The 70,690-nt window shown below is 49.7% G+C and overlaps 3 protein-coding genes and 1 non-coding gene across 4 annotated transcripts in view; 2 read left to right on the top strand and 2 right to left on the bottom strand.

The window, feature by feature from the left end:
• LOC115394435 (palmdelphin-like) overlaps positions 1-2,189 on the bottom strand; it is a 25,174-nt gene extending 22,985 nt beyond the window's left edge. Inside the window, 1 exon segment of the mRNA XM_030099746.1 lies at positions 2,164-2,189. The gene's annotated coding sequence lies outside the window, so the exon portion shown is untranslated.
• A 36,833-nt stretch (positions 2,190-39,022) lies between these two features.
• Positions 39,023-39,094, top strand: trnag-ucc (transfer RNA glycine (anticodon UCC)). The gene has a single exon. It is a non-coding gene; the product is annotated as a tRNA-Gly (tRNA).
• A 2,569-nt stretch (positions 39,095-41,663) lies between these two features.
• map3k8 (mitogen-activated protein kinase kinase kinase 8) lies at positions 41,664-47,170 on the bottom strand. The gene is made up of 8 exons (XM_030099965.1): positions 47,019-47,170; positions 46,239-46,613; positions 45,976-46,146; positions 44,998-45,259; positions 44,371-44,477; positions 43,608-43,760; positions 42,687-42,933; positions 41,664-42,586 (listed from the first exon to the last, which is right to left on the bottom strand). The coding sequence occupies exons 2-8, from the start codon at positions 46,584-46,586 to the stop codon at positions 42,462-42,464; spliced, it is 1,413 nt and encodes a 470-aa protein (XP_029955825.1). The 5' UTR covers positions 46,587-46,613; positions 47,019-47,170; the 3' UTR covers positions 41,664-42,461.
• A 240-nt stretch (positions 47,171-47,410) lies between these two features.
• On the top strand, positions 47,411-66,184 carry mtpap (mitochondrial poly(A) polymerase). Its single transcript, XM_030100006.1, has 9 exons — positions 47,411-47,828; positions 48,517-48,677; positions 48,755-48,985; positions 49,483-49,707; positions 57,456-57,667; positions 57,820-58,046; positions 60,663-60,755; positions 60,840-60,913; positions 65,309-66,184. The coding sequence occupies exons 1-9, from the start codon at positions 47,678-47,680 to the stop codon at positions 65,636-65,638; spliced, it is 1,704 nt and encodes a 567-aa protein (XP_029955866.1). The 5' UTR covers positions 47,411-47,677; the 3' UTR covers positions 65,639-66,184.
• The last annotated feature ends 4,506 nt before the right edge of the window (positions 66,185-70,690 follow it).

Below are 70,690 nucleotides of genomic sequence, written 5' to 3'. Positions count from 1 at the left end.
AGCCGGCGTTGTCTTATTTGTACAGTAGAGAGTATCACATGAAGGAAGTGTGTTGTGGACGGGGACGGACAGCAGAGACGAGGACTGGAGCCCTGAAGGTCGTGCTGCTGGCGAGCATTTCCACCTGTTGGCACCATGGCGCTCTGATCCCACGCTGCTGAAAATAGAGACGGAGCGACGGCACACCGCGGTGACGGAGGGCTCCTGAGCAACAACCCCCAATCAGCCGGCCGTGGACGGTCACATGGTGCGGATGGGGGACGTCTTGATGTGACTTGGCTGCTGCAATGGGCTAAAAGTAGTTTATGTGCTGCCAGGAGAACCTGCAAAGCTCCGCATGGACGGACGAAGCAGTGGGGACGGAGACTGGATGATAAATAACAGTCATAAATAGACGTGTGGTCCACAGCTCGTCCCAGAGGACAGTCAGTCTTCAGCCCGTTGTCTGGGTCCTCTTGTTGGCCTCCGAGGTTCCTTTACAGCCAGCTCACTGCACTGCAGCCCTGACAGCGACAGTACAGCTGCATGTGACTGGGACAACAGACACTCCTCTGACCGGTCCAACATGTCTCTGACCGGTCCAGCATGTCTCTGTCTGACCGGTCCAACATGTCTCTGACCGGTCCATCATGTCTCTGTCTGACCGGTCCAGCATGTCTCTGACCGGTCCATCATGTCTCTGTCTGACCGGTCCAACATGTCTCTGACCGGTCCATCATGTCTCTGTCTGACCGGTCCAACATGTCTCTGACCGGTCCCATGTCTCTGTCTGACCGGTCCAACATGTCTCTGTCTGATCGGTCCATCATGTCTCTGTCTGACTGGTCCAACATGTCTCTGTCTGACCGGTCCAACATGTCTCTGTCTGACCGGTCCATCATGTTTCTGTCTGATCGGTCCATCATGTCTCTGTCTGACCGGTCCATCATGTCTCTGATCCGGAGTGACCAGTGGGGACGGAGCGTCCTGGAGGACAGAGCAGGAAACTGTCTCCTCCTTTCACAGAGGATGCAGTATGTCCGTCAGATGAGGCTGGTGACCTTCTGACCTTCCAGGGTCAGGGCTCCGTTAAGGATCCACCGGGTCCCACTGACATGACCCCAATACCCCGTCCGCCTGTCTGCCACTCAGCCAGGCTTTCTGACTTCTAATCCCGCTCCTTCTCTTAATCTGTGGGATTACCGGTACGGCGGGCCGCCGGGGCAGAGCAGGTCCAGGTCCAGGTCCAGGTCCAGGTCCAGGTCCTCTGACCCTGGCCTCTGCCTCACCCGGAGGTGTGGTTCCAGTCTTCAGTCCATCATGGACAGCTTTAAGGGGATGTGAGGACAGCTTCCTGTTTCCTCCTGATGAGCTCAGGTCCCTCCGTCACCACCGGAGACCCCACGCTGCTCTGACAGGCCTCTGAAACACCCGCAGACTGTCCCCGTCCCGTCCCCGTCCCCGTCCCGTCCCGTCCCGTCCCGTCCCGTCCCGTCCGTCCCCATCCCGTCCTGTCCCCCCGCTGCTCCGTGCAGGCTGGGTCTGGGCCGGGTTCTCCATGGAGCAGAACCCGACCGAGAGCTGCTCCATGGCGGTTCCACACAGCCCTCAACAGCAGTGTTCTGGTACAGTGCGTGGGTGAGTGTGTGTTCTCAGTGTGTACATTAGTCAGACACACACACACACCACACACACACACACACACACACACACAGATCTCAAATCGCTGCCACTTGCTCTCAAAGACTGAAGGCATCATGAGAGACGTCTTCAGAGGTGAAGTGACTCCTGCTCGTGTGTGTGTGTGTGTGTGTGGTGTGTGTGTGTGTGTGTGTGTGTGTGTGTGAAAGTAGTTGTTAGTTAAAGCCAGACCCCTGCTGAGGAGCCACAAACAGCAAACAGCTTAAAGGAATTAAGAGCTTAGAGAATCCAGACCCCGGCGTCTGGATTAGCCGCTGATGAAGACGCTGTCTGTGGATAAACTGCTCAGAACCCAGAACCACAACCCACAACCAGAACCACAACCAGAACCAGAACCCAGAACCCGACAACAGCAGAACCGGCCCGCAGACCGCTACAACCGGACCTGTGTGAACACAGCCTGAAATAGAAGTGAAGACGTTAAAGTGGAGGACAGGTAGAGTCTACTCACCGGGTGTGTGTGTGTGTGTGTGTGCGCCGGAGCTGCAGGCTGGAGCAGGGAGCTCGCTCTCACAGCGTATCCAACATCACTGAGCCGAGCTGGTGAAGAGAGGCTCCCTCGCTCCTCCCTCCCTCCCTCCACCCTCCTCTCTCTGAGTCTGCCACACAGCCATGTGAGAGAAATACCACACACACACACACACACACACACACACACACACCACACACACACACACACACACACACACACACACACACCCACACACAAAGAGAAGTAAAGGTTAGAGACATTACAGTCCACAGAGGAAATGCTCACTGTGATGCATTGTGGTGGTTTTGTCACTAAATGCAACAAGTTTCATGTTTTCTGAAAAGATCAGCTGTTCGTCTCCGCATGTGTGTGTTGATAAGCTCCGCCCCCGCTCATGTGTTGACAGCGGAGGGCGGAACGTCATCCGGCTCCTGCCGGCGAGGAGCAGCGTGAAGCTGAGGACGGCGGACGGCCACGGACGTCCCTGCAGCGTGGTCTGGACGGATCCCTGCCCCGCACGGTGAAGACCCGACTCCACCACAAAGTCTGAAAGAGAAGCCATCCGTCGATCAGCGCAAACACGAAACAGATACAGTACAACTCATCTATTTACTGTCAAATGAGGGAAGGACATGCTGGACAGAGTGAAACCCACCAGCTGTTTGGGACTGGACAGGAGGTCAAAGGTCACCAGCTGGTGGTTATTTATGACCAGTAGTCTGACGGGAGTGAAGTCACTCTGAACACACCCCATCCTGCTGGGACAGAACCACTCTGTGTGTGTGTGTGTGTGTGTGTGGTGTGTGTGTGTGTGTGTGTGTGTGTGTGTGTGTGTGTGTGTGTGGGGTGTGGTGTGTGTGTGTGGGTGTGTGTGTGTGTGTGTGTGGTGTGTTGTGTGTGTGTGTGTGTGTGTGTGTGTCCAGGCACATGCAGCTCTCATATTATCAGCCCATCTTCAGCGTTAGAGGAAATGTTCTACCTAAGAGCTTCATTTGAGAGGCTGCTGTTGCCATAGCAACATCACCCATTTCCAGATCCGTCCTCGGCAGGGAAACAGACCGGCGGGAAGAGAGACGTCCAGAGCTGCAGGACCAGCGTGTGCTGCCAGGCGGTCCTGTCAGGGACTCTCAGGACTGTCCAGGAACGCTGCAGCACACGGCAGGACGGTCGCCATGGCAACAACACACAGGAAGCCACCTGGCCGCTTCCTGCACCGCGTCATCTTCTGAAAACACACTTATCCATCTCATCCGAATGTCACAAATCATACAGGCTCATTCATTCATTCATTTATTCATCCTTCTGTTTCGAGAACTCTTCATTTACACACCATCATGACAAAGATGTCCGTTTCCATGGAAACAGCCTCTGGTGGGAGCTGTTGTCAGTGCTCTGAGTGCTGTTGTCATGTAAACACACTACAAGAGTTTTGCTGGAAGTTCCTGGACCGGATCCAGGACCGGATCCAGGACCGGATCCTGGACCCGGACCTGCTGGGACAGTGGCTGAGCAGGATCTGATTCCTCAGACTGTCTGTGTGATGGTGAAGCTGGGTTGTTCGGTCCCTTCCTGCTCACTGGCTCAGAGATCAGTCTTGCTGTTCTCCGTCCTCACGTCAGAAGAACGCCTCATGTAGGTGAGGAGATGGAGAACACAGCTCCTCTGCTGAGGGACCAGCCCTCGCTCCGTGTTGAACAACTTGGCTGTTTGGGCCGTCCAACTGTTGTTTTTATAAGGACTCTATCTTTAGACGGAGCGCTTCACTTCAGCTGTTGCCATGGGAACCAGATTAGTGGCTGAACGGAGCTTCGAAGGAATGATGAGAATGACTCTGCTGCTGAATGAGAGGTGCAGTGCTAATCAGGCTGCCTCGCTTCCTACACACACACACACACACACACACACACACACACACACACACACACACACACACACTGTTATCTCATCTTAATGTAATCTGATCCTGAAGGCTCACCTGCAAATGGACAAATGAAGGAAAAGAAAAAGAACTAAAACTTGTGAAGTCATCCCAGCAGATTTCATGGAGACTTCAGGCAGACCTCTCACATCTCAGCGTTTCAGGCAGGTTTTCTGCAGGTTCCAGGCATGTTGGACGAGGTGAATCAGGGACAAAACCACTGAAAACCCATCGATATGATGTGATGTAGTGAATGAGGAGAGCCGAGCGCCTCATGCCACATGGCCTCGCCACATTCTGCGCCGCCGCTCTAATGAGCGGCAGAGCGGCGCTGACGTCAGGGAGGCCGATGGAGGCCGCCTGCCTCCGAGAGGCCCTCATCACACCGCCTCCCACTCACAGGCTGTGCTGGAGAACAGGGAAGACAACACAAGGCTTCCTCACATGATGGGGAGCTCTTCTCCGCAAAACAACGGCTCCTGGAGCTGAGGCAGCCCTCACCAATCCAGATTCTCCCAGGTTACATAAACCATGCAGAGATCTTTCCTGCACCTCGCTGCATTGTTTTCATGATACTGAGGTCTCGTTTACCTGAACATCACCTGAAAATTCACCACGTCAGGCCTCCTTCCTGCCGGTTGAATGTGTCTTTTCCTGTTTGTGGGCTTTGTTTTGACATTGTCTGGTCCCTGTCTCCTCTCGCCAGAGACCACCCAGCAGATGTTGAAGCTGGATCATATTGTTTTCACCAGAAGGAGCTGCTCAGCAGCAGGTGTGCCTTTACTACCCAAACTACCAACAGCACCAGCTGGTGGCCTGGCATGCTCACTGCAGCCTGGTCAGTATTCCAGCTGCTGCTGTGGAAAGGCACAATGTCTTCAAATGTTTTCATATGAAAGTAAACTTTTCTGTTTAAAAATGGTGCGTTTTCACTTATTGTGGAGACAGGAAGTCAGACTCACATGTGAAACAGGAAGGTAACTGAAGCAGAGGCCGCAGTGGAAGTGTGCTGTATGCAACGTGATCTCATGATGAAGGTGTGACCTCCACCAGAGCAGCAGGTGTGTTCTCAGATCACAAAGTGTGAGACTGCAGCTATTTCTGTCAGCTGACAGTTAAACCGCTGCAGATTGTTGCACGAGGCTGTGAAAGCAGAAGCCATAAATGACAAGAAGCTGAGAAATGCTGAAGCCAATGAGTGCCGGGGACCTGACAGCAATGGTCCATCCATCAGAGAACGGTCCACACAGGACTGAGACGCTGTGAATCCGTCAGGTGCAGTGATGGATGGTGGCCGGAGTGTGAGCAGCTCTTTAGCCTCCACGTGGCCTCAGCTGCTACTGCTTGAGGACCTCATACAGACACCACACATAAAAATACACTCGAGCCAAACCAAATTACAGAGTGTCCAATTATCAGACGAAAAAATTCAGAAACAAACCACAAAACAAAATGTGCACTGATCCGACCATTAACATCAGACACATGAGATGCAGTGACAGCTTTTATTTATGTAATTTATATCTATCAATTCAAAAACCTGAAGCTCTACAGCTCCTCAACATGGCTCTACAGCTCCTCTATAGTGGCTCTACAGCTGCTCTATAGTGACTCTACAGCTCCTCTATAGTGGCTCTACAGCTCCTCTATAGTGGCTCTACAGCTGCTCCATAGTGACTCTACAGCTCCTCTATAGTGACTCTACAGCTCCTCTATAGTGACTCTACAGCTCCTCTATAGTGACTCTACAGCTGCTCTATAGTGACTCTACAGCTGCTCTATAGTGACTCTACAGCTCCTCTATAGTGACTCTACAGCTCCTCTATAGTGACTCTACAGCTCCTCTATAGTGACTCTACAGCTCCTCTATAGTGACTCTACAGCTCCTCTATAGTGACTCTACAGCTCCTCTATAGTGACTCTACAGCTGCTCTATAGTGACTCTACAGCTCCTCTATAGTGACTCTACAGCTCCTCTATAGCGGCTCTACAGCTCTCTATAGTGACTCTACAGCTGCCTATAGTGACTCTACAGCTGCTCGATAGTGACTCTACAGCTGCTCTATAGCGGCTCTACAGCTGCTCTATAGTGACTCTACAGCTCCTCTATAGCGGCTCTACAGCTCCTCTATAGTGACTCTACAGCTGCTCCATAGTGACTCTACAGCTGCTCCATAGTGACTCTACAGCTGCTCTATAGTGACTCTCCAGCTGCTCCATAGTGACTCTACAGCTGCTCGATAGTGACTCTACAGCTCTATAGTGACTCTACAGCTCCTCTATAGTGGCTCTACAGCTCCTCTATAGTGACTCTACAGCTCCTCTATAGTGGCTCTACAGCTGCTCTATAGTGACTCTACAGCTCCTCTATAGTGACTCTACAGCTCCTCTATAGTGGCTCTACAGCTCCTCTATAGCGCTCTACAGCTCCTCTATAGTGACTCTACAGCTCCTCTATAGCGGCTCTACAGCTGCTCTATAGTGGCTCTACAGCTCCTCTATAGCGCTCTACAGCTGCTCTATAGTGGCTCTACACTGCTCTATAGTGACTCTACAGCTCCTCTATAGTGACTCTACAGCTGCTCTATAGTGACTCTACAGCTCCTCTATAGTGACTCTACAGCTCCTCTATAGCGGCTCTACAGCTCCTCTATAGTGACTCTACAGCTGCTCTATAGTGACTCTACAGCTCCTCTATAGTGACTCTACAGCTCCTCTATAGTGACTCTACAGCTCCTCTATAGTGACTCTACAGCTCCTCTATAGTGGCTCTACAGCTCCTCTATAGTGACTCTACAGCTCCTCTATAGCGGCTCTACAGCTCCTCTATAGTGACTCTACAGCTCCTCTATAGTGGCCTACAGCTGCTCTATAGTGACTCTACAGCTGCTCTATAGTGACTCTACAGCTCCTCTATAGTGACTCTACAGCTGCTCTATAGTGACTCTACAGCTCCTCTATAGTGACTCTACAGCTCCTCTATAGTGACTCTACAGCTGCTCTATAGTGACTCTACAGCTCCTCTATAGTGACTCTACAGCTCCTCTATAGCGGCTCTACAGCTCCTCTATAGCGACTCTACAGCTGCTCTATAGTGACTCTACAGCTCCTCTATAGTGACTCTACAGCTGCTCTATAGTGACTCTACAGCTCCTCTATAGTGACTCTACAGCTGCTCTATAGTGACTCTACAGCTCCTCTATAGCGGCTCTACAGCTCCTCTATAGTGACTCTACAGCTCCTCTATAGTGACTCTACAGCTCCTCTATAGCGGCTCTACAGCTCCTCTATAGTGACTCTACAGCTGCTCTATAGTGACTCTACAGCTCTGTATAGTGACTCTACAGCTGCTCTATAGTGGCTCTACAGCTCCTCTATAGTGACTCTACAGCTCCTCTATAGTGACTCTACAGCTCCTCTATAGTGACTCTACAGCTGCTCTATAGTGACTCTACAGCTTCTATAGTGACTCTACAGCTCCTCTATAGCGGCTCTACAGCTCCTCTATAGTGACTCTACAGCTCCTCTATAGTGACTCTACAGCTGCTCTATAGTGACTCTACAGCTCTCATAGTGACTCTACAGCTCCTCTATAGCGGCTCTACAGCTCCTCTATAGTGACTCTACAGCTCCTCTATAGTGACTCTACAGCTGCTCTATAGTGACTCTACAGCTCCTCTATAGCGCTCTACAGCTCCTCTATAGTGACTCTACAGCTCCTCTATAGTGACTCTACAGCTCCTCTATAGTGACTCTACAGCTCCTCTATAGTGACTCTACGCTGCTCTATAGTGACTCTACAGCTCCTCTATAGCGCTCTACAGCTCCTCTATAGTGACTCTACAGCTCCTCTATAGTGACTCTACAGCTGCTCTATAGTGACTCTACAGCTCCTCTATAGCGGCTCTACAGCTCCTCTATAGTGACTCTACAGCTCCTCTATAGCGGCTCTACAGCTCTCTATAGTGACTCTACAGCTCCTCTATAGTGACTCTACAGCTGCTCTATATGACCTACAGCTTCTCTATAGTGACTCTACAGCTGCTCTATAGTGCTCTACAGCTCCTCTATAGTGACTCTACAGCTCCTCTATAGTGCTCTACAGCTCCTCTATAGTGACTCTACAGCTGCTCTATAGTGACTCTACAGCTTCTCTATAGTGACTCTACGCTCCTCTATAGCGCTCTACAGCTGCTCTATAGTGACTCTACAGCTCCTCTATAGTGACTCTACAGCTGCTCTATAGTGACTCTACAGCTCCTCTATAGTGACTCTACAGCTCCTCTATAGTGACTCTACAGCTCCTCTATAGCGGCTCTACAGCTCCTCTATAGTGACTCTACAGCTCCTCTATAGTGACTCTACAGCTGCTCTATAGTGACTCTACAGCTGCTCTATATGACTCTACAGCTCCTCTATAGTGACTCTACAGCTCCTCTATAGTGACTCTACAGCTCCTCTATAGTGACTCTACAGCTGCTCTATAGTGACTCTACAGCTCCTCTATAGCGGCTCTACAGCTCCTCTATGTGACTCTACAGCTGCTCTATAGTGACTCTACAGCTTCTGTATAGTGACTCTACAGCTGCTCTATAGTGGCTCTACAGCTCTCTATAGTGCTCTACAGCTCCTCTATAGTGACTCTACAGCTCCTCTTAGTGACTCTACAGCTGCTCTATAGTGACTCTACAGCTTCTCTATAGTGACTCTACAGCTCCTCTATAGCGGCTCTACAGCTCCTCTATAGTGACTCTACAGCTCCTCTATAGTGACTCTACAGCTGCTCTATAGTGACTCTACAGCTCCTCTATAGTGACTCTACAGCTCCTCTATAGCGGCTCTACAGCTCCTCTATAGTGACTCTACAGCTCCTCTATAGTGACTCTCAGCTGCTCTATAGTGACTCTACAGCTGCTCTATAGCGGCTCTACAGCTCCTCTATAGTGACTCTACAGCTCCTCTATAGTGACTTACAGCTCCTCTATAGTGACTCTACAGCTCCTCTATAGTGACTCTACAGCTCCTCTATAGTGACTCTACAGCTCCTCTATAGCGGCTCTACAGCTCCTCTATAGTGACTCTACAGCTGCTCTATAGTGGCTCTATAGCTCCTCTATAGCGGCTCTACAGCTCCTCTATAGTGACTCTACAGCTCCTCTATAGTGACTCTACAGCTCCTCTATAGTGACTCTACAGCTCCTCTATAGTGACTCTACAGCTGCTCTATAGTGACTCTACAGCTCCTCTATAGCGCTCTACAGCTCCTCTATAGTGACTCTACAGCTCCTCTATAGTGACTCTCAGCTGCTCTATAGTGACCTACAGCTCCTCTATTGACTCTACAGCTCCTCTATAGTGACTCTACAGCTGCTCTATAGTGGCTCTACAGCTCCTCTATAGCGGCTCTACAGCTCCTCTATAGTGACTCTACAGCTCCTCATAGTGACTCTACAGCTGCTCTATAGTGACTCTACAGCTCCTCTATAGTGACTCTACAGCTCCTCTATAGTGGCTCTACAGCTGCTATAGTGACTCTACAGCTCTCTATAGTGACTCTACAGCTCCTCTATAGTGGCTCTACAGCTCCTCTATAGTGGCTCGCTTGAGGTGAAGCCAGAACCTGATTGGAGGCGAATCAGAGTCAGAGCAGTTTATTCAGCCAGTCCAGTCAAACCAGAGAATCAGATGAATTGTGAAGACACCGAAGGAGGTAAATCTCCAACACAGACCTGAATAGCAAAACATTAAACTGATCGGACAACTGGATACAGACCGAGAGCAGAGACAGGATGAAGGACATTCAGAAGGGAAAGAACTGGAAGGGCATTGGTTGATAGGATCATTGGAAAGTGAGCTGAGAGCAGGGTCCAGCAGGCCATCAGGAGGTTTGGGAGGTGGCCTGGCAAACACTAAGTTACAGATACAAACATCAGGCTTGTAGCGACGCCACACTGATGTTTCCTGTGGTGACGACGCTGTGACTGCCAAAGCTAGAAATATTCATTCAATCAGTTGCCGGATGCAGATACTTTTTCATTGTGCCCTTCAGCCAGCAAGAGTAATATGGCTATTCACAACGCTTTGTCAGGTCGATCAATCACAACGTACCTTCACAATGACCTTTTGGTCATAGCCCGAGGTTCTTAACCAATCAGAACAGGGTAGCCTACACTGTTTCTGGAGAGCCTCTATCCAGCATGTTCCAGCTCTCTCAGGGTTGGAGACACTGACTGAGAACGTTGGTTTTATATGTGCACCAGAGTCCTTACTGATGCTAATTTAGCATGATGGTTTTTAACTAGTGTCTGCCCCAACTAAGCTGGCTGCAGTTCATGATATGAGTCACAAACGGTAAATGTAGATGCAGATAAAAGAAGAGGCAAAATTGACCCAAGGATTCCAGTAAGTCAATAAAAAAAGTTGCCATTCAAGAATCTGCTTACTATGATTCACAAAATTAATTCCATTTCATTTTATCCAGTGATACCTGACCTTGGGTGTGTGGAATTTTGTGCCTGCTGGCCCTGACTGAAACACCACCGCACGCTGCTGGATAAAGACCATTGGAAAGTGTGGTCTCAGCGACAGGGGCACTGATTTGAGGCAGCATGTACTTGAAAATATGCTCTTGACCATGGAGACCTCTTGGAAATGATCCTGCTGTAAGCAAATTTGATGTTTCCCCTTAAGAACATGTTAGTGAATGTATGAGGAAATGCAGGAGCCTCAAGGAAAGTGGGACTGAAGGAAGAGGACCTTTATTGCACTTTTCTCTCACACATCTGCATACTTCACATCATTAGCCACTCATCAAGAAAACATTTAAGGGGGGTAAGAGAGGCAGGGAGTTTTTTTCAGACTGAAATCACACAGGATTTATTACCTCCAAAGACCAGAGTGTGTTGTCCTCAGGCTGGGACTGACACAGTCCAGGAGACGCTCAGCCATATCAGTTCATGCCAGCCATCAACAGGAGAGTATTTGTTCAGTTACTCAAGGAAAATCTGGCAAAGACTGATATTAACATCTGGAACTATGTTGTAACTCGACAGATAGAGCTGGCAGGCCAGTGTAAGGGGTTTCTCTACGCTACTGTCATCAGAGAACCAAGTGCACATCTGGTGCTATGCACATGTGCTTCATCTAGTTCTGGGAGACACCACGGGTGTTGTGATGGAACGTGCTCTCTTTTCTCCACTGTGAATGACGCTGCTGTCTTTACCAAGGACTCATACAAGCACATGAGTACGAGGGAGAAAGGGATGAGGGCAGATGTCAGAGACGGTGGTCCTCCATTGGTGAGGACGAGGTGGTGGGCCGAGGACCAAGCCTGAGTAAGATATGGACGTTTAGGTAACTGAGATACGGCTTTGTTTGTTGATTTGATCAGAGTATTGGAAAGGAGTGGAAGTGTGTCAATAAAGCACATCAGAGCAAGAGCCGGGCTGCACTGAGTACTCTGAGGAGGAAATGGTTCTGACAGCACCGATATTCTGAGAATCTTTGAGATCACTGCTCCACTCTCCAGATTCCTTCAGACTTTCAACATGGATCTAATCATCGGCCGTAGCAGGGCCTTACAAAGCCGAGAAACATTCACCAGGGACATGGAAGGTGTCACAAAAACCAAATGTATTTACAGAATGGGCAAACAAGAGAGCGGAGGATGCCGGATCAGGTGGTTCAGGTGGCTCTACCTGAAATAGGACTATAAGAGGAAGTCATACCAGGTGATGTTGCAGAGAACAAAATTATTCTGGACACAGTCACTGAGAGCATTCAAGCTCAATCAATCGAGCTCAATGGGATGATTTTGCATGTCTTGACCCTGGAGGAGACAGGAGCCTTCCACAGGAACCACTCAGCTCAGGAAGAGCCTCCTGAGGCGTGATGACAGAGAAACGCCTGGAAGGCTGAATGCTGAGCTCCGTCGACTCGCGGTCACCAGGAAAGACTGAAACTGCCTCATTGAAAGGCATACAGTGTTTGGACAGCAGAAGAGACAGACACCGGGAACACATGGACTCCAGGACACCAGTTCCAGAACACCTGTAAGAACTGTGCAGTTCACATGCTTTAGAAAAAAAACATCTGTTAGCTGGTTCCTGTCATGGCACTTCAGGTTCCTGACTCTGTGGCTCAGTCCAGAGGCCTGACTGGACCTTCTCCACTCTGAGTCTGTTCAAGAACAGACCGAGGACCACATTGGTACAGGATCATCTCGCTGGCTCTTCATGTGATGCTCAGTAGTCTCTACTGCCTCCACTAAGCTCTACTCAGCTCAATGTGAAGCCTTTGCTTCAGTTCTGATCAGCTGATCTTTATTATTGTGTTTCTTGTTGGGAGTTACAGACACTCATATGTTTGGACTGTTTCTATAAAGGCATTTGTGTTGAAGTATGGTTCCTTTCACGTCCGCTGTCTTCAGAAAAAACCTCTGAGTCTCAGCTACTGTGTAAATGTAGCCACTGCAACAAAAACTTTCTATTTTCACTTCACGTCGTTACCCTGGAGAGGGGCCTGAACAGGGGCGGAGCATTGGTCCCAGCCCAGGGGGCCAAGCATTCTCCATGGGCCCTTGTGGCCTGAACTTCCCCATTAAAACAAATTGCTTCAAGAAAAATGCTATAATATAAAATAATATAAAATGCAGATAAGGTAATGTACATGTACATGATGTACTACACGGTCTGGTTCAGACACACCTCTTGCTTTTAGCTTTTACCTTTCAATAATTTCTATAATGAAACACACAGTATTGTAGCTCAATAGCTCCCAGGGTATTTGACTATTGACTCCAAATCACTTGTGAATCACATTACTGTGTCTCTTTCAGACACACCTCTTTGCTTTGCTTTATAGATTGCAAAAAAAATATATATTTTTCAGAGAAACAGTATTTTAGCTCAATGTCTCCCAGTTCATTTGACTATTGACTGAAAATCAGCATTAGCACCAGCTTTCCCAAATTTACTTTGTTGTTCAGTTTTGTTTTTTGTCCACAGTATTCATGTGTCTTCTATTAATTATGAATAAGGTTGTGATCAGCGTTGTTCTGCAATCCTCTAGTTTCACTTTTACCGTAATGCGCACCGCTGAATGACGTGTCGGCTCACTTGACTGTGTTTGTCGGAGCGCCGGCTGGCTTGACCGCAGTAAACTAGCTTACAGGCTACCCTGGCAAAAGAAACAACGGACAACGTGGGGGCGCTTTTTTTCATTTTTTTTTAAACAACTTTATCCTCATGAACACAAACTGTTATACAGTCCAACTTTCCTTCCTTTACCATTTTCTTTAGCACAGTTCAGTTCCATAAAGCCAGGACTGAAAGTCCAGCTGCCCTGTGGGATTTCTGGAGTAAGTTTTATTTCTCTTCAGGTCTTCTTCTTCTCTTCTTCTTCTTCTTCTTCTTCTTCTTTGGAATAATTGCGTAGGCGACCAACAACTTAGGTGCATACCGCCCCCTACTGTATCTCTGGTGAATGTAAATCAGAGGGCCTGGATCTGCTGTTGTTAGAAGCTAGAAGGCGCTGAGTCGCCAACTCGAAATGATTGGTTGAAGCAGCTGTCTGTTTTACGCTTCACTTTACTTCACTGCGCATCAGGAACGGACAGTGAAGGCCTCTGGCAGATTTCTTGGCCCTAGCAACAGATGATGCCTGAAATCTGATTGGTTAAATGATTAATATAAAAACATGTCTGGAAGCAGCGCGACCACGGGAAACTATGAAAGGAACGGAACATACGTTGGAATCTTAGTAATTATTATGGACAAAATATAATTTACATCAGTCTGTAATTCAGATAATTTTAGGCCAGCAGAGAAGGCTTTGCAGGCCCTGACGGCCCACCACTGCTTGTTCCTGACGGGAAACCGTTGAGCAGCTTGTCTTGAACAGTAGTCACATCTTGAATTTTTCCAGCTGGGTTTCCAGTCATTGTAGTTGCATGGTGATTTGGAGTCAGTGTCTGTTTTGAGAGCAAAAAAAAAATCCTTTTGTTCTCTTTAGCTTCACAGCTGTTGAAGCTGAGGATTGAAGCTGACTGAATCAAAGATAAAGAGGATCTGGGTATTCTCAGCTATACGAACATTAACATGACTATTTAATGACTCATTTAAACACAGAAGCCACAGTGAACCAAAACTGGCAGCAAAGCCTCTTTTAATCAGAAGACTCCAGGCAGCATGTACCGATATCAGAACTTCTTCCAGTATCTGTCTGCTGATGACAGATATCTTCATTCAGGAGAACAGGGGCAGTAGATATCTCCACAGCCGTTTCTCACTGTGAAGAAAACCCAGTCCTGTGAGGACCACAGCTCACTGAACGACGAGCAGATGGACGGAGAGGTGGACGGAGAGAGCTGGACGGATGGATATGAGCAGAGCAGACGGACGATCAGAGCTCAGCAGCAGGACGGCTGAACATCAGCTGCTGGAGACAGCGCTGCCACTTCAGAGACGTCCGCCTGCTTCTACAGCAGAAAGCTGGCCTCTGCCGAGTTCCTGCATGGGGGGATGTTCCTCAGGCTGTCCAGGGTTTACTGTTCCTGAGGCTGTCCAGGGTTTACTGTAGGCTGTTCAGGGTTTACTGTTCCTCAGGCTGTCCAGGTTTACTGTTCCTGAGGTGTCAGGGTTTACTGTTCCTCAGGTGTCCAGGGTTTACTGTTCCTCAGGCTGTTCAGGGTTACTGTTCCTGAGGCTGTTCAGGGTTTACTGTTCCTCAGGCTGTCCAGGGTTTACTGTTCCTCAGGCTGTTCAGGGTTTACTGTTCCTCAGGCTGTTCAGGGTTTACTGTTCCTCAGGCTGTTCAGGGTTTACTGTTCCTCAGGCTGTCCAGGGTTTACTGTTCCTGAGGCTGTCCAGGGTTTACTGTTCCTCAGGCTGTTCAGGGTTTACTGTCCTCAGGCTGTCCAGGTTTACTGTTCCTGAGGCTGTCCAGGGTTTACTGCTCCTCAGGCTGTTCAGGGTTACTGTTCCTCAGGCTGTCCAGGGTTTACTGTTCCTCAGGCTGTTCAGGGTTTACTGTTCCTCAGGCTGTCCAGGGTTTACTGTTCCTCAGGCTGTTCAGGGTTTACTGTTCCTGAGGTGTCCAGGGTTACTGTTCCTGAGGCTGTCCAGGGTTTACTGTTCCTCAGGCTGTCCAGGGTTTACTGTTCCTCAGGCTGTTCAGGGTTTACTGTTCCTCAGGCTGTCCAGGGTTTACTGTTCCTCAGGCTGTTCAGGGTTTACTGTTCCTGAGGGCTGTCCAGGGTTTACTGTTCCTCAGGCTGTTCAGGGTTTACTGTTCCTGAGGCTGTCCAGGGTTTACTGTTCCTGAGGCTGTCCAGGGTTTACTGTTTGGGCTGTCCAGGGTTTACTGTTCCTCAGGCTGTCCAGGGTTTACTGTTCCTCAGGCTGTCCAGGGTTTACTGTTCCTCAGGCTGTCCAGGGTTTACTGTTCCTCAGGCTGTTCAGGGTTTACTGTTCCTCAGGCTGTTCAGGGTTTACTGTGCCTCAGGCTGTTCAGGGTTTACTGTTCCTCAGGCTGTTCAGGGTTTACTGTTCCTCAGGCGTTCAGGGTTTACTGTTCCTCAGGCTGTCCAGGGTTTACTGTTCCTCAGGCTGTTCAGGGTTTACTGTTCCTCAGGCTGTCAGGGTTTACTGTTCCTGAGGCTGTTCAGGGTTTACTGTTCCTGAGGCTGTTCAGGGTTTACTGTTCCTCAGGCTGTTCAGGGTTTACTGTTCCTGAGGCTGTCAGGGTTTACTGTTCCCCTGACTGTTCAGGGTTTACTGTTCCTCAGGCTGTTCAGGGCTTACTGTTCCTCAGGCTGTTCAGGGTTTACTGTTCCTGAGGCTGTTCAGGTTTACTGTTCCTCAGGCTGTCCAGGGTTTACTGTTCCTGAGGCTGTCCAGGGTTTACTGTTCCTCAGGCTGTTCAGGGTTACTGTTCCTCAGGCTGTCCAGGGTTTACTGTTCCTGAGGCTGTCCAGGGTTTACTGCTCCTCAGGCTGTTCAGGGTTACTGTTCCTCAGGCTGTCCAGGGTTTACTGTCCTCAGGCTGTTCAGGGTTTACTGTTCCTCAGGCTGTCCAGGGTTTACTGTTCCTCAGGCTGTTCAGGGTTTACTGTTCTGAGGCTGTCCAGGGTTTACTGTTCCTGAGGCTGTCCAGGGTTTACTGTTCCTCAGGCTGTCCAGGGTTTACTGTTCCTCGCTGTTCAGGGTTTACTGTTCCTCAGGCTGTCCAGGGTTTACTGTTCCTCAGGCTGTTCAGGGTTTACTGTTCCTGAGGCTGTCCAGGGTTTACTGTTCCTCAGGCTGTCCAGGGTTTACTGTTCCTCAGGCTGTTCAGGGTTTACTGTTCCTCAGGCTGTCCAGGGTTTACTGTTCCTCAGGCTGTCAGGGTTTACTGTTCCTCAGGCTGTTCAGGGTTTACTGTTCCTCAGGCTGTCCAGGGTTTACTGTTCCTCAGGCTGTTCAGGGTTTACTGTTCCTCAGGCTGTCCAGGGTTTACTGTTCCTCAGGCTGTTCAGGGTTTACTGTTCCTCAGGCTGTTCAGGGTTTACTGTTCCTCAAGCTGTCCAGGGTTTACTGTTCCTCAGGCTGTCCAGGGTTTACTGTTCCTCAGGCTGTTCAGGGTTTACTGTTCCTCAGGCTGTTCAGGTTTACTGTTCCTCAGGCTGTTCAGGGTTTACTGTTCCTCAGGCTGTTCAGGGTTTACTGTTCCTCAGGCTGTTCAGGGTTTACTGTTCCTCAGGCTGTCCAGGGTTTACTGTTCCTCAGGCTGTTCAGGGTTTACTGTTCCTCAGGCTGTTCAGGGTTTACTGTTCCTGAGGCTGTCAGGGTTTACTGTTCCTGAGGCTGTTCAGGGTTTACTGTTCCTCAGGCTGTTCAGGGTTTACTGTTCCTGAGGCTGTTCAGGGTTTACTGTTCCCCTGACTGTTCAGGGTTTACTGTTCCTCAGGCTGTTCAGGGCTTACTGTTCCTCAGGCTGTTCAGGGTTTACTGTTCCTGAGGCTGTTCAGGGTTTACTGTTCCCCTGACTGTTCAGGGTTTACTGTTCCTGAGGCTGTTCAGGGTTTACTGTTCCTGAGGCTGTCCAGGGTTTACTGTTCCTCAGGCTGTTCAGGTTTACTGTTCCTCAGGGCCAGCGCCCACATACTGCGAAACGGCTCCGCTGCGCTGCGCCGCGCAGTTCGCAGCACTCACGCAGCGCTTACGCACCCATTGAAGTCAATGAAGTCGCAGGCAGAGCGCGCCCACTGCCTGCGCGAGGGCTGCGTCGAGCGTCCGCCCGCCGTCGTACTGCAGACAGCTCTCCGCACAAATTCGGTCCAGTTCTATTTTTGCCGGAGGCGCAGCGGAGACGGAGTCAATTTCCCATAATGTCAAAGCACCGACAGGAAACCAAAACAGTGCAACATCCGTTTTATCAAACAAATGACTACAAAAGTTGACTTTTTTTATATTCCTAGGCGTATATTTATATATGTATGTATGTATGTATATATATATATATATATATATATATATATATATATTATAATATATATATATAAGCTGTCACACATGTTTTTACATGTAAATAAAAGCGTAAATATACACTTTTATGGATGAGGGTTTTATTTTGAAACCTGAACACGCTCTGGTGTCGCAAAACAAAGGAGTAGTGGAAGTTTATAAACTCGAGCAGCCATGGTTGACGAAGAGAAACGATCCTGGAGGAACAAGAGCATAAAATCCTCTCTGACACCATAATACTTTTTTATAAAGACACCAGCAGAAAGGAGAACACTCAGGCAACAATAGCTGAAGTTATTGGCGTGAGTGTGAGTAAATTGTAACGATATAAGTACCTAATCAAACTGTTTTCATGGAGATCGTCATGGAACATAATCCCAGACATGCGCTGACGCATCAGTCTGGTCAAAAGGTGGAGTGCTGTGGCGCAGCCCGCAACGCATCAGGTGGCGCACTAGTACGGCTGCGTGATCGCTGCGACCTGCGCGGCGCAGCGCAGCGGAGCTGTTCCGCAGTATGTGGGCGCTCGGCGTCAGGGCTGTTCTGGGTTTACTGTTCCTCAGGAGCTTTCAGGGTTTACTGTTCCTCATGCTGTTCGGGTTTACTGTTCCTCAGGCTGTTCAGGGTTTACTGTTCCTCAGGCTGTTCAGGGTTTACTGTTCCTGAGGCTGTTCAGGGTTTACTGTTCCTCAGGCTGTTCAGGGTTTACTGTTCCTGAGGCTGTTCAGGGTTTACTGTTCCCCTGACTGTTCAGGGTTTACTGTTCCTGAGGCTGTTCAGGGTTTTACTGTCCCCTGACTGTTCAGGGTTTTACTGTTCCTGAGGCTGTTCAGGGTTTACTGTTCCTGAGGCTGTTCAGGGGTTTACTGTTCCTGAGGCTGTTCAGGGTTTACTGTTCCTGAGGCTGTTCAGGGTTTACTGTTCCTGAGGCTGTTCAGGGTTACTGTTCCTGAGGCTGTCCAGGGTTTACTGTTCCCGAGGGCTGTTCAGGGTTTACTGTTCCCCTGACTGTTCAGGGTTTACTGTTCCTCAGGCTGTTCAGGGCTACTGTTCCTCAGGCTGTCCAGAGTTTACTGTTCCTCAGGCTGTCCAGGGTTTACTGTTCCTCAGGCTGTCCAGGGTTTACTGTTCCTCAGGCTGTCCAGGGTTACTGTCCTGAGGCTGTTCAGGGGTTTACTGTTCCCCTGACTGTTCAGGGTTTACTGTTCCTCAGGCTGTTCAGGGCTTACTGTTCCTCAGGCTGTTCAGGGTTTACTGTTCCTCAGGCTGTTCAGGGTTTACTGTTCCTCGGGCTGTTCAGGGTTTACTGTTCCTCGGGCTGTTTCAGGGTTACTATTCCCCTGACTGTTCAGGGTTTACTGTTCCTCAGGCTGTTCAGGGTTTACTGTTCCCCTGGCTGTTCAGGGTTTACTGTTCCTCAGGCTGTTCAGGGTTTACTGTTCCTCAGGCTGTTCAGGGTTTACTGTTCCTCAGGCTGTTCAGGGTTTACTGTTCCTCGGGCTGTTCAGGGTTTACTGTTCCTCAGGGCTGTTCAGGGTGAGGTTGGAGTTGATTTTCAGCCTGAATCAGGGTTTGGATGTGTCAGCGCAACAGCCACGTCATTCCTGACACTTCACAGCACACTGTGTGTGTGTGTGTGTGTGTGTGTGTGTGTGTGTGTCAGTTGTCTGCTGTTCACAGCGTAATCCCGCTCGCCGTTCTCTCATCAGCTGCTGTCATCTTGTTTCTGAACAGACTGTCCTGAGAGGACGAGCTGCAGCAGACCAGTCCGGTCCTCCATCGCCTCCATCCTGTTTCGGGCTTCCTCAGGCCCCTGCGGTTTTCAGAACCTGATGAATGATGTATTCAGAGACTTATTGAGGGCTTTGTGTTTGCGTAACCTTGGCGATGTCCTGATATTTTCCCACAGTACCGAGGAAACACGCCCAGCCTGCCCACCTGGTCCTGGACAGGACTTCCTGCAGAACCACCTGTATGTTCATTCTGAGAAATGTGAGTTTCGCAAGTCTGGCTGGAGGGGGCCGAGCGCGGTTTCCTCGTGTGGACTGATCTGCCAAACCTCTGAACTCTCACCAGGCCCGCTGGACTCTGCTTGTTGGACTTTTCAACTTCACCGTGACCCGAACCAGCTTCGATTCCACTGCAGTCTTGCAGCGTCAGCTCTGTCCCCTGGGCGGTGGAGTCTCTGGTGGTTCATGTTCACCGTTTGTTTCCCAGCTCTGTCCGTCCTCAGGTCGGCAGTGGACTCGCTCATCCCATCTGTCCTGCCACTCCGGGGTGGCTCGGGCTTTGGAGGTTCTGCGACAGAGGTTCTGGTGGCCCTCTGTGGACAGGGCAGTTTCTGACAGCTTGAGTCTGATGGACCCCGCTCCCGTCCCTTCAGCTCAGTGGTTGTTTTGGCAGCCTTAAACGAGCCTTTAGTTTTAGTCTTTTGGATGATATCCTTGTTAGTTTTGGTCACATTTTAGTCTGTTCTACACTTGACAGTTTTAGTCTAGTTTTAGTCGACGGAAACCAAACAGGTTTTAGTCCAGGTTTATTCATTAAAAAAAGGCTTAAACAACACATGAGGAAAAAGAGGCACAGGAAATTGTAAACCAAAAAACCATAGTAAAATATACTTAATGGCACAAACCGACAGAACACACTGACAAACGACAACTTGAGGCTAAAATGGGAGAACGCACAACACCTGGGGTGAAGAAGCCAAAAGGTCTGGCGACTGCTGGACAGGAGCAGCAAGCCACATAAAGACAGTGACCACGGAGCTGGTGAGTGTATTTGCCTGAAAAATTTCCGCCTGATCTGGATGAACTCACACTAACTGACTATCTGAAAGCTCAGTTGTGCCGTAAGGTAGACTGTCAATAGATCGTCACTGCTAACAGAAAATTCGCCTCATTTAAAGTTACGGTGATATGCAGAGATGTAATGGAAATGGTAAATGGACTACAACTTATATCGCGCTCTTTACCCTGCACTGACAGAGCCCAAAGCGCTATACACTTGCAATATCACATTCACCCATTCACACTCACATGCACACACCAGTGGAGGCAGCTGCCATGCAAGGCGCTCAGTCCATCCAATGGAAATGTACAACCCTGACATCTGGCCTGTGGGTGCCTATGTTCGGCGTTTTTTTAGAACCACGTAACAAGGCTCGCTTCGCTGGCTCCAGTAGTGCTGCTTTAGTGGGGCAGGGTGGGGCTTTATCAGCCGATGGCTCCAAGGCTTCAGAAAATAAAGCTATGAATATGAAATACTGTGTACAACTGTCGTGGCCTCCGTTTGGGACAGAATATCGAAGACCGAGCAAGTCGTGTTGTTGTAGGACCAACTGCTGAGAACAACGCGATGTGTTTACAAGAGACGTTCTTGACGAAACAGGAGCTTGGGGGACTAAACTCTACAGGCTCACTGCCATGGGGCTGGAGAGTCTTGTGTGGATAGTGCTGATGGTATAACACGTGGCCGTGTTTCCTGGCGGAGCGGGCTATCCTGCGGAATAAAACCTTGATTCTCGTGTCAATGTAATCCGACTTGAGAGCGACTGGTGCAGAGCATACAGCTGATGGAGGAGGCAGGGAACTTGTCCGAAATGTTTATACTCCATATGAATGTCAGGCAAAAACGAGGCAGAATAACCTAAACAGGTCGGCTTTTATTCAACAAGTGGACTTACGTGGTTTGTTTCAGCAATATTGGACATACATGTTTTTAATGCGCTCTTGTCATTACGACCCTCCAGCATTCTATTCTTCCTGCTTATTAGTGGACCACTGAAGAAGGCTAGCCAGCAGTCCACATAGAATATTACCCTGATTTAAAAGAATATTCCGAAGATTTTGGACCCACGCCCTATCCCGATCATTTACAGAATTAGATTAAGCTCATAAATACCTTTCTTGTGTCCATTTGTCCAGCCGCAGGCTCCCAGCTGTTAGCATCGTAGTTAGCTTAGCTCACTACGGCAGGTGAAGAAGTGAACAGAGCCAGACTGAGAAAGTGGACAAAATCCTCCTTCCAGTGGTCCAGGGACGGCGTGTTAGCACGTGAAGTAAATCCGAATGGTTAAAAAACATTTTAAAAGATGTGTTTCTTTTCAATCCGTTAAAATAATGTTTTGATCCACACAGATCTGCACATCTGCAGCGTGACATGTGAATTGTCATGTAGACTCCAATGCTGCGTGGCGAGAGCAAATGGCTGAGCGGTTGTGAGCCTCCACGAGCCGTCTTGCTGTTCAAAATTGATCATCATTTCTGTCTTCCTGCTCGTAGGCGTGAGGGATCGGAGCCGAGCCGTTACCTCGTGGTCCCAGGACTGATCAGACATCCAGCTCATCACATTTGCCACTTGAGTATCATTTTTTTAATTTCCTATAGAGCTCTATAGTATTTTCTTTGGGTACCCAAGTTTTATTTTCTTTGATGGACGTCATTTTCTTTTGAGTGAGGACTATCCAGATCTGTGGATCTCTAAGACTTAAGAACAGTGGTTATTCAAACACAAGGACTGAAAGAGACAATACGGGAGATCTTTATTTGTATTTCAAAGACATTTTGTCACAACTGTTTCAAATGTGAAACTGTTTGGCTGTTCATATCGGAATCTAAGAGAAGTTGGTTTTGTTTCTTTGTATATGGAGTTCGTGAAGATACGTGTAGCGGTGCGTTTCCTCCTAAACAGATTCACTACATTCTCGCCATTCATGCAAGCGCTATGCAGACAAAACTTCCTCAACATTAAGTACACTTTCTGCTTAAATCGAGACAGGAGGGAGTCATTTTACTGAAAGACTGGCCTCCTGAAAAAAAAAAAATCCCTATCCACAACTTGGGGGTGAGAAGCTTTTTTTTTTTTTTTTTTAATTTTATTTGAATGGGACAGCGTACAGTTATAACATAAATGTTGCCATTTGATGCACTGTACCAGAGTGTACATCTGTAGTCCCAGCGGCAGGGGTTTTGGTCAACCCAAACATGAAACAAAGACAAGACCGGTCACAAGACAAGGGTTGCCCAAAAATACACAAGACACTGACAATGTTGAAAGATAATAAAATCTACCCTATCACAACTCCACATTATAACAAGACAACATGTAACATGTAACATAACATACACGGTCAATATAGGGAGATCAAAACCTTTTAATGCCTGCATTTTAATGCGTACACTGTTGGCTATTTTATGGGTGTTTTTAAGTTCTGTTTTAAAGCTGTTGATAGAGGAGCATGATTTTAGAGCATTGGAAGATTATTCCACTGGTTCGTTCCATTACAGGAAAGAGCTGACCTGCAAAGGCAGAGAGGATTTTTCATCAAAACATCTTTATTATCTAATAAACAGCAAACAGTCAGATGTTAGCTGAGCTAAATAGTTAATCATCCCATGTTTTAATAACCAAAGTTATATTTTTTATAGTGCAGATAACGACCAAAGAAGTAACAAATATTTAAATTAAGAGTCAATATTAAAATTCATTGCATTCACTAATTTACAATAAATAAGTTGCACATTACAACATAACACTACAGTAAATTAATTATGAACAAAGAGGAAAGTGAAATCGCAAAACACATTTCTTCTTGTAAAAATGAGCTGTAGTAACACTGTTTGACCACATGGAGGCAGCTGACAGGCAAGGCAAATGATTTGTATTCATTTTCTATTAACTCTGGTCTAAACTAGGACTAAAGTGGCACCAACTAGGTTAAACTACATCAGGGCTTAACCCTGATTACAAATTGTTCAAGACCAGCACTAAACCAGAACTAGATCAGGAATAAACTGGATCTAATTATCTATAAAGGTCTGAACTAAGTGTAAGACTATACCAATTCTGAAACAGGCTTATCCATCAAAAAAGATCAAAACTCCAAGACTAAACAAGGTCGAAATCGAAACTACAGCATGTTTAAAACAAGGCTAAACTTGTCTGATCTGAACTAGGACTAAGACCAGCCATTAATCTATAAAGGCAAAATAAAATTTAAACATGAAGTGAGTCAAGACTAAAAATTGTCTGAACTCGGGCCGCACAACATTTAAAAAAAAAAGATGTTATCGCGTTATTGGCACGTACAATATCACTATTGCAAGAATGTACAATATTTCATTATAGTTTTAATGTCTTTTTCATTTTTAACAAGCTCACTTTGCCAAATCCCACACAAACATTCTGACCTTAAACACATCTCAAAATGGCGGCCCAGTCAGCGAGCTCTGAGCAGGGGGACAGAGCCACAGAGAAATTCATGGACTCTCATTACAACCATGTTTTTAAAAACACACATACCAAACTTAAAGGTATAATGGACGATAGGGATGAGCCGAATACTCATTTTAAACGAGTACTCGTTGCCCGAGCATTGTCCGTCATGATTCGTCCTCGTGCTGATGGAGATCCTCATTGGTCCTTCATTCTGCTCCTGCTCCACCGAGACGACAGGATCCTGGTGAGAGAGCCAGTCGGACCTGATAAATTAAAAATGCGGTGATTTTATTTCTTTGTAGCTGCATTGTGCCTGAGGAAAAACGTCGAAAACGTCAGGCGATTGTGCACGCTCGGGGTTTTTTTTCGGGGGTTTTTAAGTTTCGTTTTCCCTCGCGTTTTTTTTTTTTTCTTTTTTCTCTTCTTTTCATAATATCTGGGCTTGTGCTCCACTGGGAGGCTGTGATCTGTGGGAGAGAGATGATAACTGGACCGTGGTCCGTGTCCCGGTCCTGTCCTGGCACTGCAGCCGGCGGACATGACCAGGAAGCTCAGCAGGGGATGAGATGTTTCCCTGGACGCCGGGGAGATTCCGGTGGGATCATGGGGGGAGGCATTCATACAATTAAAATTTTCATGTTCTGACTCAATAAAAAATACTCAACTATTGGTCCTTCGACATGTCCATCACGCTGGAGACATGCTTGCGTCACGCCGTCAAGCGGCTCGTAGGAGCAGCAGAGCAGGTAGGACGGTCTGGCGCACGTGCGTTTTCAAAAAGCGAGTAACAGACGTTTGGCTTCCACTTTTTCGAGAAAATCGTCCATCATACATATATATATATATATATATATATATATATATATATATATATATATATATATATTAGGGCTGTCAAATGATTAAATTTTAATCAGATTAATCACAGCATACAAATTAATTAATCATGATTAATCACAATAATCGCAATTTCCAACTATGTCTGAAATATACCCTTTTCCTCCTGTATTGCATTAACAAAAAAACGACAGGACGTGATTGTATATATTTAATACGTGATGTGTTTTATATTTAAAGGGACTTAAGGCAGATTTGTGAAAAACTACACATGCATTTCCACTTTATTCAATGCTAACGGGTCGTGAAGCATTAAAAGCCTAAATAACAGGCCAATCTGCGTATCTGTCTGCTGCCTTATTCAGGCTGTGTGCCAAATAATTTGTTGCTGTTCGGGGTCCGAATTTCCCGCGCAGTCGTGGGGATGTGACGTAAATTGACGCTGTATGCGCGCTGCCGACAGGAAGAACATGGCCGCCGTGGACACGGCCTCAAAACACTGCTGGGATCAGGGGGGGCAGTGTTGCCGACTTGGTGACTTTCTCGCTAAATCTGGCGACTTTCCAAAGCCTCTTTTCGACTTTTTTTTTGTCAACAGCCTCGGCTGGTCCTCGGCTACTGTTATCGCAACACTAAACACCACTATTGCGTATCCCACTAATTTCCAATAAAATTCAAATTTGTTGTGATTCTTCACAGTTGAATGTTGTTATTTAGGAGGAAATTGTCTCTTTTAAGGAAAAAGGTTCCCAACCCCTGCTATAGGCTCTTGAAGTATTTTTAAACAGCACTAGTTCAGTCATGTTTTCACAGTACGGTTATTTACCAAACAATTAACACAACAAGCAACAGAACATTACTCAGAACTCCGTGTTTTCCTTCCTCTGGTCCTCAGAGCTCTCTGCCCTCCTTGTGTTAGATGTCTCTCTCACACTTCATTTCATTTATTTTTATTTATTTGAGCATATTGTTGCACAGCAGTACATAAGGAAGCTATGAATATCGCTGGTGTAACACTCGTTAAGTGTACGTGTAGTGATGTGTTTGTGTAGTGCTCAGGGTGTCTGACCACGCTACTTAGGTACTCATACTCAGGCCCATGCACAAAAGTCTGCATGTGCCTGTTTATGAGTAGAAACGTTTAAGTGTATGTGTACATCTGACTCAAATGATCAGATCATTATAAAGCTTCTGCAGGGGCTTCGTGTTGAGCTGATCATTTGAATCCGATGTGATGGTGCAGGAAAACAGCTAAACAAGGAGGGCAGCGAGCTCTGAGGACCAGAGAAAGGAAAACACTGAAACTGGAACTACTTTGGTTCTACAATGTACTTGTGTGTGTGTGTGTGTGTGTGTGTGTGTGTGTCCATCCATGTGTTGATTTCAGCTGGGAATGGCTATCACTCATGGAAGGCATGAAAGTCTTGTGGCAAAACCTTCTTCAGCTCTTGGAGGTGCTTGAACTTGAGCTCTTCTATCCTCCTGCTGGAGGCATGCAGCGGGGATCTTGGTCTTTTGAGTCCACAAACTACTTGTGATACAGTTTAATTGATACGACGTAAAGAAATGTGCGGAAACGATCGTTCAGTTCTTCTCTTTTATTGAAAAAACGCTGCATCGCATCAACGAACATTTTACCTCGTCTTGCTGCTCACACTCTTTTTCTAACAGCATGCAGAGAGAGCCTGCAGCCTGCAGCCCTTCTTCCTCTGTGGTGTCTGTAAAATAAGGTTGAACATGCAAACAGCACACCTAGTGGCAGGAAGTGCAAATGCAGTCATGGCGTCATCTGTGCGCCGCGGTTTGAATGGGAATAGGCGACATAGACAGCCGCCTAGGGCGCAGTGTACAGGGGGGGCGCCGTGGCCGTACAAGGGGCGCCCCGACGCTCCGTGTGAGCGCTGCTCTGCGCCGCTCCGACGCTGCACGTGAGTACCGCACCGCTCCCACAGCTCAGCAAACCCCCCCGGTCTCGTCTCGATCTCGTGGACTCAATCTCGTCAGACATCTCGTCTCGTGGAATTTGTGTCTCGTCCCACCCCTACTTGATAAGCTGAAATATTGACTGGAAATGTAGTTCAATGGATTTATGTAAAAAAGCTATCTGACTGTATTTGACACTTTTCTGTTTTTACTTTTCATGTATGATCTAAAAATAATTTGGCAACATTCTTGTGAGTATGTATGTATGATAAAATACCTGATTGCTCGGATGTCATGCACTGTAGGATCGCCAGCAGTTTTCCCAGGTCTCAAGGACTTGTAGAGGTTCCCTTGGCTGAAGTCCTTGAAGAAGGTATGATGGACGTACTTCACTTAGTATGGCCTCGGTGTGGAGCGAGCTCCCCAGATCACTGCAGCATGACTTCTCTGTGCCTCAGACTTCGCTCGGTCACATTATGGACAGAATCACACTCTGAGTGTGACCTTTTCCAAGATACTTCTGTGTCACTGGCTTTTGGTGTTCAGTAGCAAACTTGAGGAGGGCATTGCTCAACAGCAGGTTTCGATTCTGGTCGTCGCATCCATCGCTCCACAGGATGTACTCGTCATACAGTGGGTGTTCTTCAAGATAATGCACAATACATGAGGCAGGCTCATTGGCAGAAAGACCAGCCTCACCCTCATGCCACAGGTTATTTGTCGCGTCGTGATTTCATGTCAAAGATGGTGAAGTTGTGAACGCTGAGCTTGGTCTTGTAATAGAGGGCGGAGGCTTGCAGCTTAGGGCAGAGGAGAAGCCCCTGTAGATCCTTGCACACCAGCAACGTCTTCTCACCTGCTTCTTCTTTGTCTTGGAGTGGAGTGGAGTGTCTTGTAGTGATTTCAAAAGAAAAAGTAGTTCCCAGTATTTGCTTCAGTGTCGTAACGCTACAATATTATTTGTTGGTGTTCCACAGCGTAGTGAATGTGCGGATTATAACGTGTCCACCAAAGTGCTTTGGGGTTGTTGGATTGTGTATTTGATGAGTGTGACGAGGGGGAACAAAAATACCGTCCACTTCTATTGTGTCCGTCCTGAAAACCTTCCCCGACTCGCCTCTGAATAAACAACAGCTCGCCCTCACAGAAACAGTAAGTATGCTGTTCTAATGACTAAGAAATTGCGCTAAATGGGCCAATTTGCCAAAATGTTGAAGTATCGCTTTAATAATAATAATAACAATAATAATAATAAAGATAATAATAATAATGATAATAGTGGTGTGTATCGCCTAGTATCTGGCGATACGATTCGTATCACGATTCATGGGTCACGATTCGATATATCCCGATATATCCCGATACCAATGTTCATGACGATTATTGCGATACTTTAGGAACAACAAATTTGTAAACTAGTAGTACTTCATGAGAAAACTTGTATGAAACACATTTTATTCATCCCAAATGCAACAGCAGCACTCAAGCAACTATATTTAACAGCAAACAAGTTGCAGGCTACTTTTTCATTTAAACAGTAAAATAAAGACTACATATACCTTCAATAATGTAACATGTTTTGAGAAAATAAAGTGCAATCATTGTAAAACCTTGAACTGAATTGATTTGAAATTCCTTTATTTGTCTCACAGGGGGAAATTGCAATGAGGAAAAAAAAAAAGAAATGCAAAATATGAGAATTTACAAGGTCCAACCATACATAGAAAAATTAACTATAAATTTAGGATAAATATAATTAAATAACAGATACAAACTAACTGACATAATTTAAATATAGTTTAAATATAAGTTTCAGACAGATATAAAGAAATAACAGATATACACTAACAGATATAAATCAAATATAAATTAAATATACATTTAAGACAGAACACATATGTAAACTATAATATAATAACAGATATGAGTTACATAATATTTAAATATACATATAGGACAGACATATGTACAATATTATAGAAAAATGTGAGAGACATGAGAAGACAAACACACAGGAGTGTCATTTAGAACAGTGTGTGGTGTGTGTTTGGACTGGTTGGAGCAGTGCTGGCTGTAGAGTCTGATGGCAGCAGGGAGGAAGGACCTGCTGAGGAGGCAACGCTCCTTCTCACTCCTGGGGGGACGCAGCCTGTCCCTCACAGCTGTCCAGGTCCCTCAGGGTGTCCTGCATGGGGACATCCTGCTCAAATGCGTGTGGGTTTGTGGTATTTCCGCGGTATTTGACTTTTGCAAAGCACATTTTACAAATGGCGTGGCTCTTATCTGTCCCTCCGTCCTGGTTGTAAAAGCCAAAGTGCGTCCAGATTCCGGCTTTATAAATATTCCTCGGAGCGTCTCCCACTTCCTCCGCCACGGGAGACTGTCGTGTGATCCAGTTACCGCGAGACGGTAGTGTAAAGAAACCACCGGGAGAGCTCTCGCGAGATGCTGTTCTTCCTCTGGCGGACTGGAGGCTCTGCAAAGCTCCTGGTGTGGTGTGCTGCCAACTAGTGGCCAGGAGTAAAAGTGCAGCACACAAAAAGACGCCGCAATGGATATTTGCCGGGTAAATACATAATTAAAAATCAATATGGACTTATTTTGAATCGATGCGAGAATCCCGTGACGTCATATCGCGATATATCACCGAATCGATTTTTTTAAACACCCCTAAATGATAATAATAATGCCCACCTTCATGTTCTGATTCATCAGGGACATAGTCAGGTGTTGAATCTCTGTCACTTTCAAGTGAATCTTTAAAATATGAGAACAGATTTAGAGCACTGGATGCAATACTGACATAACTCAATGTTGTAAAAACTCTGCTCCCTTTGCTGTGGCTGACTTCACCCTACTTATTCACAAACCTTCCTCTTCAGTGCTGCTGAGGCCTCCTCTCTGCCTGAACTGCTCTACTGTAATTCACGTTTGCTATTGCACATAGCTCCTCTCATGTCACAGATGTCATGTTTATCCTGAAAATGAGAAAACAGTGCACACAACAGAAACATCAGACGTCGATGAATACATCTCGGTCAGTAATCTTGCGTTAACAACCCTGTCATAGTAAAAAGAAAAAAATAACACTCGATGCAGCTACACTCCACCAAGAACCTACGGTATACATTCTGTGTTTACCGACATCTCATAAACTGGCAACTTTAGTAGAGGCTGGCAGCAACAAAACTCATTTTATGCCAAAACATTATAATCAGCATCATCAGGATGCTAGCTGAAGTTAGCCAACTAATCACCATTAGCCTTAGCCGGCTGACTGTAACTAGCAATGAGCCCCGAGAAAGTTGTCTACATCGAAAATTTGTCCACTAATGCAGACAAATGACATTGTGAATGACTGTAAACCAGTTGAAAATTTGATAACAACTCATAAAACTTCTTGGTTTGACCACTGTATAGCTACAGCAGATGCACATGCAGCATTAACGGACATAAAAATACATTGTGAGTTGTCAACGGCTGACCATATTCCTTTCGGTATGCAAGTAAATTGTCACTGGCTACCTCGGACAGAAGATTATAAAGCGAAATCTCTTACATCTTACATTGATTGGAGAAGTCTTGCTAAAGATGACTTGTTGTTGTTGTCATGGTGTGAGGTGGAAGGACCCACGCGCAGGCAGCCAGCCGGAGTTCAGACTGTTGTTATTGCGGGTAACAGGAATGGGAAAGCAGGGATACTGGAAGGCAGGACTCAGGAAGGCAGGACTCAGGAAGGCAGGACTCAGGAAGGCAGAACTCAGGAAGGCAGAACTCAGGAAGGCTGAACTCAGGAAGGCTGAGCTGAGCAGACATGCAGGGACAGGAGAGCACACAGACAGACCCACAAGGAGCCGACACGACACACCAGGAGAGCCGGACTTAAATAGGGGGAGGATACAGGTGCCACACATTAGGGCTGTAACGAGGCAGGAGAACATGAGGGCAGACAAACACCAAACAGGACCCAAGCGCCCCCACGTGGCCGCAGGGGCACAGGGCGTGACCGTTGTATTGTATGAGGACTGATCATTTACTGAGCAATATTTATTTGCCAAAAGAAGCCATCGTGTGCAGAGATGGCAACTGTATAAACTCTGAGCACAGAGCAGCCATTAATACTCTGTATACTAATACAATGGGGTATTTTCACAGCTTCACTACTTCCTGAAAATAGCTGTGCACATTCATTTCCTGTCTTACATTATTGGCCAAACTGATTAATCCAGGTGTGTCTGGTTTAGACTGCTGCAACAAGACACACCTGGATTAATCATTTTGGCCAATAATGCAAGACAGGAAATGAATGTGCACAGTTAATTTCAGGAAGTAGTGGAGCTGTGAAAATGGCCTATTGCAGTACTGAAAGAGGCTAGAAAACCTCTCCAAAGACCAAGACCTAAAAAGAGGTCAGAGCCAGGATGGAACGCTCATGTAGCAGACTTTTACAACAGGGCTCGGGATGCTTCTGTAGAATGGATCCTTGCAGGTAGACCCAAATCTGGGTCTGTTTTTGAACAAAACAGAATTACAAATGCACAGTATAAATACGTAGTACGCTATATTTCTAGAAATGAAAGAATAATGAGAGCTAACTCTCTAGCCAGGAAGCTAACGTCTAATAATTCACTCGATTCTTGGAAATAAGTTAAAACCTTGAGTGCAGGTAACACATCTCTACCCTCTGTAGTCGATGGTGTCTCTGGCACTGCTAATATCTTAAAACTACGGAAAAATCATTGCAGCCAACTGTTCAACACTGGAGTGATGGCTTAGTGGTAGAGCATCCGCCTCACAACTGGGGGTTGTGGGATCAAAAATGGTACCTACTGCCTTCTAGCCAGGTGCTCGGCATATATAGAAAGGGGTAAGGGGTTGAACACACAGAGGTCTAACCCCCCCACTGTAGCTTTCACTGCTCACAGTAGTAGCTGTGTGGCCTGGGGTTACCAAATGGAGATAGGCGCCGCCCAATGCACTTGCAAGGGAGACTTTGACTTTTGAGATTATTCAACTGTGTCCCAAGTAAATGTGATCCTAATAGTTATGTTGAGAATGTTGATTTGGTTATGACACATGATGTTGCTGAAGCAATAACAAATTTATCAAATAAAATGGCTGGTTCAGGTGGTATCTCAGCTGAACATCTAAGTTAGCAAGCGTGAGACTCGCCCTGCTGTTGTCTCTCTGTTTTACTGCTTTTCTTGTGCATGGATTCTTACCTGATCCCATGCTAACTGTCCTGTTGGTTCCAGTTATCAAGAACAAAACTGGTAAAGTTGGTTGTTCAGACAGTTACAGGCCAATAGCACTGGCTTGTGTAGTGTCCAAAATCATTGAGAGTATCCTGCTGGGCAGGCTTGCTAAGTTCATCAGAACCACAGACAATCAGTTTGGCTTTAAGGCCAACCGAGGAACAGACATGTGTATATATGCACTAAAGGAAAATATTTGTAAGTATAGAAAGCAAAACTCATCAGTCTGTTTGCTTGTTAGATGCATCCAAAGCTTTTCACAGGGTAAATCACATAAAGCTGTTCATGAAATTAAGTGCAAAAGGGGTACCCAGCTAAATAGTGTGCTTGCTGGCATACTGGTACGAGCAACAAACAGTCCAAGTAAAATGGGGAAACAATCTGCCTGCCGCCTTCAGTGTTAGCAGTGGTGTCAGACGGGGGAATTCTGTCCCCAGTGCTATTCAATTTGTATTTCGATGAATTGTCAACTAAACTAAGAGCTTGCAATACAGGCTGTGTTACTGGAAACATTGTTATGAATCATTTAATCTATACATACGATATAGTATTATTTTGTCTGAGTACAGCCGGTCTACAGCAGCTACTCAGCATATGCTCCACCTATGGCCTGGTACATGATATCAAATTTAATACTTCCAAGAGTGTGGCTATGATTTGTAAAACTAAGGAGGACAAGTTTATGCTGTTTCCTGAATTTCATCAGTCTGATGATGTTTTGACTGTTGTTGATAAATTCAGGTACCTTGGGCACATCATCACTGAGGATTTGTCAGATGATGGGGACATTTACAGACAGTGCAGAGTACTAAATGCCCAGGCTAATACTCTGGCAGGGAGGTTTAGCTTGTGCACGGAAAATGTTAAAGGTGCCGTAGGCAGGATTTTGCTAGTCAATGCTAATGTTTCTGTGTTTTCTTTGGATTAAATGTTAGAGTATCCATTGATAATCCTTTAGGAGTGCAGCATAACTGCTCTACCGCGAGGGCGCAGCGTTTCCATCTGTCTCTGTTCTGAGCTGAAAAGGAATCTCGACAGCTCCAGGTATCTTTGACCAATCAGAAGAGGCCATGAAGCTCTAACAGTGATTGGTCGATGGGTGTTCGTCGCACATTCTTGTGGGAGGGGCTTAACTTGCGTAAGGGCGTGATGTCAGAGAAAACAGGACAGGATTGGCTGTGCTGGGTTTCAAATCACCATCTTAGATGGGTCACATCGCCATCTTGCTTAGGTAACGCTAAGCAAGATGGCGGAGATGCGGAATCCTGCCTACAGCACCTTTAAGTTAGCCTTGTTGAAGGCCTACTGTACCCCCTTATACACGGCTCACCTGTGGAGTAAATATAAGAAAGCCAGTCTGCGCAGGCTGCAGGTGGCCTGTAACGACGCCCTGCGAGTGCTTTTGAGAAAGCCCAGATGGACTCGTGCCACAGAAATGTTTGTCAATGCTAGAGTTAACACTTTACAGGCGCTTTTACGAACTCTGATGTATAATTTTATTTGTAGACTCAGCAGGTCTGAGAATGGAATGATTGTCTTACGAATGTCATGTTGAGCGTTACACGTTTCCAGTCTGATTTTTGGAGACACTGGCATGTGTGTCTTTCTAACATGACAATGTTCTTCATTTGTTCTGTTTTGGGTTTTTTTTTTGTGTTTTTTGTTTTTCTGTACATTGCATTTGCTATTGCAGCTTCACAGTAAGAGCACTCAGATTCAGTCATAAGGGAAACAGATCAACCAAAAGGAGGTGCACAGAGTTTTATGAACACATTTGCATAAAGAAGTATGGCGCTCACAGGATGTAGAAACTGGGCTGAAAAACCTGACTTCAGTTGAACCGACTTGGTGAGTATTTCATATCTAAACTTTCCAAATAGAGGTTAAAACTAAAGTGCAGAACATGTTTATAAATGAAGGCAACCCCTGAATTTGGTAAAAAAAAAAAAAAAAAACCCAAAACATAGAAGTGTAAACTTTTTTTTTTTGGTACAAAAGACCAAAACAGAAAACATTCTCCATTAATCAGAAGCTCAAACAGTGAGAGAGGATATCAGCGATACACAGTCCTGTGAAACAATCAGAACAAATGAAAAGATAAAATGGAATGATCACTTACGTAAAGTTGAATGCACATCATTGAACAAACAGACATGGCACTTGGACAAACTGAAACGACAAACAGTTTAACAGATCTAGTAAGTATTCCTTATCCTGAACTTTCTCAATAAAAATTAAAACTAAAGTGCAAAAATTATCTGTAGAATAAGACAACCCCTGAGTTTGGTGCTCACTGCACACAATTCTTTTTGTTTCACAGAGCAAAAACAAATAAACCATTCTTCATCAGTCACAGGGGCTCCCAGTGCCGTCTCACATGACCTCTGACAGCTGGATGAGTGATAACAGAAAAACGTGTTCGCTGGCAGCAGAATTCTCCTGCCGGTTCAGCTTGAGGAAAACGCTTCTTTCCAGGATTCCTCAGGCTCTATTTGGACGGGCACCGCTGAGGCACCTGTGATGCTGAAGGCTCGCTCAGCAGATGCCGGGGATGCTGGCATGGCCAGAAGATCTAAGGCAACAGGTTTCAGGCTGCCGTGCAATCCGACAGTCCAGGATTCTCTGGACTTTCTTCTTTAATGAGCTGCAGCTGCTGTTCCTTGAATCTCTGCGTTTCCTGCCTGATGCATGGTGTTGAGATGCTAACCTTGGATGGTCAGCCTGCTCTTGACAGGAAGTAGAATCTGTGCCGCTGTATCTGAGGCTCTTCCTTTGTGTCTTCGTCCCTGCCTCGGGCTCATCTTCAGCCTCCTCCTGTTTTACTTTGGCACCAACTGAGCAATAAAACCTTCAGTTTTGCTTCGAAGCTCCTGAATTTCTTCACCATCATTTTCAAGGAGTGCTTCAGGGGCGACTGTTGGGTCAAGGAAGCATGCAGCAGCAACGAGGGGTGAACACTTCAGCCTGATCGAGGAAGCAACTGAACCGCTGCTCCATGTCTGCAGTCATCTCTTTTCCAGGGTAGCAAGGTCCTTCAGACCCGAACCCTGAGTCTAGGGGAAGCCAGACAGGTGAAGGAGGGCAGGCAGCACCGGGGATGAAGACTGCCTCTGGAGCATCTGGGTGTGCTCGGCTGAAGGGAGGAGCAAATCTCTGAGAGCAGTCAGCCTCTCCACTCCCCTGGCAGTAACCAGTCCCAGGACAGTCGAGTGGGACAGTCTTGGACCAGAAGGAGTGGACACAGCTGCAGCAGCCGAGCTTCACAAGCTCGCTAATTTAGTCCGACAGTCGTCTGATGTTTGCCTCTTTCTGAATCATTTTCACTGCAAGCTGCAGGATGTGAACAACGCAGGGGTCCGACCTGTGACCCCCAACCCAGACAGAGAAGACAAAATAGAAAAAGAGAGATATGAAAGCATCACTTACTTTTCTCTAAATGTTATGCTTTTCTTTGTTTGAGGTAAAATGCTATTAAGCTAGCTGACAGCAAGGAGATTAAAATCTCAGAGTTCCACCAGGGAGGAGGGCAGCAGGATGGTGAGGGAGGTGAACCTGTTGATGTGGTTTTTTTTTGTTGTTTTTTCCCCCATAGCACATCAGTGTTTGGGATGAAAAACAAATAATGATGTTAATAATAATAATAATGATATGTGCTCCTCCAATAGACTTAAACATAGGCATGGGCAACATGGGCAACGTCACACGGTATCATAAAGAGTGTAAACTATGCATGAAGACTTTATTGCTAAAATGGAACGTAACAAGGCGTACTTCATCAGACAGAATTGACCTTTGATCCTCTTCACCCACCTCATGGTCTTCAGTGTCACTCTCCATCGAATCCTCCTCCTCGCCGTCCTCGGAGCTGCCAGGTTCAGCGCTGCAGCCATGTTGCCTCCATTGTCAGTGAGGACGGTTAGTTTGTGTTGTATTCCCCAGTCCTCTGTGCATCGCTCCGTGGAAGTGTTTTTGGGTGAGGGATCTGCTCAGGTCTCAGTATGTGCTGTGCCTTGTTCTCCTCAGTGCACAAATAACATGCACTAATAGCCAGAAATGATGCCGTGAGTCCCGCTTTGGTCCAAATGTCTAGACCACTTGTTACTCTACGAACTCTGGCACGTCTCTCTTTAAATATTAGTTTTTTGTCATTGTAAAGCTTTTCGATCGAGTTGTTGGCTGTTGTTCTCTCAGGTATGGTCAGCCTCTTGTTGAAGGCCTCAGGAAGACCCGAGCGCTCTGGAATGCTCTCCGGCAGACTGTTCCTGCCCGTCCGGCTCATGACAGAAGTCTGAGTTCTGCTCTTCGAACCAGGCTTCACTTCAGGACATGTGGTCTCTGGGATCCACATGAGGAGAAAAGAGGGGACAGAATTCATTCTGTAAAGAGGAATCTCAAATAAAACCTACTGGTGAATCCAGAACACACATTTTTTTATTTATTTTTTTTAAATGAAATATACAGTTGAATACACACAAAATAAAACATTTATCAATGTGACATTTAAAATTATGGGATGTATACAAAAGAACTACCTTATTATGCGTTATGCACTCATTTTCCCAAAAATACTACTGTGTTCAGAACATAATAGCCTAGACCAGAAAATAAACCAACAACATCATCTTAATTGCTAATTCGCCACATGCCTGATGGTGTACTGTGTCCTGAGAACATGACTGACCCGTTTACCATGTAGAAACTCTGATCTGGAGCTAACGTCATGAAGAACACACGGCGAGAAGCTAGCCATGCTGTCTGTTATCGTAAATAAGCTGGCTGAACAGACACTCGTGCAGCGATGCAGGTGCTGCGCTGCTCATTTAGATTTATTAAGAAAAAAGTAACCAGTCTGAAAAGCCACGTTTCTTCCCGTATGATTCTGCAGTGGATAAAACGCACAGCTGCTGTCCTTACAGAAGTGGTTTTACTCACTACAGTTTAACACAAATAAATTGAACAAAGCTAACTTTAGCATAAAACTAGCTTCAAGCTAATTCATGGTGTTCTAGAAAACTTTACTAGAGATTTGTCACAGTCGTCATGGGACATTAATTAAAGCTGGCAAATGCACACACGGGACGCTAACAGGACTTTGTAACGTTAACTTACTGCATGAAGTGCAGCATGACGAGCCTCTAACTGCCTCTTGGTCGTGTTCTTACCACCCAGTTTGCAGCCACATTTCACACCTCCGTCTCCCACTACGAGGCATTCTGCTTTATCTTCTGCGGGATTATGATTAAAATATGTCCTAAAATCACTGCTCCTCCCGACAAGCCCCGGAGCCAGAGCAGGACTGCTGATGGGCGTGGTCAAACCAGAAAGCTCACCAGAGAACCTGGCTAACATTTAACTCAACCTTTAAAATGTGCTCTTACCAACCCAGAAACCCTGGGACTGTCTCCAGACAGTCCAGGCCGGATCAACCCTGCCAGGTCCTTCAGAAATATCCGCAGAATAAACCAGGTGAACCTCGACGGGTAGAGATGGATCTCTCCACCGATCAGATCCTGGTCATTTAGTTTAGAGGGACAAAGGAGGCAGAAATAGGGTTTTTCAGTTTAAAGGGCTGAACTGTTTTGTGGAAAAGGAGCGAGAGCTCCCTCTAGTGGTCAGAGCGGGAATCAGCCCCTCAGCGGCTGCTGGTCCAGGACCGTCCCTGTTACTGAACCCCTGAGGGGGTGAGTTGAGGGACAGAGGGACGTCTGTGTCTGTCTTCCAGTGTCTGTGTTTGTGTAAAATGAAGCCCTTTTTATGAAGGACAGAAACTACTATAAGTAAAGATAAATACAGAAATATAAAAATGGCCTTTAAATACATTTATATGCAGATAAAAGATCATTTTTTGAATGAAAATAACCAATAAAATGTGACTTAAAAAATACATTTATTTTTTTAATTTTCACTTCAATTTATTTTTTTATTTGGTGATTTTTAAAAATCCTTTCTTCATTAATGTTCAGCCTGAGGCTGTCACCTCTGGGTTTACGTGGCGTCCGGGATGTATGCGGTGGAGGATCTCTCTGGTGGAGCTGCAGTGCCGAGGGGGCGTCAGTCTGTCTGGATGCTGTGCCGTGAGAGGTGCTGGACAGACAGTGTGTGTGTCTCTACACCCCAGCCAGGACCAGGACCAGGACAGACCAGGTGGGCCCTCAGGCAAGGCCCAGTGCCCTGAGTGCCTGTCCCTCAACCATGAGCGCCACACAGATCGTACCGGCTTGAACGGCTGACGTCAGGTGTTGTGGAACCAGGACACCCTGAAGAGACCGGCTGCCGTCTGGTCTTTAACTTTGTTTTTGCCACGATTTAGGAAAGTTTGACCTTGGTTTTGTTTGGTTTTATTGCATCTAGAAGAATGCTACGATGTGCTAGCTGACTTAGCGTTGAGCTCCCTCCAGGCTGCTGTGTGTGGAAACACTGAAGCTCCCTGTTTTAGCGCTTCCAGGTACCCTGTGCCAGAGGCGCTGTCTGCTGCTGTTCAGTGCCATGGTGCTTTATACTGGGAGCCTCTGTGTGCTGGTTGTATTCTTGATGGTTTATTGGAAAGAAAAGCCACTATAGGGTCGACGTGTCATGTAGAGAGAGCCTGATGGGTAATTCCTCACTGCAGCAGGGGCATGACAGGCTGCTGGATGCGAGGAAACACTCCTGCTGCTGTTGTTCCTCAGCATTAGCACAGAGCTGCTAACCGCTAATGAAGGAACCCCACCCAGAGTGAGGGTGGAGCTCTCTTTAGATAACCTGGGTCTGGTTCTGCAGGTTCTCCTCCTCCGGGTCTGGTTCTGGAGGGTTCTCCTCCTCTGGGTCTGGTTCTGGAGGGTTCTCCTCCTCTGGGCCTGGTTCTGCAGGTTCTCCTCCTCTGGGTCTGGTTCTGGAGGGTTCTCCTCCTCTGGGTCTGGTTCTGCAGGGTTCTCCTCCTCTGGGGCTGGTTCTGCAGGTGGAGCAGCTGGTTTCTCTCGGCAGCAGGGACTGTGTGGAGTTTGACAGAGTCAATAAAGCGACCTGATGTTGGGAGTGTCCAGGGTCACGGGGGTCAGGGGTCACAGGGGTCGGGGGTCAGTGGGCAGCAGCCTGCACTGGACTGGTTGATTCGGTCAGTCGGGAGCAGAGAGGAATTCCTCCTCTGGACTCTCACTGCTCCTCCTCTGCTCCTCCCTCCAGCTTCTCTCCGCCTCCTCTCTGCTGCTGAGGTGGCAGTTATGCTGCAGTGTGCTCAGCGATGGTGGTATAGTGGTAAGCATAGCTGCCTTCCAAGCAGTTGACCCGGGTTCGATTCCCGGCCATCGCAGTGCTGTGCCTCTTTTCTGGTTTTGCCTCGTTCTCTGCTTGACTGGAGGAATGTTGAGTCCGCCGTGAGCTGTGTGTTCCAGCCGACAGCCACGACAGTCTGAGGCCTGATTACACCGACCTCCATCCATCCATCCATCCATCCATCATCTAACCCGCTCCGCCTCCTCTGGGTCTCGGGGGCTGTGGATAGAACCAGGATCCCCAACCCACTGTGATACCGGCACATCTGAACGGCTCCCTGAGGAGTTCCAGCACTGGAACCCGGGGACGGCCCGGGATGTGGGGTAATGTTTCTTCCTGCACTTCTGATACGTCTGTGTCAAATGCAGTTTTCAAACTGAAAAAACCCAGTTACACTAACTTATAACTTCACATTAAAGGAATTTAACCCCATTCAACTTTCTTTTTGAATAAGAAAACACAGTGGACAAATCGTAGAAAGCCATCTGAGCTTCATTAAAGGCATCAGAGGCCTGTCAGTCACACTGTTACCATGGCAACAGTCAGCTGTAGAGGTGAGCTCATTTGTGATTGGCTGGAGGCAGAAAAGAGGCGGGTCTTGTGATGACTGGCTCAGCATAACCTCACCGAGGCGCAGTAGAGAAGCTCCTGGGGATTGGTTGATGTTGTTTCCTCAGAAGTGTGTCAGCTAAAGATGCTTGGTCGTCATGGAAACATGATGCTCAGACTCAGACCGAGGTGATGGACTGCAGACGCTCTCAGCTCATCTCATCGATCTGTTCAGCCACACATGCAGATGAAGCAGTGCGGCGCAGTCCTGATCAAACACCCTCCCCTGGAAGAAACCACCTTTCTGCTGGAGAGGACGCCTCGTCGCATTCCTGGGCGGGCCTGGGTGAAAGTAACTCAAAAGTAATGAGAAAGCCTTGCGGAGCATTGCAGTTCAGAGTCAGTAATATTGTAATGTAACTTATTACTTTCAAATGACAGTAACTAATAATATATATCACATTTTAGAAGTAACTTACTGTTAGCCAAGTTTTAATCACTGAGACAATCTGAAGCGTCCCGACACTCAGCTGCTTCTTAAAATACTTTTGAAACCGAACATGAACATTTCAGGCGCTTGTGTTTTTAAAAAGTGCTGCTTTTGAAATTAATGAGAAAAAAAACTCTTTCAAAGAACAGAGTCTGACCAAAGTGGTGTTGGAGGCTTTAGTGGAAGCAGAGGATGGAGAGGCTCCACTTCCCTCCTCAACACAGAATCAGGAGTCCAACATGTTCTTTTTGATTCATTTTAAGTGTCTCACTTCAGTCCAAACGGTTTTATTTGGCTGCTTTCCCTCCTGCAGTGTATTAACGCTCCTGCACCGTGTTCTCACTGTAGACATGTCTGGAATGTTCCTGATGCTCTTCTCCAGTGCCAGCGGCGCTGTGTGCTTACCACACATCAGCTGTTTGAACTGGAGTCTCCTTCTACGGCTGGGAACCGGACTTTACCGGACGCCTCCCGTCCTGCTCACTGGTCCTGGCAGAATAAAGACCTGAATCTCTTGGTGAGTTTCTGGTGTGTTACACACCAACATCTGTGGAAATCTGAGACAATATCTGAGATGATTCCAAACAGCTGAGTTACTTCCAGCACTGCCGGGTCTGAAGAGCTTTGACAAAAACAAGATCACATCATCAGCAAACTAAGAGATCTTATGATCAGTGAGTAGATTTCCAGCTCTGTCATTAAACTCCTGTTTGACTTCAAACTGCTCTGAAGCTTGATTGTTTCTCACACTCCACCCTTAAGAGCAGTAATTCCTCTTCAGCTTCAGGATCACTTTTTTCATAAACTTTATTTTAGGGATATTTTGTTTTCCAAGTGCAGTTTTTCCTGCCTTGCTGTTTTTAGATTTATAACCTGTGGAACTAATCATGTGTCCTCTGAGAAAACCTTTACAGGTGTTTTGTACACACTGGTGTTTGGTCAAAACATTCATCGAACCATTTAAGCTGAAACGCCAGCGAGGTGGGTCAGCTTCCCGATACACAATATGTTACACACACTACACGCTCTGGTAAGAAATGCTTTACATTATTGGCTAAAAACTGCAATCAAATGCTAAATAACAACATTTTAAACATGCAGTTCAAAATGTGATCAATTGCAATGTTAAAAATGAATCTTTTGACAGCCTCAATGTATATATTAGAGTCGTCAGAAGATAATCATTTTTAATCTGGTGAGAATTGGTGGCAGGAAGTTTTCTGTGTTTGCTGGAGTTTTTAATAACTGTTTAATAACTTTGATAACTAATTAGGAAAGCTTTTCAAATACTTGTGGAAATATGGTGTACTTTGAAACTATGTTATGACAGAAAACTGCCAACGGGAGCATCAGAGGACACACATGGGGCTCAGTGATGCTGAGGCAGTGCTCTGTTTGACCACCAGGTGTCAGTGTTGGTTTGAAGAGGCTCTTGGTGCTGTGCTGATCCTCAGAGCAGGAAACAGCCTCCCCAGGTGAGAGAGTGATGTTGGTGGTTACTGTGTGAACTGGCAGTCAGGGTGGGAAACATTCACACACGCACACACACACACACACACACACACACACACACACACAGACGCCTGGACATTTGCATGTTTTATTCCACACTGACACAGTGACTCCGCTCCAGGTGACGGAGGCAGCAGACCATCTCACTGGATGTACTCGAACCAGGGGCGTCCCACGGACACTGGCTGCATCGCCCAGGGCAGCTCTGATCATTATTATTACTATTATTATTGTTATTATTCCACAGGAATCAACAGGAGGACGTCCACAGAGGACGACGTACCGATGTGTGCAGATGCTCACATGCATGAATACATTCAGCGATTCGACAGCTTCCAGGAGAAACGAACATTCAGAACGCTGCAGTACCTGGAGTAAAGTAGGAACGTTTCAGAGACGGGAGGAGGAGCGACGCTCCGGCCCGTCTCCACCACACCACAGTGTGTTCTTCATCTGTTTGTTCATGTGTGTTTCCAGCTCCTCTGAGAACCGACGCCCGAGACGCAGCCAGGCTTCGGCCTGCGGAGCAAACGGAGCTTCTGTTTCTGAACCGCCGTCCAGCAGCGTTCAGGAAGAGCTTAGAGTCTGCAGAAAAACTAAACCTCCACTCCTCAGCTCTCTGGGCTGACGTGACTCAACTCGTCACGTCTGCAAACAAAACGTCCTCCGAAGTCCCGCCGGCGCCCGGCAGCCTGGGCGTGGTGAACGGGTCCCGCCGGCGCCCGGCAGCCTGGGCGTGGTGAACGGGTCCCGCCGGCGCCCGGCAGCCTGGGCGTGGTGAACGGGTCCCGCCGGCGCCCGGCAGCCTGGGCGTGGTGAACGGGTCCCGCCGGCCTGGCGGCGTGGGACGGCGTTAGCCGTACTCGGAGGCCGGAGGTCCCGCCACCAGCTTGCAGTGACCCGACAGGGCCCCGAGGTCAAGGTAGAGCGAGCCCTTCCTCCTCAGGTGGCCCGAGTCCTCAGAGTACAGCGAGGATTCTGCAGGGGAGAGGAAGTCTGATTACAGTGAAGCCTTGCTCAAGGGCACACACACCCAGTGATGCTACATGCTACGGGTTCCGGGCCGCTGGGTGCTCACCCTGGGTGGTGTCGGGGTGGAGGCTCTGCTGGCGCAGCAGGGTGTGGTTGGCCTCCTCCAGGGCGGAGTCCAGGCTCCAGCAGCGCGGCTGCTCGTCCCTGGACGGGTTGACGGCCTCGTCCTTCAGCAGCTCGGACGCCGAGCCCCTCAGCGCCGGGTTCCTGTCCAGGGCCCGCTCCAGGAAGGAGCGCATGGCCGGGCTGCAGTCCTCCGCCACGTCCTCCAGGGGCGGCGCCTGCTTGTAGATCTGTCAGGACACAAACACACTTGGTTTCAGCCGCCGCCGGCAGTCAGAAACAAAGCCAGTTTTGGTAAAAGGGAACAGAAACAGCTGAGTGACATGAACTTCTCCAATCACGCAGTTTCACGTGAAAGTGACTCACCGTCCGAATCACGGTTTAAAAACAGAAACCCGACTTCTCACAAGCCAGAAGTCACGTAGAGGAACATGTTTCGGCTGAAGTAGGCCACCGCTCACAAGCGGGAGCTGCGCTCCGTTATCTGGAGCTAATCTAGACCGAGAGACGACCACAACAAGCTGACGGAGAACTGAAAACACAACATGACCACGATTTCCTCCAGAGCCTCCTGACTCTGTCCAGACTCTCCCGGTCCTGGTCCTAGCCCTGGTCCCTGTCCAGATTCTCCTGGACTTGGTAGTTTTAGAGGTGACATCACCATTCTGCATTGTTAATCTTTAGAGTGTATTGATCTCCGTGGTTTCAGTCCTAAAACCAACAACAGCACCAACTAGTGGGCCAGCATGAGAACTCCAGGGTTTTCAGGATGTTTCCTGACATGCAGCATTACTGTGTTTTCACAGGGTGTCTGTGTGAATGGAGCTTGAACCTCTGGTTGTTTCCCCTCAGTGTGGGTTATGTGATCCGGTCACAGCGGCGAGCGGGGCGGAGCAGGACTCACTATGTAGAGGTAGGACGGGTAGGCGGTGCGGGGGTATCTCCGGACCCAGGGCGGGCTGCCGGTCTGCATGTGGATGATGGTGGTGCCCAGGCTGTAGATGTCCGTCTTGGTGTTGTGACCCCGACACAGGACCAGCTCCGGGCTCATGTACATCTGCAGGCAGAAGAGGAAACAGTGTGAGGCTCGCTCGCCCTCACAGCGAGAGGAGGGGAACAGGAAACGGCCTCGCTGCAGCAGAAGGGGCTTTCTGCATGCAAACACCAAGCCGGCGCTCAAACCCACGCCCGGCGGCGAGGAGGCCCGGCGGGGCAGAAGTGTGCCGTCCTCCAGAGCGAGGGGTGAACGTGCTGGCGGGGCTAATCTCTGTGGAAATTCCAGTTTCCTCTCCGCCCTGCTGTCGGCCTGGCCGGTCCGCCGCTCTCAGGCCTGATTATTACCACAGGGCGTCCGGCCCGGGGACTTCCCACAAGCCCGGGCCGTGAGACGTCCAACGTGCACAAACAAAGCAGCGCACGAACAGGGACAACAGCGAGGCCTGTGAAGAGTCACCCGCACCAATCCAGAGAGTTCTCTGAGTTCTCATTACAGTCAGAACCTAAACTACCATCAGCAGCTGCAGGGTCAGCGGCGCCGCGCTCACATCCTGCCAATCGCAACGGTTCTGGGAGAAGACGAGGCGAGTGCTGACAAGTAGCGGGACTGATTGGTTAAAATCCCCGGGGAGTCAGGCTCTCTGGGTGCAGCGGAGACTCGGGTATCTCACCTCGGTTCCTCGCAGGTCTCTGGGAATGTAAACGTCCTCCGTCATCTGCACCGTCAGGCCGAAGTCCACCAGCACCGCCTTGTCCGACATCAGGACGATGTTACTGGCTGAGGGGGGAAGCAGACGGCGGGCCGTGAGCCGTGAGCGTGCGATCAGTCGTTCTGGTTGTCTTTCAGCTCTCGGCTTTTCAAACACGCTCTGCTCGATAATTTGAGGGCAGACACTGTGAAGCAGGTCGACCACTTCTGAAAACCTCGGCCAGGTATAATTACAGCGGGGGTGGGGTGGGGGTGGGGGAGGGGAGGGGGGGGTCGCTGAGAGGCCAGCTGGAATTTCCAGACCGCAGACAGAAGCCTTTGATCCCTGCAGCGCTGCTGCGGTTTAACCAACAGCAAACGCCACAGATCCAGCCTCAGCCCCGCCCTCAGCTCCGCCTGAGCCCCGCCCCTCCCCCACTGGAACCCCACGACAGAGGAGATCCCGTCAGCGTCGGCACACGGTGAACTCTACTCGTTTGGGCCGATTCACTTCCTGCACCGCAGTCTTTCACAACACCTAACTGCCTGCGGCTCGACTCTGACGTGACGCTAATGGCGTCCTGAGCAGTGTGGGCGTGGCGTCTCGTACGTTTGACGTCGTGGTGGATGACGCTGTGCGAGTGCAGGTACTCCAGGGCGCGCAGGACCTGCTTGGTCACCCAGATGATCTCGAACTCCCTCATGGGGCCGCAGCTGTCCAGCTTCTCCAGGACGGAGCCGCCCTCGCCGGCCTCCATGAACAGGTGGACGTTCTGGTCCCAGAGCAGCGCGCCGTACAGCTCGGCGATGTTCTCGTGGCGGAAGCGGGCCTGGAACTCCACGTCGGCCGCCTTGAAGTTCTCCAGGGGGATCTGGGTCGAGAGGGGAAAGGGGCTGAGATTGAAAAGGTCCACCTGTGTTATTTTAGACGTTTGACAGAGGAGCTCTCAGTGCGGTGCTGGAATGTGTTTTCAGCGGGTTTATACGGGACCGTTGGGGATTCAGCTTTAGCGTCATTATTTACATGTGGGTGCCGTGCTTCCTGTCTCTCTGCAAAAACACGGATGAGTGTGTTTACCAGGATGACACACTGTTTGCTGAAGAGGTGACTGTTCTTCAGTGTGTTCAGGAGCCGTTTCCCGTAAAGGTGTCCAGCGTACCAGAGAGTGCAACTCACTCTGTCAACAGGCTGCGACGCCACACACACACACACACACACACACACACACACACACACACACACACACACACACACACACACACACACACACACACACACACACACACACACACCAGGAAACGGCTCCTTCCACATTCTGTCAATATTTTCCGTGCAGGGAGGTGAGCCTGTTGTGTAAACGCTGCGTTCTTGTGAGCTGCAGATGGATTTCCAGTCTTTGGCTAACCTCTGGCTGTTTGGTAACTCCGTTAGAGAACGGTTCTTCTTTTAAAGAGCACCGTTCCGCTTTTACGTCAAGGAAACACAGCAAAGGTCGCGCTGACATCAGCGGCCCGGGGCAGGCCGGGGAGCGCTCGGCACCTGGTGTCGAGTTTCTGAGAATTCCAGCGGTTGCTCGGGGAGACTCACCAGCTTGCAGGCCATTCTCTTCCTGGTGCTGGTGTCCTGGGCCAGGTGGACTTTCCCAAACGAGCCTTTGGGCACGAGGCCGGAGCCGGGGTTCTTGTAGGTCAGCTTCCACGGAAACAGGAGCACGTCCGAGCTGATCTGGTAGCGGCCCTTCTTCACAGCCATGAACGTCTGCAGGGAAGCAGAGTCAGTGAAGCGTCTGCCGAGGGCCCCGGGGGCCCCGGGGGCCCCGGAGACCCCGGGGGCCCCGGAGGCAGCCTCACCTTGTTGAGCAGGACTCCCATCTCCTGGGCCCGGTGCTGCAGCGCCGCCGTCTGCAGGCTGGACAGCAGGTTAACGAAGGACAGGAGCTCCGTCACCGTCCCGTACCGAACCCCCCCGGCCTCGTAGTCCTTCTCCTCGCCCCCGAACCCCACCGTGTCCCCCGCCTCCTCGTTCTCGTCCATGTCCTCCTGGGAGAGACCTTCCTCCTCTTCTTCTTCGAATGACAGCCCCCCCTCTCCCTCCTCTTCCTCCTCCAGCCGGTACAGAGTCTCAGCAGCGTTGATGATGTCCTCTACGTTCATGTGAGCCAGCAGCAGTTCCAGTCCCGGGTCATACTTGTATTCCATCTTGACGCTGGCCTTGTCCTTCTGGAGCTGGAATCAAACATGAGGGAGGCTTCAGGTTAGAGAGCTGTGGACACCGAGACGCTCCACCAGCCAGGGGAGGAGCTTCAACACAACTGTTTTCCAAGTAGAAGGAAGGGAGTTTTTACTGTGAAACCGGGAAGCCCCCCCCCCCCCCCCCCACAGGACAGCTCAGGACTGCTTTTCTCAGCTAAAAAACCTGCTGATCGTCTATTTGTGGATGGGAAAGCAGCTCATCAGGAGGAATTAGAGGCTGTTAAATGGAATTAAGTCGTTGATCCTCTGAGCCAAACAATGTAAATTACTTATTTAGCAAAAGATCCATCCAGAAATAGTTAGACAGAGAACGTGCTTCCATTTAGTGGAAAACATGTTGTTACGAAGCAGAAACAGACACGTGAAGGCAGTACTTACAGCGAAGTGGTGCCGAGGCTAGCTGTGTCTCTTCATGGTACGACTTCTGAATCACACTGAGTGTACTGTGTTCTGTGTGTGCTCACAGAGAGTAAACACAGGAGGAAGTGGAGGAGGAGGAGGAGGAGGAGGCTTTCGTACCACTCCGTCACTTTCGTTTTCCATTTCCCTTCTCTTCTCTCAAACTAGAAAGAAAGTTTTCAAACAGGCTGAACTGGTTATGCATGTATTTCAGAGTGTGTGTATGTCTGAACAGATGTGTAGACACTGGACAAAGATTTATTTATTATTTATTTTGTGTGTGTGTGTGTGTATATATATATATATATATATATATATATGTGTGTGTGTGTGTGTGTGTGTGTGTGTGTGTGTGTGTGTGTGAGAGAGAGAGAGAGAGAGAGAGAGAGAGAGAGAGAGAGAGAGAGTCCAATGCTTGTGCCACAAATAAAGGATATTTCATGAAAGATTACTGACTCCAGTGGACCATGTGAACCAGGACCGAGGCCTTTAAAGGGCGGTCCGCAGCGCTGCTACGCTTTATACTCACTTTACGTGGTTATTTACGTTTATATTTTCAATCGCCATACTCCTCTCTTGTTTGGCCCTCCGCGGATGCCGTACTGCGCATGCGCCGTCGGCCGTTCTCCTGACCCACTATGGCGGCCTCCATGGCCCTGTGCAGGTTACATATGAGGGGGAAATTCGTCTTGGAGAGGAGTTTACAGCGAGCCGACGCGTTTCTCCAGAGAAGCCTGGTGACCGAGGCCGTCTCCGCTGAAGACGAAGCCGCTCGGAAGCTCGACCCCGGTGGGTGAAGCTTTCAAAGGACTGGCCGCCGTGGAGGAGCGACCGCCGTTCAGAACTCCGCCTGGAAAAACTCAGATTTAAGGAAAAAATTAATTTAGTACCAACGTTCTGCCGTATTTCAGAAATTCGGAATTGCGGAAGTAATCATTGGATCGTAAATCAAAATACGGCCCGCAGTTTATCAACCATGAGCTCCGTGTAGTGTTCATGTTTACACGAAATTTAATTTTTCTCTCCTTTCGGCGTTGACGTGAGAATGACTGTAAAATATTTTGTTGTTGTTTTTCAGCTTGTTTTATCACTGTTTGGAATTGTCTCCCAGTGTATAAGAGTAGTGTAATATTCTTTAATAAGATTAAATGTTTTTAGTGATTCGATTCACAAATTGTTTTTAAGTTTCATACATTTGCAGTTTGTTTGAAGTATATCTTAAAGTTTTCTCTACCAAAAATAGCTAATATTAATATTATATTAACATTGTCATTAATAATAATTTTCAGTATTTTGTTGATCTGAAAACAAAGTGTTAAATTGTCTTGGCTATCAATAATTGTTTAGAGAACATGTTTAAGGTGAAAAGCACATCACACTTTTAATCAAATGATGAGTAAATAAACGGACTCATCCCCTCATGTTCCAGCTGTAAACTGATCATAAACACTGCTTTGATGTTTTTCCCTGCTGTCAGGTGTGAACGGCCGTAAATCGCTGCGCAGCCTGCAGCAGGAGAGGCGAGAGCAGGCGGAGAGGTCCGTCCTCGTCAGCTGTGGCTCCACCACCGAGAGGAAGTTCCTCAAGTTCCTGTCCAGACACGGAGACGTCAGCAAGTGCTTCTTCTACGAGAGCTATGTGAGTGGACGGCCGGCGAGTGTTTCTCAGGGCCCGAGCGGCAGTCGGACGGCAGCAGTGTGTGTGTTGCTCCGCAGGGTGTGTACGCCGTGGTGGAGTTCTCCGGCCGGGACGGCGTGGCGTCCCTGCTGGAGGCCGCCTCCATCCCCAGTGCGAGCCACGAGGCCACGCTGCCTTTCAAGTCCAGGCTGCTGTCCTTCAGGACCCTGGGCGCCGGGGGCCCGGCGGCGCCGGCCGGCCTGAAGCTCCAGCCCCAGACCGCCGTCCCCATCAATGAGCTCATCCAGAGACTGTCCCGGCAGGACAGCGTGAGTCCAGAGAAAACACCCCGCCCCCGCCGTCGTTTTGTTTTCGGGAGTTCAGCATGGCCATCCTCTCCTCCTCTCCTCCTCCTCTCCTCCTCCTCCTCCTCTCCTGCTCCTCTTCCTCCTCTCCTCCTCCTCTTCCTCCTCTCCTCCTCCTCCTCCTCCTCCTCCTCCTCCTCCTCCTCCTCCTCCTCCTCTCCTCCTCCTCTCCTCCTCTCCTCCTCCTCTCCTCCTCCTCTTCCTCCTCTCCTCCTCCTCTCCTCCTCCTCCTCTTCTCCTCCTCCTCCTCCTCCTCCTCTTCTCCTCCTCCTCCTCCTCCTCCTCCTCTCCTCCTCCTCCTCCTCCTCCTCCTCCTCCTCCTCTTCTCCTCCTCCTCCTCCTCCTCCTCCTCCTCCTCCTCCTCCTCCTCCTCCTCCTCCTCCTCTTCTCCTCCTCTCCTCCTCCTCCTCCTCCTCCTCCTCCTCCTCCTCCTCCTCCTCTCCTCCTCTTCCTCCTCTCAGATCGACCAGCAGGTCTCCTCCCTGGTCGAGGCCTATCAGCTGACTGAGGAGAACATCAGACTGCGTTTCCTCGTCTGCTCGCTGCTGAAGGACGTGGCCGCCGCCTACTTCCCCGAGTGCAGCGTCAAGCCGTTCGGCTCGTCGGTGAACGGCTTCGGGAAGCTGGGCTGCGACCTGGACATGTTCCTGGACCTGGACGGCCTCAGCGGGCTGGACGTGAAGCCGGTGAGCCTCCCGGTTTGTCCTGTCAGTGGTTGCTGTTGTCACGGCTCAGACTGCAGCCAGTCTTCACTATCTGGTGGTAGTCTAGAGCGAGAGAGGAAGACTAGCTGCTCGAGAGCTGGGTTTCTGTCTGAAAACACCACGTACCGACCCTCATTTATCAATCTGAGCGAAGGATTCATCGTACGACAGAACCCACGCCAGATTTATGGAATGTTCGTATCTGACCGATCTCAGCATTCGAATGATCAGGTCTTGATTAATACAGCGGCCGACATCGATCGTCATTAACATGTGACACTCTGAAATGGTTCAGAAGCCCCGCCCACTGAGGTCAAACACGGAGAGGAGAAACCTCGGTAAAAAAATAAACTCTGAAATGGTTCTGCTCAGTGAGGACTGGAAGGAAAAACTGGAAGTGAAGGATCCAGAAAAGCTGTCTGGAGGAAGCAACTGTGTCTGGGTCCAGACCTGGGACCAGGTCCAGACCCGGTGCTGAGTCAGACCCGGGACCAGGTCCAGACCCGGTGCTGAGTCAGACCCAGGACCAGGTCCAGACCCGGTGCTGAGTCAGACCCAGGACCAGGTCCAGACCCGGTGCTGAGTCAGACCCAGGACCAGGTCCAGACCCGGTGCTGAGTCAGACCCGGGACCAGGTCCAGACCCGGTGCTGAGTCAGACCCAGGACCAGGTCCAGACCCGGGACCAGGTCCAGACCCGGTGCTGAGTCAGACCTGGGACCAGGTCCAGACCCGGTGCTGAGTCAGACCTGGGACCAGGTCCAGACCCGGTTTCCTGCCGTACGTTGGTTTGATAAATGAGGGCCAGTGAGTCTCTTCACACGCGTTGTGTCCTGCGCTGCCAGGTGATCTGAAGGAGACGTTTTGTTACGTGACGTTCAGAGTTTCAGAGGAAGCAGCGTTTTGCGTCGTTCTTTCAGAAAAGGTTTGAATTTTCAGAGCGTTGCCGTGTTCAGCGTTCACCTCTACTGCCGTGAGCAGCGGCTCTGCACATGCTCAGTAGACACGGGACTAGAAGAACAGCAATTTCCTCCAGAATGACCTGACTCCCAGTCCAGATTCTACCGGTCCTGGTCCTGGTCCTGGTCTGGGTTCAGGTTCTCATACAGGCTTCATTCTGTCATGAAAAACCTGGAAAAGTTTAGTTTTCTGTATTTTGTGTTGAAAGTTTTGTTGAAGTCGGGAGAAGGAGCCAAACCTGGAGCTCGAGCAGCTGGGGCGCAGTTGAGTTATTTTCGAGTACTCGACAAAAATCTCAGAATTTAAAGAGAAGAAGAAAAAAAAGTAATCAAATCAAACTTTATTTGTAGAGCATTTTCATGATAATAAAAACAACGCAAAGTGCTGAACAGTAAACAACAGTCATAAAAACAAAAGAATGAAAGCCACACCATCAATAAGTGTATAGATTAAAAAGTATGGGACCTAAAATTGAACCTTGGGGAACCCCACACCTAATTTCATGGGTTCCTGAGGAACAAGTATCCATACTTACATGAAAACATCGATCTGTGAGAAAAGAACTGAACCAGTTGAGAACAGTACCAGAGAGGCCCACCAGGTGACTCAGTCTGTTTATTAAAATGTGGTGGTCTACTGAGTCGAAGGCGGCACTCAGGTCCAGCAGAACCAACACTGTGAGCTTTTTATTATCTAAATTCCACCTGATATCATTTAAAATCTTTAAAGGGCGTCTCGGTACTGTGGTTCACTCTAAAACCAGACTGATGTCTTTCTAAGATGTTATGGATCATTAAAAAGTCATTGACTTGGTTAAAAACCAGTCTTTCTAAAACTTTACTTCAAACAGTCAGTTGGATCCTGGTCTGTAGTTATTAAGAACATTGGGGTCTAGATCGCTCTTCTTCAGAAGGGGCTTCACCACCGCCGTTCTAAAGGCAGTGGGTAAGACCCGTCTGAAGAGAGCAGTTCATGATATTTAAAATCTGTTCCTCCAGGAATCCATAAAGTGATTTAAACAGTGGTGTGGGGATGGGATCTAAAAGGCAGGTTGTTGATTTTACTTGGGAGAAAACTGGACCAAGAGTCCTTCATCAACCAGGTCCAGACTGTCCAGTGTGTCCTCAGGCATGGACAACGGCTCAGCTGTGTTCACTGATAGAACCTGTTGAGGTAAAAGACTAGACCTGATGTCCAGGATTTTAGTTCTGAAGTGGTCTGCAGAGTCTTCACAGAGAGCGTCTGTCGGCTCCTTAAAGGAATACTCCACCCAAAAAATGATTTGGCCTCATTTTCTACTCACCCTCATGCTGAGAAACACTCTGGAGCACTTTTTTGACGTTTCAAATGCAGTTGGAGATGTTTGGGGATTTTCGTTGTCAACAAACAGGGACCGACAGAGCCCGACAGAAAAAATGGTCCATAAAATCCACAAAACGTTCCCATTTTCCTTCATACTGCTCGTCCGCTGTAATCCAAGTGTCCTGAGCGCGTAACGTCCATAATTAATTCTTAACGAGGTCATTTAGTACATTTTAAGAGCCCAAACAGGGCGCTCTCATACAGCTCCATTGCATGTCTGCACCCTGAACTACGGAAGCCGCGGCAGACCAAGCCAGACGCTTGCGCGCTTTCAGCGACTACTTTTCTAAATTGCAAGCGTAGAAGAAGAAGTTCCGCTGTATATATTCTGCTGTGAGTGACCGAGCTGTGGAAAATCACAAAAGTGATTGGCTGCTGTTTTAAAGCTTTGAATTCCGTGTCCTGCTGAAAGGGCAAACATCTCCAACTGCATTTGAAACGTCAAAAAAGTGTATCCTTTAAAAGCTTTATTAAAATTAGAGCCAGTTAAAATGTACAAGGTGGAGAAGAGGAAGCGGGGGTTGTCTTTACTGTCTGAGATAAGTTGAGAGAAGTGGGAAGTTCAGCCTGTTTAACTGCATTATTGTAGATTTTGAGTTGTTGTCGTAGAATCTGGTGATGTACAGTCAACTTGGATTTCCTCCACCTTCTTTCAGCACTCCTGCAGTTTCTTTTCAGTTTGATGATTATATCATTTTTCCTCCACGGGGGTTTGGAATGGCCCTTGATAGTTTTGGTTAAAAGTGGAGCGACTGAGTCCAGACTGGACTTCAGTTTACTGTTAAAATCGTCAACGATAAAATCACAGGGTGCAGGTAAAATCACTGCAGGAGTGCTCTGTAAGATCTCTATAAAACCTGCAGCCACTTCAGAGGTAAGGTCGGTCTCCTCACTGCTCTCACCGGGGCCCCCTGCTGGTTAAAACTGGTGATGTTAAAAAACACACAGCAGTGGTCAGACAGAGCCAGGTCAACACCAGAGGACACACTGATGGACAGACCGGGTTAGAACCAGGTCCAGGGGGTTATGACCAGGTCCAGGGGATCAGAACCAGGTCCAGGGGGTCAGAACCAGGTCCAGGGTGTGTCCTCTGTTGTGCGTTGGCTGTGTGACATGCTGTTTAAAATCTAAACAGTTTAAAAGGTTTAAAAATTCTCTGGACATAGAGTCCGAGATGTTTATCAACATGTCAGTTAAAATCACCAGTTATTAAAATTCTGTTATATTTAGAATGAATTATTGTGAAAAGTTCTGAAAATTCACTGATAAAAGACTAAAGTACTGAGGGGGTCTGGAGTACTGAGGGGGTCTGGAGTACTGAGGGGGTCTGGAGTACTGAGGGGGTCTGGAGTACTGAGGGGGTCTGGAGTACTGAGGGGGTCTGGAGTACTGAGGGGGTCTAAAGTACTGAGGGGGTCTGGAGTACTGAGGGGGTCTGGAGTACTGAGGGGGTCTGGAGTACTGAGGGGGTCTGGACTGGCTGCTAAAAACAACGGCGTGGTGCTCGAAGGAGCTAAAACTATTAAAAGCTACTGCACATGCGCTTAATCTGTTCTTTTGAAATGGAAGCAGTCCCTCCGCCCCTCCTACCCTGTCTGGTTGAAAATAAAGAGTTAAACTGGGGGGGGAAGCCTCAGTGAGGAGAACAGGAGCGTCAGAGCCGCCGTGTCTCAGTGAAAAGCAGACCGTCTAAGTTATTGTCTAAGATAAGATCATGAATAATAAAAGATTTGTTTAAGAGAGAGCCACATTCAGCAGCGCCATGTTAATGGGGGGGGGGGGGGGGGGGGGGGGGGGGGGGGGGGGGGCTGGATGAGGCTCTCAGTGGACTTTTACTGCTAAAAGAGTCCTTTTCATTTAAAAACAGTCCGAGGGACGTGGTGTCTGGAGGAGGAGAGGACAGGGATGTTGTGGACAGTGTGGCGTGTCCGGGGGCAGTGAGGGTGTGTGAGGGGTGTGTGTCTGGGGGCAGTGAGGGTGTGTGAGAGGTGTGTGTCTGGGGCAGTGAGGGTGTGTGAGAGGTGTGTGTGGCGTGTGGTGGATGGGGGGGCCTCCAGGTAGTCAGTCAGCGGGGGGTGTGGACTGCCTGCTGAATGTTACCTGCTGAGATGGAGCTGCCCAGCGGCTCGGGTGAAGTCCGTCCTGGTGGTAAAAAGCTGGCGGATCCAGAAAAAGTTAAAATTGTCTTTGAAATAAAAGCTGGAGGCTGAGCAGGAGCGCTGGAGAGCCAGGTGTGGAGGCTGAGCAGTCTGGAGAAGGTCGGCAAAGGTCCAGAGATAAAGACCGCCCTGCCACAGCTCTCCACAGGTTAGAAAGGTCTTTAACGGACCTGTATCCTGCTTCTTTAGCTCATCCAAACCCTATGATTGGCATTAACATGGTAACAGTTTATTTTTGGCGCTAAGGAAAAGTCATTTTGTGTTAAATTAAGGATTTTCGGAGGTTAATTCTGAAACCCGGAAGAGAAAACGCTCTGGTTCACTGGTTTCCTCAGTGGAAAATGCCAATCAGCTGCTGCTGGTCAGAGGACAGTGGGGTGTTGTCTGCGGGGGTGGGGTGGGAGAAGAGTGGTGGGAGGAGTTCAACTTAGTGACGTACTCAGATTTGAAGAGTTTCAAACGAGCTGTTTTCCACCCGAAGGGAGGGGCTGCTGCAGAGAGCAGCAGACTGAAGAGATTACTCAGACATGCTGGATGAAGGCAAATGACATTGTGGGGGGGGTTTAAAGGGAAATCAACTTTGTGGCATGCTTAAAACCTTAAAAAAAGTGGATTTTGCATGATATAGGTCCTTTAAAATCCTGCTTGGTGACCTCCGACTGCCGCCGGGCCGACGTGCACGATGACCCGGCGGACAGTGGGGGGGAGGGACTGCAGGAGCTCCAGGAGTCCGTGGAGGATCGTGGGGACGGTAGCACCAGGAATACACCGCGTGATGGCGTTAAAAAAAGCAAATATTCCTGATGCTACTGTCCCCAACCAGGAGTGACGCAGGGGAAAAGAGGGGGCGGGGCCGGGGGCGGGGCTGCGGGGCGACAACGTGTGTGATCACTAATCAGTTGATTAGTAGTTGAAAGGCAGTAGGGAGAAGAGAGCTGGCTGAACCCCTCCAGTGAATTCATAGAATTAATGTTGGCGGCGGTGTTTCAGACACTCCGCCTGGGGCGTCATGAGAAACACGCTCCTCCTCTGAAATGGTTCTAATTAGGGGTGGGCGATATGGCAAAAATGTCATATCACGATTTTTTAAAATCAATATCACGATCACGATTTTATCACGATTCTTTTTTATATTGATTTTTCTAGACTAATTTGCAAGTTTGACCATTTTTTCCCCCCAATGTTAAACATATAAAACGTATAAAATGTATTTAAACATGTAAAACCCTCACAGAAAGGAAAAAAAAAGATAATTGAAACTAAAGAAACTGGCTGTAATTTAAATAGTACAGTGTTTTTTTTCTAATCAAAATGTGCAATGAACACAAACATAAAAAGTAATGACCAGCAATAGAGTGCACTTCTGTAACACAAAAACTTAACACACCAAATAGATTATTAAAAAGGGTCAATAAAAATGCAAACTTAGCTGGTTACCTTTCAAAGGGCAACAATTTAGAACAAAATCAATTTAACTTTAATATCTATAACCTGAGTGAATCATACAGCTGCTTGAGAATAATGTTTTGTTCAGAGATCTAAGCTTTTATCTCCTTTTAAAAATGAGGTAAAAGATAATGAACAATAAAGTACTCTTTTGTAACACAAAAATCTAAACATATCAAATAGCTTAATGGGATATAGTTTTAATAGTTGCGCTATCTGACCACTAGAGGGCTCTGTCTCCATTGAAACACAGCCCCTCATCATCCCATTAAAGCTGCTGTAGGCAGGATTTTGCTAGTCAGTGCTAATTTTTCTGTGTTTTCTTTGGATTAAATGTCAGAGTATCCATTGATAATCCTTTAGGAGTGTAGCATAACTGCTCTACCGCGAGGGCGCAGCGTTTCCATCTGTCTCTGTTCTGAGCTGAAAAGGAATCTCCACAGCTCCAGGTATCTTTGACCAATCAGAAGAGCCCATGAGGCTCTAACCGTGATTGGTCGAGGTGCGTTCGTCGCACGTTCTTGTGGGAGGGGCTTAACTTGCGTAAGGGCGTGATGTTGCTTAGGTAACCCTAAGCAAGATGGCGGAGATGCAGAATCCTGCCTACAGCACCTTTAAACCAAAGACGTTCCACTAGTGATCAGACTAAAGGTTCGTTTCAGCTGTTAACTTGATGGTTTGTCCACTAAGTGTCTTTTCACATTTCTGTGATTTGTTGTATATAAAATCCCTCATGCTAGCTTGTGAACTGCTAGCGGTAGCTCGCTAGCTAGCATTAGCATCGGTGCTAGCTTCAGCGTCTCTCCCTCCAGCTTGTCGGGGTGTTTCTATGGCGGCTGGTCTCTTGTAGATCCGTACTGCTGCTGTAAACCAGCTCTGCCTGACCCAGCCTCCACCCAGCAGCAGCTCCAGGCAGAGAAGCTCCACAGCGCTCCGCTCGCTGTTAGCTGCCTTCACGTCCCTGGCTGTGGATGCATTTTTTTTTTTTTTTTTAATCATCGTTAATGTTGCTCCGCATGTGTCCATTATGTACGTGGATAACTGCACTAGAGGGAATATTTAGTTGATATTATCTGAAGCTTTCAGGTAACATCATCACTCCAAAAAATATTATATATTGGTGAAAAAAGAACGAGGAGGAGAACGTGCCCTAGGTTTAACCATCTTTCTGATTTATGAGATCATCCCGACGTTATAATCCTTAACGATCCTATATAGTTATATCGCACACCCCAAGTTCTAATGACAAATAACAGATGATAAAACCTGAGGAAGTGTTCTGAGCTGCAGCTGGACCGTTGTGGATCCAGCCTGAGCTGAGGTTTGAGTCCCTGTCTGGACTGGGTGAGCTGCATTCTTCTTGCTTGATGACGTCTTTCTGGCTCCAGATGAAGTTTGTTTGTTGAAAGTGACAAAAGCACCTGTTCAGTGATGAAACCTTCGTGATCGAGCAGGAGCCTGCAGCCGTTCGTCTGGAGCCACAGAAGACCTGAGCCTTCTGAGCCTTCTGAGCCTTCTGAGCTGTGCTGACTCCTTCCAGCTCTCTGATGGCTTTTTGTGGTTTTCAGTCGTTTTTCCAGGAGGTGTTTGCTGTTTTGAGTAGTTTGAACCTGGTGATTACACCGCTGCTGAGGAGCCGCGGGTTGAACACCTTCAGAAGCAGCAGCGTCTGACTGACTCTGTGTGTGTGTGTGTGTGTGTGTGTGTGTGTGTGTGTGTGTGTGTGTGTGTGTGTGTGTGTGTGTGTGTGTGTGTGTGTGTGTGTGTGTGTGTGTGTGTGTGTGTGTGTGTGTGTGTGTGTCAGCCTAAATCCGGGCCCAGCCTGGAGTTCCAGATGAAGCGGGCCAGCTCGGAGCGGGCCGTGACGCAGAGCGTGCTGTCGGTGGTGGGGGAGTGTGTGGACCAGTTCGCGCCGGGGTGTGTGGGCGTGCAGAAGATCCTGAACGCCCGCTGCCCCCTGGTCCGCTTCGCCCACCAGCCGTCCGGCTTCCAGTGCGACCTGACGGCCAACAACAGGTACCGGCGCCGTCTGGAGCAGCGCCGGGTCCACTTCCTCACAGAAAACCAGTTTCTGAGGAGGCGGAGCAGAACCGCCTCGTGGGGGGTCACATGTTCAGGGTGCAGCGTTTTCCTGTCAGACTTGAGCCGCGGTCCGTGTCGGTCCACAGGGTGGCGATGAAGAGCACCGAGCTGCTGTACCTGTTCGGGGAGCTGGACCCCCGGGTGCGCGCCCTGGTCTTCACCGTGCGCTGCTGGGCTCGCGCTCACGGCGTCACCAGCAGCATCCCCGGAGCCTGGATCTCCAACTTCTCCCTCACCGTCATGGTGCTGTTCTTCCTGCAGAGGAGGAGCCCCGCCCTGCTGCCCACGCTGGACCGCCTGCGGGAGCTGGCAGGTGGGAGGACCGCCCGGGGTCCTGCTGCGACCCACGTCACCCCGCATCACCCCGCATCACCCCACATCACCCTGCATCACTCCACACTGACCCCACAATGACCCTACATCACCCCACAGCACCCCGCATCACCTCACATCACCCCGCATCACCCCACAATGACCCCGCATCACCCCGCATCACCCCACACTGACCCCACATCACCCCGCATCACCCCACATCACCCTGCATCACTCCACACTGACCCCGCATCACCCCACATCACCCCGCATCACCTCACATCACCCCGCATCACCCCACATCACCCTGCATCACTCCACACTGACCCCACAATGACCCTACATCACCTCACATCACCCCACACTGACCCCACATCACCCCACATCACCCCACATCACCCTGCATCACCCCGCATCACCCCACATCACCCCGCATCACCCCACATCACCCTGCATCACCCCACACTGACCCCACACTGACCCCGCATCACCCCACATCACCCCACACTGACCCCGCATCACCTCACATCACCCCGCATCACCCCACATCACCCTGCATCACTCCACACTGACCCCACAATGACCCTACATCACCTCACATCACCCCACACTGACCCCACATCACCCCACATCACCCTGCATCACCCCGCATCACCCCACATCACCCCGCATCACCCCACATCACCCTGCATCACCCCACACTGACCCCACACTGACCCCGCATCACCCCACACTGACCCCACATCACCCCACATCACCCCACATCACCCTGCATCACCCCGCATCACCCCACATCACCCTGCATCACCCCACATCACCCTACATCACCCCACACTGACCCCACACTGACCCCGCATCACCCCACATCACCCCACATCACCCCACACTGACCCCACATCACCCCACATCACCCCACATCACCCTGCATCACCCCGCATCACCCCACATCACCCCGCATCACCCCACATCACCCTGCATCACCCCACACTGACCCCACACTGACCCCGCATCACCCCACATCACCCCACATCACCCCACACTGACCCCGCATCACCCCACATCACCCCGCATCACCCCACATCACCCCACACTGACCCCGCATCACCCCACATCACCCCGCATCACCCCACATCACCCCACATCACCCCACACTGACCCCGCATCACCCCACATCACCCCACACTGACCCCGCATCACCCCACATCACCCCACACTGACCCCACATCACTCAACACTGACCCCTCATCACCCCACATCACCCCACATCACTCCACAGTGACCCCACAATGACCCTACATCACCCCACAATGACCCCACCATGACCCCGCATCACTCTGCATCACTACACATCACCCCACATGACCCCACATGACCCCGCATCACTCTGCATCACTACACATCACCCCACCATGACCCCACCATGACCCCTGTTCCGGCGAGGCTCCTTCGCCTCCACCATGTTTCCAGCTGAGAAGATTCAGTCACGTTTTCCAGTGAGAACACATCACCTTCGCTGTTTCTGTGTTTTAACGTTAAAACTACGTGTTTAATGCTGCTCCGAGACACTGAGATCGGATTTTTCAAAAACGCTCCGTCTCCGTGGAAACGGGGAAGGACGCAGCTTGTTGACAGTGCTGCCGCCGTGGCAGTACAGCCTGTTCAGAGCGAGTCGGTGTGAGAGAGAAGCTCCGTGGAGAGAGCCTGAAACTCTGTGGTGGAGATGGTTCCTGTTCTGTGGAGGAACTGAAGGGTTCTGACATCACTGATGATGATGAGGATGAGGATGAAGTCTGCTGCTCCAACTCCAGCTCTTCATCTCTTCTGCCTCTCTCACCTTCATTACCTGATAACTGCCTTCAAGAAGCCATCTGCCCTCTTCTCCCTCCTCCTCCTCCTCCTCCTCCTCCTCCTCCTCCTCCTCCTCCTCTTCCTCTTCCTCTTCCTCTTCCTCCTCCTCTTCCTCTTCCTCTTCCTCTTCCTCCTCCTCCTCCTCCTCCTCTTCTCCCTCCTCTTCCTCCTGTTCCTCCTCCTCTTCTTGCTCTTCTTCCTCTTCCTCCTCCTCCTCCTCCTCCTCCTCCTCCTCTTCTCCCTCCTCTTCCTCCTCCTCCTCCTCCTCTTCTCCCTCCTCTTCCTCCTCCTCCTCCTCCTCTTCTCCCTCCTCTTCCTCCTGTTCCTCCTCCTCTTCTTCCTCTTCCTCCTCCTCCTCCTCTTCCTCCTCCTCCAGTGTAGACTCCATTGCACAGTGCTTCTGGGACAGTAAAAGGCTCGTTGCTCTGTAAAGGTCGCTGACCCCACCTCTTCCACACACACATGTGCGAGTTCCCAGCCGGCTGTTGAAACAGCAAAAACACACACACACACACACACACACACACACACACACACCACCCCTCAGCATGGTGAAGCAGACCTGCATCAAGGACATGGAGACGTAAACCAGCAGACCAAGGACACCGTCCTGCTGTCTGTTTTTTATTGGACCCTGTCCAGTGGCTTCCCCCCTCCCTCCTCCCATCATGCACTGCTCAAACATCCATCTGTGTCTTATTTACGGCCGTCACAGGCGTGTAGAGCCTCTGGTTTGACCTCTTCATGTCCCCCTGCTGTCCCTCGCCAGGCCCGGCGGACAGGAGCGTCCTGGACGGGAGCGACTGCTCCTTCACCAGCGACTTCGGGAGGATCGGTCCCGGGACCAACACGGAGACGGCGGGTGAGCGGCGCCCCCGCCCCGCCCCGCCCCGCGGCCGGCGGCCCGGTCGCCTCCCTAACCCGCCTGTGCTTCTCCGGCTTTCAGAGCAGCTCCTGGTCGCCTTCTTTGACTTCTACAGCAGCTTCCCCTTCAGCAGGGCGTCCATCAGCATCAGGAAGGTACGTCTGCCACGGCGCTCCGCTCCGCTCTTCAGCTGTGGAAATAGAGATGATGAAAAAATGATTCAACAGTACGATTATTGAATTTATGTTCGACACACGTCACCTGTTGAGCTCTCGAGTTTTTGGAGGCAAGGTTTGCCTAAAAACACGGATCCATATTAAGTCAACAATATTTCCACGATTATTTGGACAATGTGCATAATCCTGGTCTTAATTGATCGCTAAGACCTTACAGAATATAATTCCAGTGTCAGAAACACTTTGATGAAGGAGAAACATGAAATTTTTACCATCGCCATTTTTTTTTTCAGATGAAACATTGAAAAACACCATGATAACAATGAAACCAGCCATAAAGTTTCCACTGCCTGCGTTCAGCAACGCCTCGACTACAGTGATACCAAGTTACATGAGAACAGCACAAAGCGCAGAGGTTTTATAACGTGTTTAGTTTGGATAGAGCCAGGCCAGCCCTCCATTTGGCCACTTGGAGACCAACCTGTGCCAAACTGAGCCAAATGGGTTTTAATTTATATACAATGCACCCTCTGGCCCGGGTATTTACCCCCTGTATTATCAGTTTCTACCATTGTGAACAGTATAAAATGCATTTTGATAAATTATTAAACTATGATAATTAGCTTTCAGTTGAAATATATTTATTTCAGCAACAGACTGTATAAACGGTCAAATAAACACAAAAAGAGGAAATATATAGTGGTGTCAGTACAAAAAATAGATACTTGTATCACAGAGAAAACAAAACAAAAAATCCGCTGTGCAATATGTAAACAATAATCTATGCAAAATGCAGATTAAGATAAAGAAAAAGCTAAAGCAATGTGCGAAGTGCTGCAGAAAAGCACAACGAAGTAAAGTTTGCATGTTACAGAACAAACTTGCCAAATATGTCACTAATCACATTACCGTCTCGTTCTGCAATGCGTCTTTGATGCACCACATTGTGCAAAAGGAGAGATTAGTTACAGACAGATAAGTTACAAATCAGGCAACAGCTGACAGAAATCAAAAAAAGGACGAGCAAAACCAGGAAGATGACGACTGAACAGAATCAGCAACGGATCAAATTAAATACATTTCAACTGTTAAATGACATAAATCAGACCTGTTTCCGGTGCATGTTGGCCGGGCCTTTCCCCATGAGGCCCGGCTGGGCTCGGCCCGCAGGAGCAACATGTGCAGAGCACCCGGCCTTCCTGGAGTCCCTGGGAGGGGGGCTGGACAGTTCTCCGACTGGGGACTCCATGGTTCTACTGGGGACTCCATGGCTCTACTGGGGACTCCATGGTTCTACTGGGGACTCCATGGCTCTACTGGGGGACTCCATGGCTCTACTGGGGACTCCATGGTTCTACTGGGGACTCCATGGCTCTACTGGGGACTCCATGGTTCTACTGGGGACTCCATGGTTCTACTGGGGGACTCCATGGCTCTACTGGGGGACTCCATGGTTCTACTGGGGACTCCATGGTTCTACTGGGGGACTCCATGGCTCTACTGGGGGACTCCATGGCTCTACTGGGGACTCCATGGTTCTACTGGGGACTCCATGGTTCTACTGGGGGACTCCATGGCTCTACTGGGGGACTCCATGGTTCTACTGGGGACTCCATGGTTCTACTGGGGGACTCCATGGCTCTACTGGGGGACTCCATGGTTCTACTGGGGACTCCATGGCTCTACTGGGGGACTCCATGGTTCTACTGGGGGACTTCAACGCCCACGTGGGCAGCGACAGTGAGACCTGGAGGGGGGTGATTGGATCGCACGCCTCCCTGATCTGAACCCAGTGGTGTTTTGTTACTGGACTTCTGTGCTAGTCACAGTTTGTCCATAACAAACACCATGTTGGAGCACAGGGGGGTCCATAAGTGCACTTGGCACCAGGACACCCTAGGGCGGAGGTCGATGATAGACTTTGTGGTCATGTCATCTGACCTCTGACCTCATGTTTTGGACACTCGGGTGAAGAGAGGAGCAGAGCTGTGGACCGATCTCCACCTGGTGGTGAGTTGGATTCGCTGGCGGAGGAGGAAACCGGACAGACTTAGAACACCCAAACGTGTTGTGAGGGTCTGCTGGGAGCGGGAGGGGTTCCGGTTCAGAGACCAGGGGCCGGAGGGGGTCTGGTTCAGAGACCAGGGGCAGGAGGGGTTCCGGTTCAGAGACCAGGGGCAGGAGGGGTTCCGGTTCAGAGACCAGGGGCCGGAGGGGGTCTGGTTCAGAGACCAGGGGCCGGAGGGGGTCCGGTTCAGAGACCAGGGGCCGGAGGGGGTCTGGTTCAGAGACCAGGGGCCGGAGGGGGTCCAGTTCAGAGACCAGGGGCAGGAGGGGGTCTGGTTCAGAGACCAGGGGCTGGAGGGGGTCCGGTTCAGAGACCAGGGGCCGGAGGGGTTCCGGTTCAGAGACCAGGGGCCGGAGGGGGTCTGGTTCAGAGACCAGGGGCCGGAGGGGGTCTGGTTCAGAGACCAGGGGCCGGAGGGGGTCCGGTTCAGAGACCAGGGGCCGGAGGGGGTCCGGTTCAGAGACCAGGGGAAGGAGGGGGTCTGGTTCAGAGACCAGGGGCCGGAGGGGGTCTGGTTCAGAGACCAGGGGCCGGAGGGGGTCTGGTTCAGAGACCAGGGGCCGGAGGGGGTCTGGTTCAGAGACCAGGGGCCGGAGGGGGTCCGGTTCAGAGACCAGGGGCCGGAGGGGGTCTGGTTCAGAGACCAGGGGCAGGAGGGGGTCCGGTTCAGAGACCAGGGGCCGGAGGGGGTCCGGTTCAGAGACCAGGGGCCGGAGGGGGTCTGGTTCAGAGACCAGGGGCCGGAGGGGGTCCGGTTCAGAGACCAGGGGCCGGAGGGGGTCCGGTTCAGAGACCAGGGGCCGGAGGGGGTCTGGTTCAGAGACCAGGGGCCGGAGGGGGTCCGGTTCAGAGACCAGGGGCCGGAGGGGGTCCGGTTTGGGAACCACAGGATTTCATCTCTGCTTTTTGCAGATGATGTTGTCCTGTTGGCTCCATCTAACCCGGACCATCATGCACTGGGGCGGTTTGAAAACAAATTTAAATTAAACCTCTTTCATAGATTAAAAAGTTCTTTTCTGGTTTTGTGACTTTGTTAATCCAACAATTGAAAAAAAAAATATACATGAACATTTTACTACTAAGCAGTCACAGTGTCTGAATGGATTTCTGACTACAGCCTGTCTGTTTGTACGTTTATTATTATTATTCTGAATATTTATTCTAACCTTTAAACTCAAAAATTAAGAAAAGTTCAAAAAGATAAAACTCGTTCTTGATCAGTAGAGGTTTCCTAAATTCTCCTGCCTTTCTGCAAATGAGCCGAGACCCAGCATGCATTGCGGTGCCTTCACACAATGTGAAAAGTTGAGGGAAGCTGTGTCCTCGAGCTCCAGCAGGAAGTCAGTACCTTGAGGTCTGATGGCGTCAATCAGCTGTGAGCCGGTGTGTTTGGGTGTGAAGCCCTGCTCCTCGTCTGCAGGAGTCTCCAGCACCGAAGCGGCTCCAGGTTTTACATCCGGGGCCACGTTCAGGCTAAGTTTCCTCTCTGTCTGGGCGGATGGATAATTAACCTGCTGCTCTGACTAATCCTTGACCGTCCGCCCGTTCCTCCGCCGTGCAGAAGGTGTGTTGATGAAGTGGCGTTCATGCTCGGCGGCTCGCTGGGACGTGCAGGGACCTTGCTGGAGCTGGGGTTTAATGAATGGGCCCCGCTGGGAGGAGGCAGCGCTCCGCTCTAATATATGAGACTAATATGAAGTCGGACACGGCGGAGGAAGCCTGCAGGTGGATGCGGCCCTGACCCCAGCCAATAGGCTTTCACCGCCATCAATCTGCTTTACTGTGCCGCGTCTCCGCTCTGACTGATGGCTTCATGTTCCCCCGTCCCTCAGCCTCAGCTCCAGGGCAGCCAGGAATCTGCTGAGCGATTCGGTCGTCCCTCCTGCTCAGACGTAGCGCCGGATGCAGCCCGGCAGGGCTGGACGGTCAGACGGTCTAACCTGGATTACCAGGTCAGGTTACTGACAGCTGCTTCTCATTCACTGGTTAAAGGCGGCGGACAGCAGCGCAGCGTCTGTTCATCATGGATTCAGTCAGCATGGATCTTACTAATGCACGACGCTTTGTTTCACCGTTTTCTGGAGAGTTCCTGTTTATTCTGCGCAGCTGGTGGTCGGTTAAAGCGTCGATGCTGCAGCTTGTCACTGTGTTTGTAACGACTGAAGAGAAGCTCCAGCAGCTCCAGGCTCAGCTCAGGTTCTGCTTACACAGGCAGACTGTGTGCAGGGATTCAAACCGTGGGTCGGTTAGGGGGTAGGGATTCGCTCTGGCATACTGCCGTCTCACCCGGCCTCTCCTGTCTGCAGGGCCGGGAGCAGAGCAAGCCCGAGGTGGCGCCGCTGCACATCCAGAACCCCTTCGAGACCTCCCTGAACGTCAGCAAGAACGTCAACGCCAGCCAGCTGGACCGCTTCGTGGCTCTGTGCCAGGAGAGCTCCTGGCTGCTCCAGCAGAGGGAGACCGTCACGCCCGGCGGCGGGAACGCTCCGGCGCCGTGGGGCCTCGCCGCCCTCCTGCAGCCCTCACAGGTAGCGGGGATCAAAACCCGCAAGAGGAGGAGGACGGAGCCGGCGAGCCAGAGGATCAAGAGCTTACTGGAGTCTTTAAAGAACCAGAATCACCAGAAGAAGAGCTAGAGACTGGACCGGCTCTAACCTGTGCAGCGTGTCTGCACGCCTCAGAGGACGGGCTGCAGTGCCAGACACCCCCACCGGGTGGTGCCAGAGAGGATGGGACCTGAAGGCAGGAGCTCCTCTGGTTCTGGTAGCAGCTCTCACTGGAGCAACGGTCCACACATGTTTCAGAGTCGGAGGATTTTCACTGCGATCCGGACTGGAGTCATGTAATCCAGTTAAAACTCGTTAAACTGAGAGGAGAGGTTATGATGAATGAACGAAAAAGGTTAAACACAAAGTGTTTTTTACACATAATCACACAGCTAAATGCGGTTCTGCAGTGGTGGAACATGATTCTGCTTCAGTGACGCCGGGCAGCAGCAGAAGAACGGGGGAGTCTGGCTGGAGGGTTCCAGCCCGCCGAGCAGACGTGTTGTGATTTTATCAGAAGGTTCCGTACGATCCACAATGCTTCACATGAAGTTCATCTCTGTGTGAAACAAGATATTTACATTGTCTGATGAAAGTCCTTCAAATTAAACAGAACCGATTATTTGGTGTTGTGGGTGAAGAAATGGACCTCCGTGGTTTGTGTTGAGGGAAACTGGACCATTGATGTCAGCAGCTGGTCGGTGCCGTCTGCTCATTCCTGAGGAAGTGATGTGAAGGTCGGTTTAAAGCAACTTGGAATCAGCTGCATTCAGGAGCTGGTTCTGCCCCCCAGGAGGGTCTAACTCTCTGGTCCACTCAGTGACCAGACCTCTCAGGTCCCCAGGAAGAGGTCTACTCAGTGACCAGACCTCTCAGGTCCCCAGGAAGAGGTCTACTCAGTGACCAGACCTCTCAGGTCCTCAGGAAGAGGTCTACTCAGTGACCAGATCTCTCAGGTCCTCAGGAAGAGGTCCACTCAGTGACCAGATCTCTCAGGTCCTCAGGAAGAGGTCCACTCAGTGACCAGATCTCTCAGGTCCTCAGGAAGAGGTCTACTCAGTGACCAGACCTCTCAGGTCCTCAGGAAGAGGTCTACTCAGTGACCAGACCTCTCAGGTCCCCAGGAAGAGGTCCACTCAGTGACCAGACCTCTCAGGTCCCCAGGAAGAGGTCCACTCAGTGACCAGACCTCTCAGGTCCTCAGGAAGAGGTCTACTCAGTGACCAGATCTCTCAGGTCCTCAGGAAGAGGTCCACTCAGTGACCAGATCTCTCAGGTCCTCAGGAAGAGGTCTACTCAGTGACCAGACCTCTCAGGTCCCCAGGAAGAGGTCCACTCAGTGACCAGACACCTGAGGTGGGCCTCCTGGCCTTCAGACAGCTGGGATCTCAGTCTAATTAAGAGCCAGGTAAAAAGTGAAGACTGGCTGAGACGACTCTCCACCCTGCCAGTCTGGATCCAGACTGATGGCGAGTCCTGTTTTAGAACTGGTTAAGTTTGTTTCCTCAGAATTCAGTGACTCCTTGTTTTCCCTCTGCTCGATGGAAGGAAGACATTTCTTCCTCCATATCTCGGATCTTTTCCATGTCCAGTGGCGTGTCTGTCATGGTCTTTTCCTCTGCAAACTTAAACCAGAACATCCTCAGTTCTGCTGGTTAACGCTGCTGTTCACCACGGAACGTGCTGGAACCACGGAGAACAATATGGACGGAACACCAAGCTGGATTGTTGTTATGGTGACTGTTAACTCTAGAACTACGAAGTCCAGCAGGATCTGGACTGGAACCAGGACCAGCACCAGAGTTTCCAGTGTCTTGTAAACTGATACCAAACAAACGAGTGAACATGTGGTGGATGGGCCTTTGCAGCTAAACCACTTCCATTGCAACAAAGCGATAGTGTAGGTTTAGTTCTTTTTAACCTGAATGAGGAGTTAACGAGTTAGAATGTTGCTGTATTGAAGAGTCCTGAATGTTTGTCCAGTGTACATAAAGATTTAACTTTACTTCTGTGATTTTATGCTGAAGGTTAAAGTATTGACACCAACACTCCATCAGTTCAGTTCAGAGCAGCTCAGGGACTGAATCTAAATCCCAGTAAAAGACCAAAGCTGCAGAAAGCTGGTTTTTACTTAAAATCCTAAAGGTCTGCAAGCTTTGGAGCAAAAGGAAGTTGGAGTTTGACTGTAGACATGACTTCTGAAGCTCTCCTCAAAGAAAAGCAGCTTCTGGTCCAAACCTGCGGCAGAGGGATGATTCTGACGGCCAGTGATCAGCAGGAGGTGTTCCCCCGCCGTGCGAGCAATCGACCCATCGGCTCGGACTCCTGCGCTGGGGGCGTGGCCGGCCAGCTGTACGGTGGAGTCCGCCGGAGGGATCGACCTCTCGGAAAGAACCGGCGGCCGACGTGAGACGCGTCAGAGCGTGGCCCGGACGGGTGGAGGGTGGAGGGGATCTGCTGAGATGGAGGAAGACCTGCAGCCACAGGTTCACATCCCAGGAGACCGTCTCTACGAGGGGATGGAGAGGTGCTGGAGGAGGGTGGAGGAACAGAGGGAGGGTGGAGGAACAGCAGAGTGCGCCCTGCAGCTGCTCCTCCACCCGCTGCGGTGGGAGGGTGGAGGGTGAGAGGACACGCTCAGCAGCCTCCCCCTGTCTGCAGGGATGGGAGGGAAGGAAGGAGCGAGTCGGCTTTGAACCTCTCAGCCCTCCGCTGCTCCACCCCCCCCCCCCTCCACCCAGCCCCCCCTCCTCCACCCCTTCCACTTCTCTTTCAGATCCAGCCTGCCTCTTCCTCCTCTATCACACTCATCTGTTTTCCTCTTTCTTCTGCTGGTTCTTTGAGGTTCTGTAGGTTTGTTTGTTTCAGCGGAGCCGTTATGAAACCCGGTGCTGACGGAGGGGGGGGGGGGGGGGGGAGGGGGGCCGGGCCCCTGGGGAACGGGATGAAATGTGACTGTGGGTGGTGCGGGACTTGTTTGGGAGCGGGAGCGCCGTGTCAGCGCCGTGGAGCTCCTGATTGGTCGGTGCGTCCTCAGGTTAACGGGCCGCTCTGATGCTCTCTGCTTATTGAACGGTTTATGGGGTAATTACAGTCCAGAGAGAAACTCCGTCCGAGGTGGCCGGGGTCGTGGTCGATGCACTGCACAGTGGAGGCTTTATGTCTGGCAGAGCGGAGACCAGGCCTGACCGGCGCTGACCTTCCTCCGAGGTGGTGTCGGCGGCGCGCCAGATTCTCTGATTCATGAGCAGAACCGTAGAAAAGTCCAAGACGGATCGGCCTCTCAGGAAGTCCCGGGGCTCAGTGGGGCGAGGCTGCAGTTTATGCCTGCTCCCTTTTCTTGGCTGCTAATGCGCCTTCAGAGCCTGGAAGAATGTGGAAAGGTGGCTGAAGGGCTTGACAAACACGGGAGGTATTTGAGGAAACAGGCGGAGGGCGAGGCAGGAAAAACACGGAGCCGGTGGATCTGGGTGCATCTGGGGGGTGAGAGCTCCCACGGAGGGACAGCTGGGTCGGAGCTGGCGGCGGCTCGGCGTGCCGTTTGATGTGGAAGGCCTTATCAGGCAGCGCTCTCAGAAGCGTTATCGCGCCTTCCGATCTGCGCGCCACGCCTTCCACTTACCTCTCCGCCCACCAGACGGAGCGCAGAACGTAATCTGAGCACTTCCCTCTGGCAGTTCCACGAATTGTCCCCCGCAGCGCTGTGAAGGGTTGTTAGGCTGGCCTCCGGGGTCCCGGCGGCCCCCCCCCCCCCCCAGCCCCTGGCAGCCCGGTCAGGGCGGCGCTCCGGGTCTCCGTGGTGGACGGGAATGCCCGGAGCCTGGAGCCGCCGGCAGGCCCATTGTTTGAGCGAAGGACGGGGGCTGACGGATGGAGGCTGGCCCCGGCCGCTGGCAGCGCCACGCATTCCCGTCCAGCCGGAGCCCCGGCAGAGGACGAACCGCCACACGGGCCGGCGTGCACGGCTGCTGCGGTATCCATGGAAACACCACCCGTCATCCACCGGCTCCGCCGAGCTCTCCTGGGTGCTGCGCCTCCGTGACGGCAGAACGCCGCATGTGACGCCACGCGAACATGTGACCCGCCGAGTCCCCGGAGCGCGGCCGGCCTGTCTCCAGCCCTCACACGGTGCCGCTGTGTGAGACGAAGGCTGAGGCTGCTCAGATGCAGTTCCTCCACCGGCACACTCCAGCTCTGGCTTCGTGAGGCGGGCACCAAAACAACGCTCTTCTTCTGCTAATGTTGACTCCAGCTTCAAACTGCGAGTCTCCCGTGGTGACATGTGACTTGGAGCGCCACGCCTCCGCCTCCCATCAGCTCTGGCAACGCTACATGTTCCACTGGCTTCCTGTTAGCTTGAACTGAAATGTGTCAACACGGAGAACAATACACTAAACACGAACAACACAGACCACAGAGAGCAGCACACTCTGCACATTAGTGAGAGAGGATCTGGACTGGAACCAGGCCCAGGGCCAGGAAGATCTGGACCAGGACAAGGACCAGTAGCAGTGTTTCAGTAAACGTGTTTCCTCTGGGATGAGGTTTCCAGTGGCTCGGAGCTCCTTTGTCGTGTTGAAATCGGCCTTCGTCTTCTTTCGGAATACTTCTCCATTCAAACATTTCCCACAAACAGCAAAAGCACTGAGGAGGAAATATATCTGAGTCTAACGTCGGTGCGCAGATGGATTTCCATTCCAGCCACTTCAGGGCAGGGTGAGTTCTCTTCTCCTGTGCTTCTGCAGCCTCATCAGGACCGAGTCCAGACGGGGTAAAACCTTCAGCCTCGGCTCAGGTGAGCGTCAGGCCTCCGTCCAGATCGCCACACAGGCTCCAGGGCAGAGGGCAGAGGGCGGAGCGTCGGGTCTGGCGAGATAAAGATGTTGGCCTTGTCTTTGGTGCTGGGGGATGAGGGGGTGGATCAGGAACCCCCCCTCGCTCATCCTCTCCAGCCAGATCTCTCTCTCTCTCCCTGCTTCTCTGTAAGGCCTTTATCTCCAGTCTGCACCACAACCAGAGAGGCCTGATCAGCTGTGTGAGAACCTGCATGTCAGCTCCGGCCCCAGATCCACCAGGGGCCCAGATCCACCAGGGCCCCAGATCCACCAGGGCCCCAGATCCACCAGGGGCCCAGATCCACCA

This window comes from Salarias fasciatus, chromosome 9, assembly GCF_902148845.1.
Source record: "Salarias fasciatus chromosome 9, fSalaFa1.1, whole genome shotgun sequence".
Classification (NCBI taxonomy): Eukaryota; Metazoa; Chordata; class Actinopteri; order Blenniiformes; family Blenniidae; genus Salarias; species Salarias fasciatus.
Note: the sequence above shows the minus strand (reverse complement) of the source record. Positions and strands in the feature narration are given on the sequence as shown.

Coding starts and splice junctions, on each gene's coding strand:
- map3k8 (XM_030099965.1), bottom strand. CDS start 46,586: ATGGAATACAAGTATGACCCGGGACTGGAACTGCTGCTGGCTCACATG. Junction 46,147..46,238: donor TGGGAGTCCTGCTCAACAAG/GTGAGGCTGCCT, acceptor GCTTCCCTGCAG/ACGTTCATGGCTGTGAAGAA. Junction 42,587..42,686: donor CCACCCCGACACCACCCAGG/GTGAGCACCCAG, acceptor TCTCCCCTGCAG/AATCCTCGCTGTACTCTGAG.
- mtpap (XM_030100006.1), top strand. CDS start 47,678: ATGGCGGCCTCCATGGCCCTGTGCAGGTTACATATGAGGGGGAAATTC. Junction 48,986..49,482: donor GACTGTCCCGGCAGGACAGC/GTGAGTCCAGAG, acceptor TCCTCCTCTCAG/ATCGACCAGCAGGTCTCCTC. Junction 58,047..60,662: donor CCGCCTGCGGGAGCTGGCAG/GTGGGAGGACCG, acceptor GTCCCTCGCCAG/GCCCGGCGGACAGGAGCGTC.